Below are 72,089 nucleotides of genomic sequence, written 5' to 3'. Positions count from 1 at the left end.
AAATGTGCATTTCATATGTTTGCTTGCATGGCACAAGTTTTTAAATTTCAATATCCATGCTTGTGTGGTGTATGCTAGTTGTAGGTTTGGATGATGAAATGGAAAACTAGCATGCATAGGTTTAAGTAACTAGACTCATGCTCACATTATGAAAACTAGTCCCTTACTTCTAATGTTGATCTCACGGGGTATTCTAGTTTTTGTGTATGTCTAGTTACTAATGGTGCTAAGGATGGTATATTGGTGCACTCCGATTGGTATCACACTACAAAGGTCCATCTTTTATACCTTAGCATCATTTGGTAGACATTGTCTCCTATATTTCCTATCCAGGCATATGTGCAAGCTATAATTCAAACTCTTAGCACATATGTAGGGGGAGCAATTGCTACCATTTGGAGTTCATAAAACTAGTCCATATCCTTTTACACATGGTAAATATGCTTGGCCAAGCAACATGGATTCAATTGAATTTCAATTCATATCTTTGAGAAAGGGTTGTCATCAATTATCAAAAAGGGGAGATTGAAAGTTCTAGTTTGGTTTTGGTTAATTGATGAAACCCTAAGTGCTAACCTAGTTTATCAAAGTGATTATGAGATAGGTAGCACTACTCCAAGTGGTAAAGCAAATGAAGATCATGACATGATGATGATATTGCCATGGTGATGATCAAGTGATTGGACTTGGAAAAGAAGAAAGAAAAACAAAAGGCTCAAGGCAAAGGTATAAATGGTAGGAGCCTTTTTGTTTCGGTAATCAATACACTTAGCGAGTGTGATCACATTTAGGTTCGATAGCCATACTATTAAGAGGAGTGAAACTCGTATCGAAATGCGGTTATCAAAGTGGCACTAGATGCTCTAACTCATTGCATATGCATTTAGTTCTAGTGGAGTGCTAACACCCTTGAAAATGTTTGTGAAAATATGCTAACACATGTGCACAAGGTCATACACTTGGTGGTTGGCACATTTGAGCAAGGGTGAAGAAGATAGAGTTGAAAAGGAGTTAGTTGCGCTGGTCACAGAGTGACTGGATGTGTCCGGTATGGTGACCGGACACGTCCGGTATGTGGCTCAGGACTGAATTGTAGAGAGCGATCGGACGCGTCCGGTCGCCACACCGGACATGTCTGGTGTGAATCAGTGACATCGATGTACAGTGAAACAGTTGATCGGACGCTGGGAGCGTCTGGTCTGGAGTGACCGGACGCATTTGGTCGGGCCTAGGTGCTTACTGGACTTGATCGGACACTGAGGCTCAGCGTTCAGTCATTTTCTAATGATGCGTTCGGTCGGCCCTGTGTACTCTCTGGACTCAACCGGACGCTGCGGCTCAACGTCTGGTCGTTTCTAAAGAGCGCGTCTGGTCACAGATTGAATATGGAAGCAACGGCTACTTCATTCTAAACTAGACACGTGGCGGTCAGGTAGCGATCGGACGTGTCCGTTCTCCCTACCGGACGCGTCTGGTATACACGACCGGTGCATCCGGTGTACATGACCTACGCGTCCGGTCGACGCGTAGTCAGCCCAATAATTGAGCCAACGGCTCTATTCTTTGGGGCTGTCTATAAATACCGTGTGGCCAGCTATAGCTCAGACTTTTGGCCATTTGTATTGACATAGCAACTTTGTGAGCTTAGTCAAAGCCCTCTCACTCATCTCCATCATAGATTCATCATCTTTGTGAGATTGGGAGTGAATCCAAGTACATTGCTTGAGTGTTTGCATCTAGAGGCACTTGATGTTCGTGTTTCGCTGCGGGATTTGCTTATTACTCTTGGTGGTTGCCACCACCTAGATGGCTTGGAGCAGCGAGGATCGTCGAGCGGAGGTTGGTGATTGTCTCTGGCTTCGATCATGGTGATTGTGAGAGGTTCTTGACCTTTCCCCAGCGGAGAGCCAAAAGGTACTCTAGTGAATTACTCATGGCTTCTGTGATCCTCATCTTGTGTTGATTGTGCGGCACCCTATTGAGGGTTTGGCGTGTGATGCCAATTAGCGCGTGAACCTCCAAGTGAGTGAATAACCACAACGAGGACTAGTTTGTCGGCAAGCAAGTGAACCTCGGTAAAAAATCATTGTGTCATCATTTGATTCCGGAGTGATTGGTCTTCATTGCTATTCATTCTTGTGATTGATTGGTTCACTCCTCGACTCGGTGTTATAACCATCTTGCTCACTCTCTCTACATTACCACAAACCAGTTCTCAAGCTCTTTAGTGTAGCTAGTTGTGAGAGCTTGTTAGTTCAGTTAGTCTGGCTCTTTAGTTTGCCTTTGAGAGCACACTAACTTAGTGTAGCAACATAACCATTGTGTGGTTAGAAACTATAGAAACTAGAATTATGGTAGGTGGCTTGCATTTTTAGTAGGCTAGCGTAACATTTGTTTCGCCTCATAATTGTCTAACTGGTTTGTTAAGTGTTGTTGTAGAAATTCTTAATAGACTATTCACCCCCCTCTAGCCATTAGGACCTTTCACGCGCGCACATGGCCGAGCTTGCCGTCGTCTTGCCATTGATGGCACTGCGGTGTGCGGGCCACGCCGGTCGCGAACGCGCGCACCTGTCTGCTAGCGCCTGGACGTGGGCCTCCACGGTCACGCCAACCACATCCAGCCAAGGCGCGCACACGCTGAGCCACCGACTGTACCCCACCGCTCTCTCTCTGTTTCTCATCTCTCTACCGTCCTCGAGCCGCGCCCACGTGCAAGCTAGAGAGCGGTCACCTCTACTCAATTCTGCCCGTCCGCACCTTCGCCCTCCCGTCTTCTCGCCGCTCGACCCCGCACAACCATGATGACGCCCCGGCCAAGCGCCAATTTGGCTCCTTTTCATCGGCGTGCCGTTAAGGCCGCGCCTCGGCCATGACCGAGGGCAGACCTCCATTCCTCCACCCGAGCCCAATTACTTGCGCCACTACATTTGCCTTCCTCTCCTCTTAGCCCTGCGTACCCCAGTCCAGTCTTTACCGCCTCTACTCTGTCGCTGATGCGACCGTGCCACTGCGGTATGCTGCCTCTGCCCGTCGCTCTCCGCTCCAACCCTCACTACGGCTTGGCTTATGGTAGTCCTTTGATGCTCTCACGGTAGATGGTTGGGGCCATAGCAGTTCTAGTTCGTCGGGGCGACTGCACCACCGTCGCGGCCAGCCACGCGCCGCTGTAGCCATCTCCAGCTTGTCCCGCAGCCCCGCGTCGCTGCTAGGTGTAGGTAGTGGAACCCTAGATGAGTGTCGGCCCGACCGACGGAGCGGAGTGGACCTCTGGTGGTAGGCGTAGCTTCTCGATGCTGTCGCTCGCCGCGCCGCCACGCGCGGGGTCACCGGGGGGGGGGGGAGGTGCGCGGGAAAATTTCTGGAATTCCGTGGGGTTAAGCGAGAGTAGCTGTGAGTGATAGGAATAGTGATATGACTCCGGTGTAGTTTGGGAAGAGTCCGAGGTGCTGGCCGCAAAAGTGCCTCACGCGCGGGCTCTCTCTCTGTCGCAGGCCGGCCTACGTTGCGTGGGCCGGTCAGCAGGCTGCGTGTGCGTGCGCGCTGCACCGCACGTGTGGGCCACGCGGAGAGATTCGTTTTTCGTTCTCATAAGGAATTAGAAATAGTTTTCTAATTTAATTTCTGAGCTGATCTTTGATAATTAATATAAAATCATGTAGGTGTCCAAAAATTATGAAACAAATTTTGTTAGGTTCTTAAAATTATGCTCTATCTGTTGGTGTATTTAGTTCATGTTTATATACGTTGACTTTAGAGGATATTAAATCAATTGAGGATGCTTAATAATATTAAGTTAATTATTGTAGGAATTTTTATGGTAAATTGGTGATAGCTTTAGTCCTAAAAGTTTTATAATAGTTTCATTGTATTATTATGTGTTCACTGTATTTTTTGTGACTTTAGAATAGACTAAGCATTAGGGTAGTTAAATGCTCTTTGTTTCAATATACACTAAATCATCAATAGAAATAAAGATATATCCTTCATTTGTGAAGCTAGGTGTTTGTTAGTTAAACCAATACTTTGCTTCGTAAAAATGATAGTTAGCTTAGTATTTGGAATGGAGGGAGTATTAGATTAGGTGAACACCCCTAGCAGCATGAGAGTAGACCCACGATTTGTTTGGGGAGGGAGAATTTGATCAGAGAACGACTCAAAGGTGGTAGTGATCCACAGCAAACATCGACGATGGCCGGTTGTCACAAGCTATGTAACCCAAAGCAGCCACTACCTGTCCTATCCAACGAATGTATCGCCGTGAGGCGTATATGCGAGTGAGAGAGACGAGTCTCAAATTCTAACGCGCTACTGGTCGCGATTGGTGCGTAGCGCGCGACCTCCGCGCGAGTGGCCTGGTGGCTTGGCCAGGCCTACGCATCCACATGCAGTAGCGACAGCCCACGTTAAAAAACGAAAAAGCTCTCGTGGACCTGGTTGTGTAGCCTGGAACGTGCACAAGGATCATATCATGGCCAGATCTGGCCTATGTATATGCAGTAGCAACAGCCCACTTTCGCGCCTGATAATAATTCTTATGTTTCAGTTTCAGTTTCATTCTTATATTTCAGTTTTTTTCTTATTTTATCTACTTTAGTTTCCAGTTTCTATTTGTTATTTTCAGTTTTATTTTCTGATTGTCAATTTCAGTTTCTGCTTCTACTAATTTCAGTTTCATTTTTATTTCATTTTATCTACTTCAGTTTTTTTTTTCAATTTCAGTTTTTTTTGTGGTTGTCAATTTCAGTTCATTACTTCAGTTATTTCATTGTTTTTTTAGTTTTAGTTAAATGAGTTAGGAGTTTTTTCAATGTTTTTTTATTTCCTATTTTCAGTCAAGTTTTTTTCAGTGTTTTTTAGTTTCAGTTTTCAGTCATTTTTAAATATTTTTAGTTTCAGTTTTCAGTTATCGTTTTAGGTCTGAATGCCTTCCTAAATCCGGCATATTAGTCGGCTCACCTATAATTAGCCCCGGGCAAAATACCCGATACCCATTACCCGAACCCGATTTACCCGACTACAAATCCGGATAGCAACTTGAGATACCCGAATTTAATTTGGGTAATTCGGGTAATAAGTTGTGGTACCCGAATTACCCAAATACCCGATTTGTACATGAATGCGAACACAGAACCCCCAACCGTACTAGTCGGCCCAACAGGCAACAGGAGAGAAGAGCCCATCACGGCAGCGTCCCAGCGACCCAGCCCCAGACAATTCCCCACCCCACGAGTCCCTATCTCCCCGAGACCGAGAAACACAAACCTAGCGGTGACGGTGACGAACGGGAAACCTAGCGGCTACCGCGGCATGGCGGCGGTGCGGCTCTGCCTCGAGCCGAGCAGTCGAAGTCGAGGCGTCCAGCCCTCAACTCCTCCTCGAGACCTCCCCAGGAGCCCACGGAGCTAGGCGACGCACTCACTGGTCCCAAGCGCTGGCACCGCTGCACCAGCAAATCGAGTGACGAGGAGACTAGGAGGTGCACGCACCTGGTCTTCCACTCTTGTCTCTTGTGATTGTGGAACATGCTGTTTGGTAGTTGGTACTTTGGTATTTGCTAGCTAATTAAATTTTCCCGTACGCATTTTTCTCTCTGAAATGCTGGATACAAAACTGCATTTACTTATTAGGATTGCTGCTGAAATTCTACACAGTTTGATGGTTTTTGTGAATTTCGAGTAGACCGGGTATTCCCCAAACCCGAACCCGAAATATTGGGTACCCGAAAAATCGGGTAGTGTTTTTCGGGGCAAGTTTCGGGTACCAAATTCTATTGCCCGAATTTCTCATTACCCGAACTACCCGACTCGAAAAGTTCGGGTTACCCGAATGCCTGGCCTGCCTACAATGTATAAGTTGTCACAAAATGGTAGCCATTGCACACGTAAGTTGTCACAAAAGAAAAGCATTCTCTTGTTTGGTTATTTTCTTTGTTTCTTTTAGTTTTAGTTAAATGAGTTACAAGTTTTTTTTATGATTTTTTATTTTCAGTTTTCAGTCTTTTTTTTTCTTTTTTTAATGTTTCTTTAGTTTCAGTTTTCAGTCATGTTTTTTTAATATTATTTAATTTCAGTTTTGAGTCATCCTTTTAGATTCAAATGTCTTCCTCAATCCTGCATATTAGTTGTCACACCTACAATGTATAAGTTGTCACAAAATGGTAGCCAATGCACATTTAAGTTGCCAAAAAAGAAAAGCATTCCCTTGTTTTGGGCCGATAATCTTTTAATAAATACCCTTGAGTTGATAGCTGGTCATGTTTCTCGGCTCCTACATTGGGTTGCTTAATAATCCCTGCCCAGTTAGCAATTTATGCACTACTATGTAACAATTTTTGTTATTTCATAAAACAATCGATGTGCATGCTATGTAACAAGTTTAGTATATTTTTGCAATAGCAACTTTATTATTACATGGTAGCAACTCCTTAATAAATCTCCTAGCACATATTTACATATAAATTGCTATTAGAATAAAATTCTCCAAAACATATGCAAGTTGAGTCTATTTTTGTTCGTCTCGCCACGTAAAACACACCGGTACAATCAGAATTGAAAATACATAAACCGTGCAAGAGTTATAGCAATTTAAAATAATGTTTTGTTTTTTTTAATAGGCTATATGTCACGATGACATCACTCGGATAGCTATAATTGCATGCAGTGGAGGGGAGGGACTCCCGTGGAGCGCATACAGTGGGTCCGAATGCATGATGGTGTCTCGCACGGGCAGGTCGCGCGCTCACCTACCGCGCGACCCGTCGCGCTTTAGGGCGTGTTTGGTTTCAGACTGGCCAAACATACCTGGAGCCCGCGTCAATCCCAGGCGTTCGATTTCCCACGTCTGGAGACAGGATGAGCTGCCTGGCAGGCATCTGCCTGCGAGGGCTCGATCCAAACAAGCCCTATCTGCCTCCGAGACGAGTGGGCAAGCAAGATGACTACCATCAGACTTATCTGACTGAATCAGCTCTGCTGTCCTATGTATCTTAACGGATGTCCCGATTTGACAAACGCGATCCCACTAATCCAAAAAATAATCTGACCTGGTCGCATGGAATTAAATTTGGATAACACACTTTAACTGACAGGACCGCTCCTTGGCCGGATGGAACGTTAAAGCCAAGCTGTCATCTATTGACCGTACTAGCCTAAGTGCCTAACCTTTACGGCTTTACCTGCCCAGTCGTGCAGAGTACTACCATTCCTAGCACCACATCTATTCAACCTTCATCCAAGATGAGTCGTAAGGGGGCAAACATAACTCACCACAAATTCACATCACTTTAGTGAATACTGGTACTTAAGTGTTACAACACATTGTTTTACACATTATTAGTGTATGACATCTCACGCAAACAACTATCAACTCTACAGCACGAGTCGTAAAACAAAATAATTTGTTCCATATATTATCCACAGCCCATGCCACGACCATGAATTATAGCTCACAAAAAGGACCCCTAATACTCTAAATCCGTAGAGGGATTGGAAGCGTAGAAAAACCCACATGCAGGTCATCCTCACGTGTAAAACAATATAACGAGAGAATTATGTATTTGGCACTGAAACATATCAGTCTTTCGTATTTGGCACTTAAAAATTTGAACTTTCTTATCTGGTACCAAATTAAAATTTCCTTCCCTATATGGCACTACCGTCCATTTCATCCATTCATCTGTTAGTTGACTATTTTGACCGTGTCAGATTTTTCTAAGTATGACCAACATACCCTCTGTTACTCACGCATCTAATTTCTCCCTGGACTTCCCGAGCGGCCGAGCGCTCCTGTCTCCCGTGAGTTCATGACCTTCTTCCCCGAAAAAACACACCAAACCCTAGATTGATGGAAGGAGGAGCAGAGGATGATGGAGCAGAGGATGTTGCGGCCGACGGCGCCCAGCACCAGTTGCGCGTGCCCTCTGGCGAGGCGACCTCACCCGGCGGAGCCAAGCCGTGGCGCGGTCGCGGTGGCGGGGCCGACGCTCCGGCCAGCCCGCGGCGTGGGGGAGGCGGCGTGGTCCCTCCGGCCAGCCAGCAGCGTGGCAGAGGCGGCGCAGCGGCGGCTCTCAGCACATAGGCCATAGGGCAGCCTCCCCAGGCCAAATTAGGAGGATTGTGGGGCATGTTCTTGGATCTGGAAAGGGTTAGAGTTTTCTTGCACTTGTTATTTCTGAGATTTGCAATGCTTTTTTTGTGCTAACCCCGGCTACATATCCAAAAGCTTGGGAAGACAAGCGGTGCCCCCAGCGAAGTCCTTTATTGAATACTCCCTCCGTCCCTAAATGTTCATCGTTTTCGCTTCCCGAAAAACAACTTTGACTAAATATATCGAAAAATATTAATAGTTATGATACATAATTAGTATCATTGGATAGATATTTAAATTTAGTTTTTTAATAAATATATTTGGAGATAGAAATATTATATGTATTTTCTATAAATCGAGTCAAAGTTATCAGCACGCAAATCGTGACAACAAACATTTAGGTACAGAGGGAGTAATTCGTAGTTTCGGTGATTGAGCGAGAAATTGTATACTTCTGATGTTCAATTGTGGAGAACTCTAGATGATTGGCTAGCTGTGACACCAGATGCTCAAACCTGTACTATTCTAAGCATTTGTGGAGAAATATCTGTTTGTTGTTGTCTTCATGTCTTGCGATGATCTGACAAGAATATAGGACTCACCAAACTAAGATGAGCGAGCTGCTAAACTGCATCAAACAATTTCTGATCAAGCTAACTAGATAGGGCAAATCCCTCCCATGCTAAGCCTAACCCAGCGAGACCTGCTCTTGCCTTAGAATTTGGAATTTATTATTTATTTATTTGCAGACTTCGATTGTCAAAATCCCATATTTTAGTTTATAATATATTTGTGATATTTATAATTTTCTTATTTGACAACCTGTCAATCTATTATTTTCCTATTTGGCATCATGTATTTCTGCTACAAAGAAGGGCATTCATGTTATTTTATAAGCCACTTGACGCCGTTACTAGCCCAAATGGACAACAGTGCTATCTAGGGAAGAAAATTTTAACTTGGTGCCAAATAAGAAAGTTCAATTTTTTTAGTGCCAAATATGGAAGACTGATTTGTTTCGGTGCCAAATGCATAATTCTTCCCAATATAATTTGTGTGCAGTTATTCCAATTTTGGCCGTGTCGCGGCAGGCTCTGTGCGTGACCGTGAAATCGAGCAGAAGTGGAGCCTACTGCAACCTAGCCACCCGGCGGTAATGCTATATGTCTGGCGTCCGACGTGCTTTTTCACCTCTGGACGTGGCTCACGCTCCTCCACTCGCTCCCCACGCCTTATCCTCATCCACGTGCCCACGTTGCTCAGCCCGTAGCCCGACAGGAAAAATTATCATCGACAGGAAAAATTATCACCGACAGGAAAAATACGATTCCCTGATGGTTAGAAGTCGATAGGAAAAAACAAACACCTCTAGGGAAAATATAATTTTTGACAGTTTGACAACCGCCAGGGTAAGTGTCCATATGCCTTGTCGGTTTTACATCGTCAAAGAAATTATTTTCCCTGTCGGTTGTCTACGTTTTTTTGACGGTTTTAACCGACAGACAAAATATATTTTCCCTGACGGTTTTGTAATTGTCCTGTCAGTTCTTCACCGTCAGGCAAAGTAAAATGAATTTCCCTAGCGGTCCACCATCAGACATTTTTTTAATTTCCCTGTTGAGCTAGCCCTGACGGTTATTCCCTGGTAGTGTACCATCAGGGAAATTAGATTTACATTTTCCTGATGGTTTTTTTCAATTTTCCTGAGGGTAATCGCACCGTCAGGGATTTTCAGCTTTTCAGTAGTGTCTTGGCTATTGAAAGACACGTGCCTTGTTATATGGAGAGAAGTACTATATATCATGGGTAAAGGGTGTGAGATGTCTAGGTTAATTAATTAGGACTATCAGGCAGCCTCCGACGACCGAGGTCTTCTCGTGGTCACCATTCACATGCATACCTAACGCGCTAATGTTCTTGACTGTACCTTGTTTTGTTTTTATCCGGGAAGTAATCACCGCAGTTTGGGTCAGCGTGAAATTGGTGCCTACCATGGTCGATGCGCCTGCTGCCAATCCATTAGTCAGGACGGATAAGGATTCAGTGACTTTGCTTCATAAAGTCACGCCGTAACGTTCGCTTCATGCTGTGCGTTCAATGTCGATCCAAGGCCTCTTAGCCATTCAAGGCAAAAATAGCGTCGCGTGAGGAACTGAGGAAGGCAGCCGGAGCAGCTGCATACGCGTTGTCTCGCGCCTCGCTGCTGTCTAGCTCGCGCTGTTGGCTGTCCGGCCAGTGCGTGGCCTCGGCACTTAGCTGCGAAGCTCCACTGCATCGCCCCGGTCGTTCTCCTCCACGTCGCTTGGCGCTGAAGGTCACCGCATTGCCCTCGTCATGCTCCACAGCTCCGGTGAGATGTTGGAGAAACTCGACCGCGCCGTCGTTCGTCCACGCGTTTCACGCGTTCACGCCGCCAGCTCTCCTACGACGCGCCTCACCGCCGCAGACCTCCTGTGTCACACGCCGCCAATGGGACGCGTCATGGCCGGACGACCACGGAGGAGCTAGTTCGACGGCCGCTGTCCAGGTGCAGGGAGCGCCTCATCTGCTGGCCGTGAACTGTAGTCTGCAGCATCAGCCGTCCCGGGCGCAGCCGCGCCTGCTGACCCAAGACCCGAGTCAGCATTCAACGGGTAGGCTTGGTCCACATGCGCTGCCGTGATTGTCGCCGGAGTGCCGGTGGCGCGGGCGCAACCTCCCCGTTCTGCCGTTCAGCGCTGGGGCCGCCGTTCCAACCCCTACCTCGTGTCCTCTCCTGTAGTGCGCCTCTTCGAAGGAGACCCATCGTCATGGCGCCGGCCGCCCCACTCACTGTGCCGACCTTCGCTCCAGCCGCGGCCGTCCGCTCGCCAAGCCGTGTGCCCACGCCGGCCGCCCGCTCACCACGCCACCCTCCGCGCTGGCCGTGCACGCACACAGTGTTGGCCGCGAGCTCGCCACGCCAGCCGCGCAGGTTCGCCGCGCCTCCCTCCGCGATGGCGGCGCGCTCGCCGCATCTCATGTCTGCGACGGCCGCCGCTCACTGTGCAGTTATCCACAACGGTCTCACGCGCTCGCCGCATGTCGTGCCTGCGATGGCTGCCAACTCGTCATGCCCTGTGCCCACACGCCGGCCAGCCACTTGCCATGCCACCCCACGCGCTGGCCGCTCGCTCGCCGTGCCTTGTGCCCACATGCCGGCCGGCCACTCGCCACGCCACCCCACGCGCTGGCCACGAGCTCACCACGCCAGTCGTGCACACTTGCCGCGCTGGCCATAGACATCCCGCTCGCACGCCGCCAATGGGACGCAGCAAGGAGGAGGCCCGGACGACCACTGATGAGCTGGTTTGGTTCATTACGATGGTGAACAGTAGGAAGAGCATGAGGTCAGCCTCTAGGCCTGCCGGCGTGGCTGTCGCAGTCACGACTGTCAACTCCGGCGCGTGGTCTAGTATCGCTCTTCCGGCACAGGATGGCGGTGGTGGCGCGGCGTAGGAGGGCTGCAACAACGCAGCGCGCGGTGCCGGACGGCTGCAGCGTCACGGCGCGGCGTGCGGTGTAGGACTTGGGCAATGGAGACACGAGGTGTGGGAGGGCAGCGGGCGGCAGCTGCAGCGGCTCATCGTAGGGGCCTCAGCGTGAAAATGTGAGGCAAGTTTCTTTGAGCCGTCGGATGTTGCTTCGACGTCGGATACATACCAGAAAGTTACGTTGTGACTTGCAAGAGCAACGTTACCGAATCTCAGTCCAGTCAGGACAGGCCTTATTTAGATCTAGGGTGTAAAGTTTTGGGGTGTAACATCGGATGTTACATAGAAGTGTTGCATAGGGTGTTCGGATACTAATAAAAAAATAAATTACAGAATCCGTCAGTAAACCACGAGACAAAATTATTAAGCCTAATTAACCCGTCATTAGCTCATATGTTACTGTAGCATTTTATTGTCAAATCATGGACTAATTAGGCTTAAAAGATTTGTCTCGCAAAGTAGTCGTAATCTATGTAATTAATTATGTTTTTAGTCTATATTTAATATTCCATGCATGTGACCAAATATTCGATGGGATAGAGTATAAAGTTTTAGGTGAGAATTAAACAAGGTCTAAATAAGCTAAGCGCAGGACAGAGGCAGCCTCGTGCTTGCACGCGAGTGGTTGGTGAGTGGTGACAGATCTGTCATCGATCGATGGGAACACGTTCGCCCATTTCCTGGAACGTACCCACGTAGGCCGGAGCCCGTAGGTATCGATCGAGTCCATATGTACGTATATAGCTAGGTCCTCCGGCCCTGTGCTCGCAAAGCAAAGATCTCTAGCCTTGTTTAGTTGGACGAAATTTGGGAATTTGGCTACTGTAGCACTTTCGTTTTTATTTGGCAATTAGTATTCAATCATGGACTAATTAGGCTCAAAACGTTCGTCTCGCGATTTCCAACAAAACTGTGCAATTAGTTTTTTTTCATCTACATTTAATGCTCCATGCACGTATTGCAAGATTCGATGTGATGGATATTGTAGCACTTTTTGAAAAAAGTTTTTGAACTAAACAAGGCCTCTATTGTATTGTAGCACAATGGCAGCACAACAGCATTAAATAGATTGCGTCGCTAGGTAGGTACAGCCAGCAGCAGCTCATCATCAGGTGCGCGTGGCTTGCGGCCGCCGTAAAAAATCGACCTAAATAGTAGGCAGTACATGTTGTCCATATTTCCATAATGGCGCCGATCATTGCAGCTGTGCTAATACCTGCTGCGGCGATGGTCCTGATGGCAATGGCGATGATGGTGTTGCAGCTCTCGGCAGCAGCAGCAGCTGCCACGCCGCCAGCACGGGCACCGATCGGGCTGCCTGGCTGCAACACCACCTGCGACAACATGAGCGTGCCGTACCCCTTCGGCTTTGGGCCCTCCCACTGCTACTGTGTCACCGGTGCTGGGGATCACACTCCTGAAGAAGAAGACATTGAAAGGGAGGCGTGATGAGTAAACGAACAACTAAACGAAATATGCGCTACGTTGGGCCGGAGTGGGCCGAGTAGGAGCTGGCCCATGTAATAGGCGGGTGCGCTGCATCCTGTAAAAGGGAGAGAGTGAGAACAAAGCGAAGTCGAGTTTGATCTTGTAACAGAGAACCCGGTCGACGGCCTAGGCGACGGCGGCGTCTGGCTCGTTGCCGACGACCGATATTGTTCTAAGATACATCTCCACTACCACTGTCAATCGATTTCGGTGACAAACTGGTATCGGAGCGCTGCAATCCTGGTGCATCACTTGTACTGCACCCATAGGCAGATGTCGATGGCGACCCTAGAGGAGCAATTCGGGCAGATCCTCTCTCTGCTTAGTGAGAATTCCAAGGGGATCACCGAACTCAAGCACTCAATGGAGGAGATGAAGCTGGCGAAGGCCGACTTCGAGGCATGGAAGACGAAGGTGAATCATCGCGTTGCTGATATCGAGCACACGGTGAATTACTTGGGGGAGTGCATGGAGCACTTCTTCGGTGGCAAATCGAAGCAAGTAGTGACCGAAGACGAGATCCAATTGCCGCACCTGCACCCTGACCCGACTCTAACCCCAAATCGGCGTCGGCTGACAAGGCGGCGGGCTCCGCTCATCTGGGGCCATCCTCGTCCGAGGCACCATTTGGGCCAATTGGCCACCGTCATGAACCCCACCACCGGAGCGCTAGATTTGGGGTGGACCATCCTAGATCCACCTTCGGTCACAGGTGCGAATACTCATCACAGGTTTGCACGTATTTACGTTGATGATGATTCTGCATGCTGTGATCCGAGAATTCATGCCTACCATCACCTACCACCTAGTGCTCTACCAAATTATCCTTTCCCTTCCTTTGATGGGTCTAATCCTAGATTGTGGGTTAAGAAAGCTGAGTCCTATTTTGATGTTTACTCAATTGACAGCTATAGATGGGTTAAAATTGCTGTTATACACTTTACTGGGTCAGCTAATCTTTGGTTGCATAGTTTGAGGGGAGGGGCTGAGTCCATGAAGAGGGTGACGACGGACCAGGGTCCTAGGGGTTCCCTACAGGGGTACTACCTGGATGGGCCCTGGGCCGGGCCACAATCTGTTGAAGGACACAAGACAAGGTGGCGTGGACTTCAAGCTATTCCAGATTGACTTAGTCGGCTTACTATGAAAGCTAGATTCTATAATAGGACTAGGACTCTTCTCATGTAACTGGCTAGAATTAGATACGTGTCCTTACCCTCTCTCCTATATAAAGAGAGGTACGGTGCGCCCCTTGTAACCCTAACAATCATACAATCAATCCAACGTAAAAGGCTACACACCAACTGGACGTAATGGCTATTACTCGACAAGAGGGGCCCAAACCAGTATAAATCATTCGTCTCTTTGTGTTTACTGTCGGGTTCTGCATACGTCGAAGCCCTCCGAACACCGTCCTAGGTACCCCCGTGACTGGTTGCCGGTCAGCAAACACCGACAGCTGGCGCGCTAGGTAGGGGCTTTCGGCAACTTCGCAGTCGAGAGCTCGGCGGACCTCAACAACATGGTTTTCTCGGCAGGAACCACCTTCATCTTCGGCTCCTGGATCTGCGAGGCGGACAACCACGGTGAGCTCCAAAGCCATCTCATCCAGATCCCGGCGCCTCAGGCTTCACCAGATGCCTCGTCGATCATGATGGATCAACTCGCTGAGAAGTTTTCACACCTCTCAATTTCCAACTCAACTCAGATTCAGGAGGTCACCAGTAATCACGACTCCCACCCGGACACGACACCTCAGTCCGAGTTAGGAGCCCTGTCTGGAGTCCAACTCGAAGACCCAGTTCGCTTTCCACTCGGACTCAACAATTTATCCTCGATCTATCAAGATTCAATCAGCTACCTCATGCAGTATGAGCAGGAGATCCCCCTCACGGGTGCCCATAAAGGATTAGTCCTATCCATCATGCCCGAAGGTGGCATCGTCCATTGGCCAGGTGCTTGACCTAGCATCTCTCTAACAGATCCATCTCATTTAGTTGGCATGGTGGAACTCTTGCCTTACCAAGACGGCAATACCCTACCAACGGACAGCAACGATCGTGACTCTACAGAGATTTGCAGCACTGCAACGACTACAGAATCTAGAACACACTCGGCTACGAGGCACTCCAGAGAAGTTTTCATGGCTGGGCAAACACCCCAGATCCCTATGCCTACCCCTCCCGACATCCAAGATGGGGAAGAGGCTTTGTCTGACATCTCCCCGGACATAGCCCCACCTAACGGAGAAACAGATGAGCAGAGAGTGGCTAGGGAAAAGAAGAATAAAGCTCGACAAATCCGCCGCAACCATACCCAACACCGCAAGGAAGAGTGGGAACAGTACCAAGCGGCTTGTCAAGAAGTTGACCGACGACGCTTGGCCGCAGAGGCAGCGTACGAACAACATATCCAAGATGAGGAAGCAGAATGAAACTAAGATAATGAAATTAATTATTAAACATTTGCTAACATTTTCCATTGACTACAACGTGGGAAACATATCGTCAAATGTGATTTGCCATAAGAAGTACATAAAAGAGCATGTCTGGATCATATATACATATTATAAAAATCTGGCTTATTGCTATATATAGATTGTAAAAAGTTGGATAATGCCTAACACTACTACAAATTTGACATTCACTGTCGGCTTCATCACTGCCAGTTTTTAAGAAGCCGGCAGTGATAGGACTAACCGACACTGATATTCGGGTCTTCGTTGTCGGCTCATATCACTGTCAGAAACGACAGTGATATTGGGTCATCACTATCAGTCTTCGGCTAAAATCGACACAGGTACTATCACAACCGGTTCGTGGCTTGAACCGATATGCTAGTAAAAAACTTCATAACTTTCTCATATGATGTCCGATGAAGATGAACTTTATATCAACGTTGTAGTACTCGATGAGTATACAACTTTATAGTTAAAACTTCTTTGATTTAAGATCATTTGGATGTCCTAATATACACCACAAGATTTTGTACAGTTAATACCAAAGGAGTTTATATGCTCCATAGTCATAAGTAAGTGTGCAGATGGAGAAGCGTCCAAAATGAAAGTTGTAGATCTCAAAAAGTTATGCAACTTTGTAGTTCACAACTTTTTTGTTTGAAGTCGTTACGATGTCTCTCTTTGACACGCAAGATTTCATAGAAGTTAACACCAACTAAAGCCAAATGTTCCATAGTCATAAGCGAGTGTGTAGTGATATTTAAGACCTCGGATGGAGAAGCGTCCAAAACAAAAGTTGTAGACCTATAAAAGTTATGCAACTTTGTAGTTGACAACATTTTCATTTGAAATCATCTATCTAATGAAAATTACGTTTGATTTCTCAAATTTAAAATTTGAACTTTTCAAATGACCTCGGATGGAGAAACACCAAAAACAAAAGTTGTAGACTTTGAAAAGTTATGCAACTTTGTAGTTGACAACTTTTTCATTTGAAATAATCTATCTAAGGAAAATTACGGTTGAATTTTCCCACATTTGAAATTTAAATTCTTTAAATGACCTCGGATGAAGAAATGATCAAAACCAAAGTTGTAAATCTAAAAAAGTTATAAAACTTTGCAGTTGACAACTTTTTCATTTGAATCATTTTAGATCCCAAATATTCATTTGAAAACCAGAGTGACATAAAATGAGGAGAACAAATGTCCCAAATGGACGCGAAGCGCTTGTTTTTCGCTCGAAAAACCGTGTGACTTGTGACGCACGACGGTGTGGCTGTCCAGTGGAGTCTCTCCCGGTATTAATTTTTTTTATTTTCAACCTATTTTTTAGATTTTCTAGAAACCAAATCAGTGTTGGTTTTTTAGAACCGGCAGTGATGTGTACCCCCATCACTATCGGTTTGGTTATGCCGGTTCAAAATCCGGCAGCGAATGGGTTTTTTGAACCGGCAGTGATTTGAAGATATGTAGTAGTGTAGTAAATAGCTAGGGTGTTTGGATCCTTGAAACATAGATGGTTAGATTATTTGTTGTCGGTATTGGTTGTCTATAATCTAAAATAGCTAGAGGCAAAATCAACTTATGTGATTATAACAATAATAACTAATAATCTAGATGATTGCATTGCTATTATCTACACAATAATCTAGACTACTATTTAGATAAGCTATATACACTCCCTGGGTCCTAGAAAAAAGAATACATTCTAGCTACATTGCTGAGTCAATTCATCTCTGATCTATTTTGACCAACTTTTTTAAAACATATACTAATATTTATGATATGAGATAAGTGTCATTCGGAGCGTTGAGCGCCTGTCTGCACTGCTGCTCTCGCCTCCGGCCTGTGGGACTGGGAGGGGTAGCCGGTGGGGGGAGCTAGGTTGGAGGAGGAAGCTGTTGCCAAACAAAGAGGACTTGCTTTTGCATAACAAACATGCTCATAGTGTTTCAGGTCACTGGTCTTTCGGAGGCATGCAGTCAGACTGACAGGGTGTCGACTACGTTGGAGAGACGTGGCTGGTTGCTTTTGGGCGGACGCTAGGCCAGTGCCTTAATTGTATGTCTATCTGTGGTCACGCCATTCACACACGCATGCCCTTATGCCCTACTACATTAGTATTTGCGCGGTGTTTTCTCGGAAGGAATCACCGCAGGTGCCATGCCCAGCAAATAAAACTGTCGGGTCTGCAGGTAAAGCTTGTTGTTTTGTTTAGGCTAAGTAGTGCGCTTCTCGTGACTAACATCAATATTCAAAGGTTTTTGTTCTCGATTGCTCAACATGTACGGGTAAACCCAAATACTTGTCATTAATGGTTTGCTCTCGGCGTTTCTGCTGAATATCACGACAGACTTTTCTTTATGGATGACATGTCCAGAGCACTCTTCATAGAGGTCTAGTATACCTTGCAGATGCATAGCATCCTCCCTAATTGCATGAATCAAAATAAATGAGTCATCGGCAAAACAAGAGCTAAAAGAAGCTTGGAACTCTGTGACAGACCTTTATTTCTCCTATCTTGCCCTCCTACTCTGCTTTGTGTATCAAGGCCATGAATCCTTCCGTGCAGATAAAAAACAAGCACAGTAATAAAGGGTCCCCTCGCTGCAACCCTGTTCAGGACCAAAGGGATATGCTAATATTCCATTTACTTTAACTCGGTTTGTGACCGTAGTTACACACTGCATAATTGAGTCACCCAGTCAAGAAATCGATTTATTTAGGGACCAAGGGGAGTATAATAAATTGAATGGCCTCTTGGCTAGCGCGAAAGACATGTGGCTTGTTATATGGAGGGACGCATCACGGGTAGAGGGTGTGAGGATGTCTAGGTTAATTAATTAGGACGACCAGGCAGCAGTTCCTTACCTCCGACCGAGGTCTTCTTATGGTCACCATTCACATGCATGCCTAACGCGCTAAGGGCATCCTCAGCGGTGGGATCAAAGCGCTAGCTGAGCTGAAGGCTGAAATCAATAAACAAAAGAATAAAGCTGGGAGGGTAGGTATGCAAAGATCAGAGCTGAGAGAGGGTGTTTCTTTGGGGTTCATGCGAGACTAGCGAATATCTCAGCGCTAGTGCGTTTTTCGCTTCCCTCCGCGATCAATAGAAACACACACCAACTGGCGATTTCGCCCAGTTGGGAACGCCCTAAAAGCAAGGCCAATAAGCTAGGCTTATAGCCAAGTCATGATATTGATATTTGGAGACAAGCACCATGTTCGGATGGTGCCCAGCACAGTGAATTTCAAATGGTTTCGGATGATTCAATAGTATTCTGTGAAGGAGAATAAGCTAAAACAAGCTAGCAGTGCACCGGCAAGATCCGTAGACAAGTTGTACAACAACAGGAGAAAGAAAACATATAGCAGCATAATTTTTTATTGTATAGTCAAGACGAAAATGGTCTGGTTCCATGCTGCTCATTGGAGGTCACACCCAGGTCATGCATGCAAACATTGGTAGCTGTGTAAGCGACCGGCGCCCAGACTTGCGCCAAGCACGCTCTCTCTCCAGAGTTCTCTCTCCTCCACTCTGGATTTGGATGAGTTGTCTTGGCGGCCGCGTAGAGCTAGGGAACCCCGTCTAGCCTTCTCGGTGGCTTCGTGCGTCGCTCCTAGACGTCCTCGCCCTCCATCTCTCTCGCGCGCGCGAGGGCAAGGGCGCACGCCCGCACCTGCACGGGGGCACGGGGGTCTCAGCGACTGCGACGGGGAGCGACGCGACCGTGAAGGCGGCCTCGATCTAGCAACGGCAGCACCCCAGGGCCCCGACGTTCATGACGGACGTGGAGGCCGAGGCCGAGGCCGAGGGACGGGAATAGCGAGCACCTCCGGCGCCGACCATCGTCTGTCTGTCGACCGGAGCACGGAGGTAGGCTCCACGGCTAAACGCAGGCCAGCACCGGACCACAAATTAGTTTAGGAGAGGAACGGGGAGCTGGAAAAGGCAGAAAAGACCCGGCTTTTGACCCCAAGTCTTCGATTGCCGGCAATGGCGGCCACCTCCGAGGAGGCCATCAAGCAGTTCTCTGCGCTCATGGAGCAGCGTGAGTCCTTTGTTCTTGTGCTCGTCTTCTTTGCAAATAACTAGGAAAAGATCCATCTTTTTTTTTTCTCTGGCTCGGGATTCTTGATCACTGTACCTGCTTGGAGTACCCTGTCAATCCAACAAGTAGCGTGTCTCGAATGGCTCTATATAAATCAGATGGCAGAATGGGTTTCTGTATCAAAAACAAATTGTAATGCTAGTCAGAAGAATACCATGAGTTAAATCATAAAAAATGGCCGCATATATTGGTATTAGCATTTAGTTCATGATGCAAATGAAACAATATTTCAAAAAAAAAACTGCTACCAATGTAAAGAATATGCAGGGAAAAGTGAAGATATGCGATCACTACAAAACATATCCCAAGTCATTTGTTGGCATTCTGGCAATCCAATCTACTTTTCTTTTTCAAAAGAAAAAAAAAAGACTTTGTACACTAAAAAAGCTACTTACAGCTAACACGCTGTCAATCTCATTTGGTACTCTCCAGTTTTAAGCAATCCATTAGCAGCAGCAAACAATTAGATATCTCATCAGTTATTCCCAAGGGAAACCTCTCAACCTGAATGTAGATTGTAGATCGCGCAAAAGGAGGTCCGGTGACTTACCATTTTATGAGCTCTAGGGGCACTCCATTCTCTGGCCACTACAGGAAACTGGCTCTTTGCCGACTGCAATTTTCTTTGCCAACTGTTTTTTTTCGACACTCGGCAAAGAGGTCCCTTTGCCAACTGGAATTTCCTGCAGTCGGCAAAGCAGGATTTGCCGACTGCCAGGCAGTTGGCAAAGAATTGCAGTCGGCAAAGGCAGGCCATGGTTGACGCCATCCACACCGTCACCTTTGCCGACTGCCACTCCGTCAGCAGTCGGCAAAGGCGCAGGCTTTGCCAACTGCCATCCTCCCTGGCAGTCGGCAAAGAATTTTTATTTTTTTTGATTTTCGATCCCAGTTTTTTGTGTTGCCTTGATACAGTAAGTACATGATATATTCCAAGTTTGGGATCATTTTGATTTATTTTGCTATATTCCGTAGATTTTTTCTCTTTCTTTGATTTTTTCCGGCAGCTCCAGATTTGAACTGCAGGTACATGAAATAATGGAATCCGGCCATTCAGAAAATGATATTCATGATGTTTGGAGCATGTTGAGGCCGTGTGCGGGGCCTCGCGTGAAATTTCGACCGTGTTGGTGTCGGAACACGCCGAGCCACGCGCGTGAAAAGTGTTTTTAAATTTTATAAAATCGAAACGGAGTCCGAAAATGACGAAACTTGACGACGTGTCTTGTCATCGCATGCGGAGGCTGTGGTAAAAATTTGAGAAAGTTTCGAGCAAGTGGCGACGTCGGGTGGCTAAAACCTGGACATCCCAAGTCAGAAAACGCACCAAAGTCCCTCTCAGATTTCCTTGATGCACATTCTGCAAACATATCTAACCAATCACTTTTTGGTCATATTATTTGTTTTTAAAAAATATAATATCAAGTGTCAAAAGAAAAAATGCTGTCTACTGATGAAAAGAACAAGATCAATAGTAAATAATAAAAGTAAACGACAAATTGCAATAGACATGTGGTGAAAAATACATAAGCTAACAGAATGCAGCACCACAGTCTTGTGATGCCAGCAGGTTGACATAAAAAAGAAAGAAAAACATTGTTTCTTGGTGGGGCATATTGTGATTCCAGAGTGGTTGCACAACCACACACGTCCTCAGTCCTGAGATCAACCATGCTCTCTGTCACACTAATCATGAGTCATGACAAGGACTTAAGGTCCAAATAAAAGTCCTAATCTGCAATTGAAACGTCTCCACCAGGAACAGTCCAGGCCACAGATGTTCAGGAACACGTCAACATCCAGGTCCACCTTCATCAGCACACGTCCAAATCAAACAATAGAAATTTCTTCGGCGATTGATTCGTGCTAGGTGAGATCCACACAGTGTGTGCACCATCCAACTACAAGCTTGGACAGAGTCCTCCCATGGGTTAAAGGACTAATTCAGCATGCAACACACCTAATCAATACTTTATATAATCTTGGGAGTACCTGACCCTAAAATATTTCTAGCATGCTAACACATGCTTAGAAAGTAGGAAGTCTAGACGGCCTCCTAGCCGGCAGCCAAGACCGAAATTAGTTGCGAGTCAAACAAGAAGAAAAGGAGTATTTGGGCTCCAAATGGAGCACTGGGAACAGTAGACGGCACCGACACCACAACTTTTGTACCAAAAATTGTAGTCAGGACCCAACCAGAGGTACTACTTTCATTTATATACCTCGTGACATATCGAAACAAATATCTCCGTATGCAACCCAAACAAGAGGAAAAGTTCATTTTCGAAATCGTAAAGGTGTTTCTGAAAGCACCAAATTGATTGTTGCAAAAACACTCTAACACAGAACAAGTTTAAGCTTTACGGCAACAAAAAGAAGCTCTGTAGAGCACCAAGTTGAGAACTCAAAATCACTTCAATCCACAAGAAAGTCGAGTGGGGAAAAGACCAAAATTCTATCTCTGCCGAAGACTCGAAATAAATGAGCACTAACAAAAAGCATTCTTGAGCTCAAGCCATAAAATGGGCTTCTCTCATGAAAAGAATCAAAATGAGTCGAAGACCCAAATTTAGTGTACACCGGACCAAATAACAGAAAGATGTAGCGGGAGCAGGAAATAAGAGAAATTAAAGCACGCAAAATTTTCAATTTGATGGAAATTCCAACAGGATCGACAGTAAAAGGTCAGCGAAATTGAGCTCTGGACATAATCAAATTCAAAGATCTAAGCCCTACGCAGCTAACAGGACAACAGACTAACTCGCAGTTCTTCAGATTTTTTTTAATGAAGAAGTGCTCGGGAGCACCTAAATCCGCAAAAATGCGAGAACTAAAGCAAAACTCGACTTCGAAACACGCGCAAAATCTGTAGGGGTTTTCGTTCAGAAAGCAACCAGAACCAAATCAGTCACAAAACGGCAGAGATCCATCTGGAACAGACGAACAGCGAGTGGAGCAGATCGACACCTGGAATGTAGTCTTGAGCGGCTCCTCCACTGCAAGAAAGAAATTTCCGCAGTTCAGTGGCCAAGAAACCCGAGCCAGAGAAAAAAAAAGATGGATCTTTTCCTAGTTCTTTGCAAAGAAGACTAGCACAAGAACAAAGGACTCACGCTGCTCCATGAGCGCAGAGAACTGCTTGATGGCCTCCTCGGAGGTGGCCGTCATTGCCGGCAGCCGAAGACTTGGGGTCAAAAGCCGGGTCTTTTCTGCCTTTTCCAGCTCCCCGTTCCTCTCCTCAACTAATTTGTGGTCCGGTGCTGGCCTGCGTGTAGCCGTGCAGCCTACCTCCGTGCTCTGGTCGACAGACAGACGATGGTCGGCGCCGGAGGTGCTCGCTATTCCCGTCCCTCGACCTCGGCCTCCACGTCCGTCATGAACGTCGGGCCCGGGGGTGCTGCCGTCGCTAGATCGAGGCCGCATTCGCGGTCGCGTCGCTCCCCGTCGCAGTCGCCGAGACCCCCGTGCCCCCATGCCCTCGCGCGCGAGAGAGAGATGGAGAGCTAGGACGTCGAGGAGCGATGCATGGAGCCACCGAGAAGGCTAGACGGGAGTTCCCCAGCTCTACGCGGCCGCCGGCGGCGCGCCCAGATGCGGGCGGGCGTGGGCGACGATGGTGCGCGTGCGGCGGCAGCGCGGCCTACTGCGGGCGGGCACTATGAGGGGGGGGGGGCAGAGAGATGTCGGGGCGAGGGTTGGGGGACTCGCGGGATCGCACGCTTGGAGGAGGTCCCACCTGCAGGCGGCCCGGGATCGCAGGCGTGGGCAGACGGACGAACCAAAACAAATGTCGCACGAAAAAATGTCCACGCTTTGTTCTTTTTAGTTGTAGGAGATTCTTGTTGGAACGGATAAATCAATTTTTGTCACCATCACTATTTATATGTAAATGTTGTTTTTTAACTTTAGGCAGCGAGCGGACTGTCATTTCAACAACCTCTTAGCTTGGATTGTTCTGAAGATTAAAGAGGATGCAAGGCACTCAATTCTATACCATCTCTTTGATTGCCTCCCTAAATCCAAGTTGGTTTTAACAAATTCGGAAACTATGAATACTGCATATTGTTCTGCCATATTTCATCTGAAAAACAAAATAATTAAAACTAACATCCAGAGAATTTCCAGTTAAAAATTTTTAGAGATGTTTTGTTTTTAGAATGAGCAAGTCCGAAAAGGTGGAATCAGGCTATCAGTGACTATCTGTTAACTAAGATGGTTTTTTTCCTTGGGTTGCCCAGAATTTTTGCAATTTTACAGGATGAATCAATGGTTGCCATTCATACAGTGATGCTTGATGTTTAGCACAACCAGCTGCCAAAGCAACTATGAAAAAAATAATCGAATGTAGAATAAGTTCTTGTGCTCAATAAATTTTGCAGCTTGCTAGTAGATCAGTAACGGCCACATGTGAATATGCTAGGATGGATGCTTGGTTTGGATGGCACGATGATGACTTCGATGATGACTTCGCCGACATTTGCGATATTTTGTTCCCATTTTCTTAAGTATTATTGAATCCTTTCACTACTACAGAATGGACTTGTTGTCCCGGGCGGTAACGACCTTTAGTCCCGGTTACCGCGCCGGGACAACGATCCCGGGACTAAAGGTGACACCTTTAGTCCCGGGTCATCGAGCCGGGACTAAAGAGGGACCTTTAGTCCCGGTTGGTGTTATCAACCGGGACTAAAGGCCCTCCAGCCGAGCAAACGTGGCCGCACCCTTTAGTCCCGGTTGGTAACCCCAACCGGGACTAAAGGTTCCTTTTCTTTTTCTTTTTTTTGTTTAATTTGTTTTCAGTTCAGTTACACGTATTTGTTTAATATATAATATGTTTTTATGTACGTATTCTACGCTGCTAATATAAATACACGCACGCATATAATTACATCTAATTCTCATCTCGAGCATTATTATATTCGAATAAAGTATGAACCTATATATTATATATATATATATATATATATATATATATATATATGTATATATACAACACTTTCATAATCTTATTCTCGAAAATAACGATATCAATAAACATTTAATTTACATCATTTATTCCTTAGGATCAAAGTAGAACTCGCCGTTGGGATTTAGCACTTTTTCTAGAAGATATCCTGCTATTGACTCTTGAACTGCTTTCAGATGGTCTTTTTGCATGACCCTTCGTTTCAACCATTCAGTCTTGCATTTGAAATAAAAGAAAAAGTATTAATACATATATATATATATATATATATATATTCTTTTAAAAATAAATAAAAAATTGATATATACGTACTCTGAGGACATCTTTAGGAGTTCTTCTTATGTGCGCAGTGATAAATTCACAAACGTAGTATCCACACAAGTTATTACCTGGTTCCTGCCGCAAACACCACTGTACGAGAAGAAGATTATTCTCATCATCTCACACGTAAATTGAAGTACGATATAGTAATTAAACACGTGGGGAAGTGTATATAGTACAACTTACTGATATTTCAACTACATTAAGTGGTGCCTTGCAATCCTTGCAATGTTGCCGAATAAACTCTTTTCAAACCCTGTGCGACCAATAATGTACGATCGTTAATAAATTATGGCAAAGTCTATTCAATAATAGTTGTGCGCGAGAGATCGAAATTACCCCTGGATAATGTCTATCATATCTTGGTATAGTGCCCGCTCTTTTCTCAACGAGTCAAAGATTACTAACCGACTTGAGTTTAACTCAATGACAATGAGTATCCAGTGAAACCTACATTGGTTTATACACACACGTACATGCATATAAGTTGTATTGATATTACATAAAATGTGTAGACTACATTATTATTAACACTTACTCAAAGTTGTACGGGAAAAGTATTGTTGTCTTGTCGTGCTGCTTCACGAAGAACATCATGATATTCTTCTGTGCTTCGGATTACCACCGCTCCTTGACAATAATACCGGTTTTGAATACGATATAAGGATCAATGAAGCCAACATTGGTGTCTTGTATTCTTTGGAGCTCTGACATCTGGAATATGTATATAAATATAAGTTACATGTGAGGATAATTATATACACGTACGCATGGAAGTGAGTTTATTAAATAAAAGTAAGAATCACTTACAAACAAAAGGAGCTAATGATTGATTTGTCCAGAGCGTCCATGTGGTATAGTTGATGCAATTCTTCGAAACTAATATGTAAGATGTCATCGCCACGGAAGTAATGATGGTCTCTAAATCTGACAAAGATCCACTGCTCACCCCTGCCACACGCCTGCATGTACCATTTGTTGAGCAAGTACATTTATGTACCCAATTCATTCAGAGCCGCAGGGTTGTACAGACTTTTGCCATATTTATAAGTCTTCCAGGTATCAACTTCTAGGTTCTGGATTGGAGCTTTGCCTGTCAATTGATCCAAGCTTAAACCAGTATCTTCAAAAAAAGCATTAAGGGCTTGAACTGACACTTCTCCAGAGTTGTCTGGTCGATAGACTTCTATGTTGGAACCATATTCATTAGCAACAACAAGATTTTGCATTGGTTGCTTCTATTGTCCGAGCTGTGGGACATCCTTCCCTGATGCTCTTTTCCTTTTCTTATCTGCATCATGTGACTTCATGAGGGAGCGGTCATAGTCTGATAGTGGCGAAGGCTTACGAAGTTCAATCATCTTTTTCTTGTGAGCATCGACCTTCTGCCTCAGCACCTCTCATGGTATGTAAAAGTACGGCTTCTCCTTAAGCTTCGCTTGACTCTTGTTTTTGATATCTATAAAAAAATCTTTTACTTTTTTGTCTTCTTCGGCTGCTATTTGCTCATCAGTCTTTTCAGAAAGTATTTCTTGAGAAATAACTGTTTTTCTCGGGGTCTTCTTTGCCGCCGGGACCTTAGACGTCTTTGTAGTGCGTCGCTGTGGAGGGGGTGGGGGTGGTGTTGGAGACCGGCGTGGAGGCGATGTGGCCGGTGTTGGTGGAGACCGGCGTGGAGGCGTTGGAGATCGTTGTGGAGGCGGTGGGGCCGGTGTAGGAGTTGGAGATCGTTGTGGAGGCGATGGGGCCGGTGTAGGAGTTGGCGATCGCCGTGGGGATGAAGGCATCTCGCCCCCCGCGACGTTGTGATGAGATGGGGAATGAATGATTAGGCTAGGCTGGGGGGAGACCCTGCTACAAAAACAAGTTGTGTGTCAATTATTTTTGAAGCCAATAGAAAATTAATGGAAAATAATATTTCATTCACTTTCATTCGTACCTAGGGTGAGGTAGGGGAAGCGGTGGCGCCCCAAGAATGATGATGAAGTGTTTGCGCCATTGAATAAATGTCTTCTCTGCTTCTCCTAGTGTCTTCTCCCCATCACCGCCTTCAATGTCAAGAGGAACATTGCTGTAACCTTTGAGCACTCTATCAACCGAGACGCTAGCATATCCAGGTTGAATAACTGACCCATGGATTCTTGGTGTCTTCGTTCGGTCTATTGGAGATACAACCCCGACAGCCACCATGATTGATGCATTATTACCATCTGGAATGTGCAGCTCACATGTTGTTAGAGGCTCGGTAATGTCATCAACAGGGAAGCGCAACCCAGCGTCGTCTTGAATAACTGGCAGCTCCGTAGAAGCACAACTGCTTTTCATCTGACCAACGGGGCTAATGGTGACTCCCGGCGTTGATTGCGATTGCATTTGACTCATTGCTAGCTGCACTTGCCTCTTGATCTCCTCCTGCATTCTTGCCTCAAGAGATTTTTCTCGTTCACGTGATTCAAGCAATGCTTGTCGTGACTCATCAACAAATTGCTCCAATGCACGGATTCGTTCTGCCTCCTCATCCTTCTTTCTCTGGCGACTTCTGTAGGTATCCTTATCTGCTGGGAATGCGTGTAGCCACGGAACCGCCCCATAGCCTCTTGTTCGACCACCGTGTTCGGGATTCTCTAGGGCATATGTCAATTCATCCTTCTCTCTGTTGGGCTTGAAAACACCACTATCAACTTCTTCCCTAGCACGAGCTAGTCTCTGTGTTGCTCTCTCAATTTTTTGACCGAAAATTAGCTTGCCAGTGTCTGGGTCTAGGCTTCCCCCAAGAGCATAGAACCAATTCTTCGCGCGTTGAGGCCAGTTCTTCTCTATTGTTTCAGGTATGATTCCATTGGCAGTAATTTCTGCTTCTAGGTTCTGCCACTTGGGAATAGCACTCCTATAACCACCTGATCCCATACGATGATGGTATTGCTTCTGTCGGGCATTCTACCGATTCCTCATCACACGTTCCTCACTGTCTTGAGATGTCTTGTATTCTACGAAGGCATCCCAATGGGACTCCAACTTGACAAATGCCTTAGCATTGAAATTCGGCATAGCATTCTTCAAGATAAACTTTTTATACAATGTCTTCTTCCAACTCTGGAACAATGTTGCCATCTTCTTCATTGTCCAATCCCTCACTAGCTCCTTCAAAGCATCATCTGCTTGTAATGTGAAATGCTGAGTGATATCTCTCAAAGCTAGGTTCTTGTCACGATCAGATACAAAACTAACATTAGGAGCGGATATCTTCTGCTTCCATTCACGAGCACTAACTGGGATCCTATCCCTTACAATGAACCCACATTGATTGACATATGTCTGAGCATGTGGTCCCAATGGTTTGCCGGTGTCGGTGTCGAATTCTGATATTATGAAACGGCCCTCTAATGGCTTTTTTGGCCCTCGGACTTTCCTACTTTTGTCGGTGGTTGATGTAGATCCAGAGATCGGCTACATGAGTAGAAACACAACGATTAACAACAAATATACGTACGCATGCATCTATAAGAGATGATAGATAATCGAATATACCTCGCCAATATTTTCTTGCGCGACAATTTGTTGATCTTCAACCACCGGCATATTCAGGATATCCTCATAATCAGCAAAGTACTGACTCGTGTCATCTACATCCATATTGGTGCCGGCGTTGATAATATCCGCCATTATGTCATCACTCAAGTTATCATCCGGAGCAGCCATTTGTATCTTCAAGATAACACATAGATAGAATTACTATGGTACATAACATAAGTACATGTGATAACACATATAGAATTACTAAATCCAATTAAATATAATAACACATAATATTTCATAAGGATAAACAATAATATGGTATAGGCTTTGAAATCGAATCAAAAACACTTTCGATCCAAAAACATGGAAATAAGTACATGTATATATATACACATAGAATGATACAATATATTTTCTCTCTCTCTCAACACATAGAAATAAGTGCATATGTCTATATCTCTAGATATGCATGTGATAACACATAGAATGTCTCTCTAGATACAATTTTCTCTCTCTCTCAACACATAAAAATAAGTACATGTATATATACATATAGAAATAATTAAGTACATATGTATGCATATAGAATCTCTCTCTAGATATAATATATATAGAGAGATAGAATATATAATTACTAAATCCAATTAAATAAATCTAACATGAAATTAGATAAACTAGTAATAGATAATACATTTTAATCTAACATATATAAAAAACTATAATAAAAAACTATCTAAAAAAATATCTAAATAAAATACTAATTAAATTTTCATACATTTAAATCTAATATATCAAAAACTATCTAAAAAATAACTAAAAAACTAACAATAAACTACTAATTAAAATTTAATACATTTTAATCTAACATACAGCCGAGACTTTGTAAAAAAAAATCTAAAAAACATGGCCGATCGAGAGCAGCAGATCAAGAGTTCGACGGAGGCCGTACGGTGGGCGCGCGGGAAGCGTCGGCGACGGAGGGTGGGGTCGGGTGCAGCGGCTGAGACGGGATGCGGTGATGCGGGCCGGGAGAATGGCGCGGCCGGGCAGGGGTAGATGACGACGGCGGCGCGGCAGAGACAAGCTCGACGACGGCGGATGGCGCGGCCGGGCGGGGCTGAGCGACGGAGGCGAGATCAAAGTTGAACAGAACAGACGTTTGATATATATATAGGCCGGGACCCTTTAGTCCCGGCTGGTAACACCAGCCGGGACTAAAGGACATTTAGTCCCGGCTGGTAAGACCAACCGGGACTAAAGGTCCAACCCTTTAGTCCCGGTTGGTCTTACCAGCCGGGACTAAATGTCCTTTAGTCCCGGCTGATGTTACCAGCCGGGACTAAAGGTATTTTTGGGCGGGCACCAAAATTGCCGCCCACCCTTTAGTCCCGGTTCTTGGTCTGGGCTGGGACTGAAGGCCTGAAAATTTTGGCAACCCGCCAGCGTAATTGGAAAGGCCTGGGATTTTGATTTTGTTTAATACTAGGTTAATCAATTAATTCCATAGCAACTTCAATACTTTGCAATATTTATTTTAAAAAATACTATTGATTAACTAATTATTTATTGTAAATAGGAAAATTTTGTAACCTAAAGTTTTAAATTTCTTTTATGAATATAGAATATAAATGTTACTAATACTAAGTATTTTGTTAATGCAAAAATATATTTATAACTTAAAATTAATAAAACTAATATTATTCAATAGGAAATTTATTATCACATTATTGTAACGTCAATGTTTCAATTTTGTCTCGGTTTTTTACCAAAATTGACAGGAAATTTTTGTTGAACCTATAAAAATAAAGAAAATGTAGTATTTTTTGTTCTACAACTTTTTCAAATAAAAAAATGGCCTATATAAGGATTGTATATATTGATGAGCTTAACAAACTTGGTATTCAAAACTTTTCAATTTGAGACAATCTAGGGTTCCGAAAACTAGTTTGTAGGCGTTGAAATTTAAAAATCACAAATTTGAACCGTCTAAACTTTCTCAAATGGAAAGTTGACCAAAACAACAATTGTAGATATTGATGAGTTTAACAAACTTGGTATTCAAAACTTTTCAATTTGAAGTCATTTATAGTTCATAATACTAGAGTCAAAGTGTTGTTTTTTTATTTGACCAAATTTGACTTGGTCAAACTTGCTCAAATGAGACACTAAATGACCTCAGATGAAAAAACTCTGAATACCAAGTTTGATCATCTCAGCAAGATCTACAATTGTTACATAGCTCATTTTCCCATTTGAGAAATTTTTATCAAACACTAGTCACAACTTATTGAATCTCATATAGACTTTCTAAAACTATGTCACACACTTGTGAAATTTGAACTACATTTTGTTCAAGCTTTCTCAAATGAAAAATGGCCTATATAAGGATTGTAGATATTGATGAGTTTAACAAACTTGGTATTCAAAACTTTTCAATTTGAGACAATCTAGGGTCCCGAAAACTAGTTTGTAGGCGTCCAAATTTAAAAATCACAAATTTGAATCGTCCAAACTTTCTCAAATGGAAAGTTGACCAAAACAACAATAGTAGATCTTTTTGAGTTTAACAAACTTGGTATTCAAAACTTTTCAATTAGAAATAATTTAGAGTTCATAATACTAGAGTCAATGTGTTGTTTTTTCATTTGACCAAATTTGACTTGGTCAAACTTGCACAAATGAGACACTAAATGACCTCAGATGAAAAAACTCTGAATACCAAGTTTGATCATCTCAGCAAGATCTACAATTTTTACATAGCTCATTTTCCCATTTGAGAAATTTTTATCAAACACTAGTCACAACTTCTTGAATCTCATATAGACTTTCTAAAACTATGTCACACTTATGAAATTTGAACTACATTTTGTTCAAGCTTTCTCAAATAAAAACATGGCCTATATAAGGATTGTAGATATTGATGAGCTTAACAAACTTGGTATTCAAAACTTTTCAATTTGAGACAATCTAGGGTCTCGAAAACTAGTTTGTAGGCGTCCAAATTTAAAAATCACAAATTTGAACCATCCAAACTTTCTCAAATGGAAAGTTGACCAAAACAACAATTGTAGATCTTTTTGAGTTTAACAAACTTGGTATTCAAAACTTTTCAATTTGAAGTCATTTAGAGTTCATAATACTAGAGTCAAAATGTTGTTTTTTTCATTTGACCAAATTTGACTTGGTCAAACTTGCTCAAATGAGACACTAAATGACCTCAGATGGAAAAACTCTGAATACCAAGTTTGATCATCTCAGAAAGATCTACAATTGTTACATAGCTAAGTTTCCCATTTGAGAATTTTTTATCAAACACTAGTCACAACTTCTTGAATCTCATAGCCTTTCTAAAACTATGTCACACACTTGTGAAATTTAAACTACATTTTATTCAAGCTTTCTCAAATGAAAAAATGGCCTATATAAGGATTGTAGATATTGATGAGCTTAACAAACTTGGTATTCAAAACTTTTCAATTTGAGACAATCTAGGGTCCCGAAAACTAGTTTGTAGGCGTCGAAATTTAAAAATCACAAATTTGAACCATCCAAACTTTCTCAAATGGAAAGTTGACCAAAACAACAATTGTAGATCTTTTTGAGTTTAACAAACTTGGTATTCAAAACTTTTCAATTTGAAGTCATTTAGAGTTCATAATACTAGAGTCAAAATGTTGTTTTTTTCATTTGACCAAATTTGACTTGGTCAAACTTGCTCAAATGAGACACTAAATGACCTCAGATGGAAAAACTCTGAATACCAAGTTTGATCATCTCAGAAAGATCTACAATTGTTACATAGCTAAGTTTCCCATTTGAGAATTTTTTATTAAACATTAGTCATAACTTCTTGAATCTCAGACTTTCTAAAACTATGTCACACACTTGTGAAATTTAAACTACATTTTATTCAAGCTTTCTCAAATGAAAAAATGGCCTATATAAGGATTGTAGATATTGATGAGCTTAACAAACTTGGTATTCAAAACTTTTCAATTTGAGACAATCTAGGGTCCCGAAAACTAGTTTGTAGGCGTCCAAATTTAAAAATCACAAATTTGAACCGTCCAAACTTTCTCAAATGGAAAGTTGACCAAAACAACAATTGTAGATCTTTTTGAGTTTAACAAACTTGGTATTCAAAACTTTTCAATTAGAAATAATTTAGAGTTCATAATACTAGAGTCAAAGTGTTGTTTTTTCATTTGACCAAATTTGACTTGGTCAAACTTGCACAAATGAGACACTAAATGACCTCAGATGAAAAAACTCTGAATACCAAGTTTGATCATCTCAGCAAGATCTACAATTGTTACATAGCTCATTTTCTCATTTGAGAAATTTTTATCAAACACTAGTCACAACTTCTTGAATCTCATATAGACTTTCTAAAACTATGTCACATACTTGTGAAATTTGAACTACATTTTGTTCAAGCTTTCTCAAATGAAAAAATGGCCTATATAAGGATTGCATATATTGATGAGCTTAACAAACTTGGTATTCAAAACTTTTCAATTTGAGACAATCTAGGGTCCCGAAAACTAGTTTGTAGGCGTCGAAATTTAAAAATCACAAATTTGAACCGTCCAAACTTTCTCAAATGGAAAGTTGACCAAAACAACAATTGTAGATCTTTCTGAGTTTAACAAACTTGGTATTCAAAACTTTTCAATTAGAAATAATTTAGAGTTCATAATACTAGAGTCAAAGTGTTGTTTTTTCATTTGACCAAATTTGACTTGGTCAAACTTGCACAAATGAGACACTAAATGACCTCAGATGAAAAAACTCTGAATACCAAGTTTGATCATCTCAGCAAGATCTACAATTGTTACATAGCTCATTTTCCCATTTGAGAAATTTTTATCAAACACTAGTCACAACTTTTTGAATCTCATATAGACTTTCTAAAACTATGTCACACACTTGTGAAATTTGAACTACATTTTGTTCAAGCTTTCTCAAATGAAAAAATGGCCTATATAAGGATTGTAGATATTGATGAGCTTAACAAACTTGGTATTCAAAAATTTTCAATTTGAGACAATCTAGGGTCCCGAAAACTAGTTTGTAGGCGTCAAAATTTAAAAATCACAAATTTGAACCATCCAAACTTTCTCAAATGGAAAGTTGACCAAAACAACAATTGTAGATATTGATGAGTTTAATAAACTTGGTATTCAAAACTTTTCAATTTGAAGTCATTTAGAGTTCATAATACTAGAGTCAAAGTGTTGTTTTTTTATTTGACCAAATTTGACTTGGTCAAACTTGCTCAAATGAGACACTAAATGACCTCAGATGAAAAACTCTGAATACCAAGTTTGATCATCTCAGCAAGATCTACAATTGTGAAGTCATAACATATTATATAATATCCGTCTCTAAAACATAATATATTAAACATGCATCGTTGTATCATGCGGGCACAACAGTGAATTTCTTCTTAACGTATGACCCTTGGTTATGATCTTGTCGTAACCATGGAGTGTCTTCATCATTTAACATTATGCTTGGATCTTTCTTCACTATGAAGGGTGGAATTCGGATATTTCTTTCGTAATCTTCTGACATGTCTGACTTGTCTTCAATTCCCACTATATTTATTTTCCCAGAAAGAATTATGTGGCGCTTTGGCTCATTGATCATTGAGTTGATGTCTTCGTTTTTTCCTCTCTTTGATTTTGTAGACATGTCTTTCACATAGAACACCTGACTCACATCGACAGCAAGGACGAATGGTTCCTCTTTGTACCCAATATTGTTGAGGTCCACTGTTGTCATTCCATACTCTTTGTCTACTGTTACCCCTCCTCCGGTCAGCTTCACCCATTGGCACCGGAACAAAGGGACTTTAAAATTAGGTGTGTAGTCTAGTTCCCATATCTCTTCTATGCGGCCATAATATGTTTGTATATTCCCATTTGGATCTGTGCCATCTATGCGAACACCACTATTTTGATTGGTGCTCCTTTTATCTTAGGCAACTGTGTAAAATATATTCCCATTTATCTCGTACCCTTGGTACGTGAGGATATGCCACGATGGCTGCCTGGCCAACAAATACAGTTGCTCATCAATATTGTCATCGCCTTGATATTCTTTTCGCAACCAACCACTGAAACTTTCCATGTGCTGACGCCTAATCCAAGCTTCAGTCTTCCCTGGAAACTTGGATCGTAAGAACTCCTTATGTATCTCGATGTACAGATGCACTAATGATGAGTTCTGAAGAACTGTGTAGTATGCTTTATTGAAATAATCGTCTTCCATGCCGATATATGTTTTCTTCCCTAAAGTTCCTTTACCACTGAGTCGCCCCTCGTGTCATGATTCGGGAATGCCAATCGGGGCAAGGTCAGGAATAAAGTCAACACAGAACTCAATGACCTCCTCTGTTCCATAGCCCTGGGCGATGCTTCCTTCAGGCTTAGAACGGACTTTCACATATTTCTTCAAGACTCCCATAAACCTCTCGAAGGGGAACATGTTATGTAAGAACACAGGTCCAAGAATACTAATCTCCTTCACCAAATGAACTAGGATGTGTGTCATGATATTAAAGAAGGATGGAGGGAACACCAACTCAAAGCTGACAAGACATTGAACCACATCATTCTATAGAGTAGCTAGTTCCACTGGATTGATTGCCTTATGAGAAATTGCATTGAGGAATGCACATAGCTTCACGGTGGCTAGACGTACATGTGGAGGTAGAATTCCTCTTAAAGCAACTGGAAGCAATTGCGTCATAAGCACGTGGCAGTCGTGGGACTTTAAGTTTAGGAATTTCTTATCTGGCACATTTATTATACCCTTTATATTGGAGGAGAATCCTGATGGGACCTTGATGCTGCTTAGACATTCGAACATGCTGTCCCTCTCTTCTTTGCTAAGCGTGTAGCTAGCAGGACTTAAGTAATGACATCCATCATCTGTCTTCTCTAGATGAAGGTTGTCTCGTTCTTTCATGCCCTGCAAGTCCTAGCGTGCTTCAAGTGAATCCTTTGGCTTCCCGTACACACCCATGAATCCTAACAGGTTCACACAAAGATTCTTTATCAGGTGCATCACGTCGATTGCGTTGCGGACCTCTAGGACTTGCCAATAGGGTAGCTCCCAAAAGATGGACTTCTTCTTCCACATGGGTGCGTGTCCCTTAGCATCTTTGGGAACAAATTCACTGCCTTGTCCCTTTCCAAATACTACTTTCACATCCTTGACCATTGCGAGTACATCTTCCCCCGTTCGGTTATGAGGCTTCTTCCGGTGGTCTGGCTTACCTTTAAAATGCTTCCCTTTCTTTCTTACTTGGTGATTCAAAGGAAGGAATCGACGATGGCCAAGGTACACGACCTTTTGACATCTTTTCAAATATATACTATCAAGGTCATCAAAACAATGTGTGCATGCATTATATCCTTTGTTTGTCTGACCTAAAAGATTACTTAAAGCAGGCCAATCATTGATTGTTACGAACAACATTGCTCGTAGGTCAAAGTGTTCTTGTTTGTACTCATCCCAGACACGTACACCTGGTTTGTTCCATAAAACTAGAAGTTCTTCAACTAATGGCTTCAGATAGACATCAATATCGTTGCCAGGTTGCCTCGGACCTTGGATGAGGATCGGTATCATAATGAACTTCCGCTTCATGCATAACCATGGAGGAAGGTTGTAGATACATAGAGTAACTGGCCAAGTGCTATGACTAGTGCTCTGCTCTCCAAAAGGATTCATACCATCTGTACTTAAGGCGAACCTTAAGTTTCTAGCCTCATTTGCAAACTCTGGAAATTCCCTATCTATCGCTCTCCACTGGGACCCATCAGCTGGGTGTCTCAGCATATTGTCTACCTTACGGTCTTCTTTATACCACCGCAACAACTTTGCATGGTCTTTATTTCTTAACAAACGTTTTAAGCGTGGTATTATAGGAGCATACCACATAACCTTGGCAGAGATTTTCTTTCTAGGACGTTATTCACCCTCGACGTCACCAGGATCATCGCGCCTGATCTTATACCGCGATGCTTTACATACCAGGCATTCATCCAAATTCTCGTATTCATTGCCATGGTAGAGGATGCAGTCATTAGGACATGCATGTATCCTCTGGATTTTTAATCCCAAAGGGCAGACAACCTTTTTTGCTTCGTACGTAGTGGTGGGCAATTCATTTGGCTTCGGAAGCATTTTCTTTATGAGGTTCAATAAATTCCCAAATGCCTTGTCGGATACACCATTCTTTGCCTTCCACTGTAGCAATTCCAGTGTTGTACCCAGCTTTTTTTGCCCCTCTTCGGCCGTCGGGTATAGCAACTTCCTATGATCCTCAAGCATGCGCTCGAACTTAACTTTCTCTTTTTCACTTTCCCATTCTTGTTGTGCATCATGAATGGCATCGCCAAGAGCATCACCGAGATCATCTTCTACCGCTACCTCTTCTTCATCTCCCCCCATTGTAGTATCATCAAAGGCACCATACTGAGCAATAATGTCATCAATGTCTAAATCTTCTCCTTCACCTTCTTCCATCATGACCCCGCTTTCTCCATGCTTAGTCCAACATACATAGTTTGACATGAAACCTGACTTAAGCAAATGTGAATGAAGACTCATTGAGCTTGAATATTCCTTTAAATTCTTACATAGAGCACATGGACAGCACATGAAACCATCCCGCTTATTTGCCTCGGCCACACCTAAGAAATAGTGCAAGCCCTCAATAAAGTCTTGGGAGCGGCGATCGGCATTGTATATCCAATGGCGTGACATAATCTGTATTACACGACAAATTATGAAAACCTTGAACATAATTAAGTATTTTATTACACAACATAAATGACACACACACGGTTGATTAATTAACTAAGTCTGGCTACAACGTAAGCAATCCCAACTATCACTAAACAAACTAAAACTATAATGCACTTCAGTAACATAATTATTTCGTGATCGTACGCAACTAAAACAGACAAATCATTCTTCTGTTGAATATCAATAAGCTTCTCATGCTGGCTCACTGCCTCATCAACAGCAGCCGCTACCTCAAGCGCACCCAAATTCTGCACGTATGTAGCATAATCTTCCTCCCAGTACCAACAATCGTATCCATTGCCCTCCCACTGAAATTAAAGCCAAAAAATATTTAGTCAAAAATATTCAAGAAAAGCATGTCAATTAGCCATAATTATAAAATGCGTAAGAAACTCACATCGTGATCCGGGCACTTGTAGAAAACACGACCCTTGTTGGGTCCCTGTCTCTTGACTCGGTACTCTATCACAATCTTCTACTTACACTTGCCGCAGATAATGAGAGGGAGTTCTGGCCTCAGTCGTTTCACAACCGAACGAGAGGCCGATGATCCGGTACCAGTTGTCATCTACTTTCTATACTTATTTTTGCAAACTAGTGTAAATTTCATATTTTCTAAAATGATATATTTAAACAAAACTAGTACGGATTTCACATGTTTCAATAAATAACCATTCGTACTAGTTGACCTTGCTTACGTGATCATCTCGGCCAGTATTTCTCCACCGGACGGCTCCGTACTTGGCCAAGGAAGAGCTCCGATTCTATGAGAAAGGGAACACGGTCTTCCACGACCGTTGCCGCTCTCCCTCGTAGCATCAAAGTTCCTCCTTGACGTCCGTTACCGCTCGGCAGAGAACATGTTGGCCGAACTGAACACGGTCCGCAAGTTCAACTAGTACAGATTTTCTATAATTTTCTAACTATTTACTAAGTTTTTCATTTCATGGAAAATTTAATTCTAAAAAAGGCATGATTTCTAAGTAGTTCATTTCATGGAAAAAATAATTCTAAGTGACCTGCTCGATATCGGCGAGCTCGTGGACGTTTAGGTTGCCGAGGATAGTAACATTTGTAGATGACATTTGTAGGTCTGAAGTTATCAAATATCCATCAAATTATAGCTCAAAAACATGTTTCAATAAATAACCATCCGTACTAGTTGACCTTGCTTACGTGATCAACTCGGCGAGCATTTCTCCACCGGACGGCACCGTACTTGGTCAAGGAAGAGCTCCGATTCTACGAGAAAGGGAACACGGTCTTCCACGACCGTTGCCGCTCTCCCTCGTAGAATCAAAGCTCCTCCTTGACGTCCGTTACCGCTCGGCAGAGAACATGCTCGCCGACCTGAACACGGTCCGCAAGTTCAACTAGTACGGATTTTCTACAATTTTCTAACTATTTTCTAAGTTTTTCATTTCATGGAAAATTTAATTCTAAAAAATAAAAGGCATGATTTCTAAGTATTTCATTTCATGGAAAAAATAATTCTAAGTGACCTGCTCGATATCGGCGAGCTCGTGGGCGTTTAGGTTGCCGAGGATAGTAACATTTGTAGACGACATTTATAGGTCTGAAGTTATCAAATATCCATCAAATTATAGCTCAAAACATGTTTCAATAAATAACCATCCTTACTAGTTGACCTTGCTTACGTGATTATCTCGGCGAGCATTTCTCCACCGGACGGCACCGTACTTGCCAAGGAAGAGCTCCGATTCTACGAGAAAGGGAACACGGTCTTCCACGACCGTTGCCGCTCTCCCTCGTAGAATCAAAGCTCCTCCTTGACGTCCGTTACCGCTCGGCAGAGAACATGCTTGCCGAGCTGAACACGGTCCGCAAGTTCAACTAGTACGGATTTTCTATAATTTTCTGACAATTTTCTAAGTTTTTCATTTCATGGAAAAATTAATTCTAAGATCACGTAAGCCACCGGGGACGAGGATGGCGCGTGCTCCAGCGAGGACGAGCGAGGCGTGATTTTGATGAACTAATTTAACTTTTGTTTATCCGAACATATATGCAAATCATCATGTGATTTTGAGCTAAAAATGACATATAAAATCATAATAAAGTCCAACATATAAAGTTACACATGCATCTACATCGCAAAATGAGATAAGCTACTGATAAAACATAAGAGGATTAAGTTTGTTACCTCCAAAATCGAAGAGCAACACCAATGGAGGAGGAGAGAGCAAGAACAACAGCAAGCTGAAGAACAGAGGCGGTGAGTTTGAATGGAATGGCTCGGGCTCGGGGAGGAAGAAATGAGCTGAATTATAGGCCGGGATAATTAGTCCCGGTTAGGGGTCCAAACCGGGACTAAAGATTAATCTTTATTCCCGGGGTATCACCTAAACCGGGACTAAAAGCTTTAGTCCCGGTTGGTATTACCAACCGGGACTAAAGGTAAACCTTTAGTCCCGGTTGGTAATACCAGCCGGGACTAAAGATCCCTACCCCGCGGACGACCGTTGGGCAGGGACCTTTAGTCCCCGGGGGCAAAAACTGCCGAGGCTAATGCTAATTTGGGACATCGTTCTAAAGTCTGTTCTCTAGTAGTGTTCTGATAGTTAGATTTGTTCCCAGTTTCAAATGCGTATTGACAGTTGAGTGGTGGAGATGGACCTGAGTGCAAGGCACAACTTAAGCTAAGAACTGGACATGCAAAATACACTCCACGAGTCAGCACATGCACACTCATGAAACTAGAAGTACACTGTGGCAAGGGACGACGAAATCTGATAGCTAGAGGGTACATGGTGGCTGGCATCTTTTTAATCTTTCAACGAACTACAGATTAATTTGTTCAAAAATAAATTTAGAGGTTAGAATATTTTTTTTTTGGAATTGTAAATATTACGGATGCAATATAATCTGTTGTGCGATCCGTGTGTTTTTAGTATAAAAGTTTTGTTGTCCCGTAGCAACGCACGGGCACCCTATCTAGTAATTAAAAAAGATTCTAGTAATGTCTCGACACGGTAACTAATCTATCTGAGGAAATCAAATCTTGCCAACCAAACATTTGGCTTTGACGCCAAAGAATTTTCATCCAACAGCTCAAACACTTTATAAATTGAAAGATACTGACATACAACTGAATTTACGTGTAAGATCATACTTTGTAGACAAGCGAATGTAGTTGAAACGTCCTACCTACCAGAGGATAACAAGGATCTGTGCATTAGAATCCTGTAGTATATTTGCTAATCCATTTCCTAAAAAAACTCATTGTTAATAGAAACTCTATACTGAATAGCGACAAGCAGTACACAACTGACAGACTCATCTAACAAAATTTGTTGTTCTAACAAAAGCTCACTCGAAAAGAAATCTACATGGCCAAAAGATTTCGAGACGAACCTGAAAACAAACATTGCATTTGCTACACAAACATTGCTTGCTCCTGCTAAGAAAAAAATAAAAACAAATCATTGTTACTAACCCTTAACAACAAAATTGGTTTTACACTGTATCCCATGTTAGTGCTGAATTTTTTGACTCATTGTAATGAGAATATGAGAGTAATGTCATAGCCCAGTGTTCAAAGTGTTCTTGTAGGGGCTCTAGTGCAAGGGACACCTGAGAAAATGACACTCATGGTTTGTTAATGATTTGTTTCTGATGATACTCATGGTGACTGCTATGAAATTCAATCCTTCGATGGTGGCAACTATTCAATTACTGGTCTTTATAGAGATTGTAGGCAAAAATTAAAAAGAAGATATCCGAACAAAATGAAGTGCTCGAACGTGGACCCAGAAGCCTTACCAACCAGCAAGAAAATCTAAAAGCTCCAGATGATTTTCAATATACTACATGCAACAATATGTTTCATCAGCCTTCTGCCTAAGCAAAATGCACCAGCAGTAAACCAGATCTTTCCTTACCTGTAACCACAGAGGTAATAATCAGGCCTACACCCGATAAAAAAACCAGTTAAACACATCGTTAAATTTTTAAAAGGTCATGAAGAAGATTAAAGGAGAGCTAACGTACTCCCCAACCCAAGGAAGGCAGATTCTGGACGGCCTGCTCTTGATTTGGTTCTACTTCTCCATCACTAAACATCAACACTCTCAACAAAGAGATATTTTTCTCGACCTCGCTCTTCCAGAGCCTAATAAGAAGGTGAATACCAATCAGACTGCAAGTAGTATTATAATAAATCACTTCGCTTTGAGGAGCATAGAACAAGGATAATAATCAATGGCATGCTGACATCACGATAGAGGTAATATAAACAAACATACTATTGCACTTGACTCCTTGTATTATACTATTGCACGGTAGAGGTGGCTTTATATTAAGAAGACAGAGGAATGTGAAACGGTCTAGGCAAGGACTTGAACTTGGGGATGCTCACACCCTTAACAAACTGATCTAGACTCACCATCCTAATGGTGGAACATTTATTAGACAACCAGGATATGAAGTCGCAACTACCTATAATTGCTTCTCAATCTCATGATTCAGTTTCAATTTAGCGAAATAAACCCCATCACAGGTAGATTTTTTTGAATAATTTCCACATCCACTATACTAAGCCAGTTAATTCCTTAAAGAATCTGAAATGCGATAAAAAATTATCATTCAGATCACGATAGAACTTTAACAAATAGAGGATTTTGTGCTCACCTTTATTTGGCTCAGTGCAGACAGCTTCAGGCCAGTCATATCCATAACCTTCAAGCAGGTATTAATCTGTCTCCCGAACTACTTTGATGCAGCTGGCTATAAAGAACACAGAATATATTTAATCTCTTTTCCCTAATTTGGTACCATTAATCATCAATAAAAAAACTCGACTGGTGGGGGAAGAACCACCCCCATGGCATTATAATTAAGAAGGGACCATATGACCACGGTTGAGAAAACCCCCATAAGAAAGCACTTACCAGGACAACACGATCTCGATATTCATTCATCTGTATGTGTGACTGCACATAATAGTTCACCTAAGAAAAATTGGGTGAGATAATTTAGAGAGCTCTTATTTCTTTGGAAAAATAGTCTGCCATATCCATTATATATCTTGATATTGATATTGATCCTACAAATCGAGACAAAGTTGTGTATCCTTTATTCAGCTTATCCTTTATTACATAGTAAACTTAGTCAAAATAAAGGTTTTCTTGATTGACAGACATACTGCAAACAAAATCAAGATATATATGAAACTGACTCAGATATGATATTGAATGTCTTGCTATTCTTTCAAATTAAATCAACAGCTTTAATTCTTTTTCCAAGGACAGTTAACCTACCGAGGCCTTGTCAAAAGTACTAAGACCCACACCAAATGCATAAACAGGTTGTCCCTACAAAAAAAAGGAGAGGAGCACAAATTAAAGCATATAATAAAAAATCCTTCTCACTACAGAGGAAACAAAGTAGCAAACTGTTGAGAAATGAATAGATCACTTTTGCAATCATGTCAGGGCAAAAATAGAATATTCCAATGGATGGAGAAAAAGAGATTAGTAAAAGCATATATCATATCAATAACATTGTTAACAATGCTAACATGAGAAATATGAGTCTGATCACTGTACCTGCTTGGAGTACCCTGTCAATCCAACAAGTAGCGTGTCTCGAATGGCTCTATATAAATCAGATGGCAGAATGGGTTTCTGTATCAAAAACAAATTGTAATGCTAGTCAGAAGAATACCATATGTTAAATCATAAAAAAGGGCCGCATATATTGGTATTAGCATTTAGTTCATGATGCAAATGAAACAACAACAACAACAACAAAGCCTTTAAATCCCAAACAAGTTGGGGTATGCTAGAGTTGAAACCCAGCAGAAGCAATCATGGTTCAGGCATGTGAATAGCTGTTTTCCATGCACTCCTATCTAAGGCTAAGTCTTTGGGTATATTCCATCCTTTCAAGTCTCCTTTTATTGCCTCTACCCAAGTCAATTTCGGTCTTCCTCTGCCTCTCTTCACATTACTATCCTGGCTTAGGATTCCACTACGCACCGTTGCCTCTGGAGGTCTCTATTGGACTTGTCCAAACCATCTCAACCGGTGTTGGACAAGCTTTTTCTTCAATTGGTGCTACCCCTAATCTATCACGTATATCATCGGTCCGAACTCGATCCCTTCTTGTATGACCGCAAATCCAACGCGACATACGCATTTCCGCGACACTTATCTGTTGAACATGTTGTCTTTTCGTAGGCCAACATTCTGCACCATACAACATAGCAGGTCTAATCGTCGTCCTATAAAACTTGCCTTTTAACTTCTGTGGTACCCTTTTGTCACATAGGACACCAGATGCTTGGCGCCACTTCATCCACCCTGCTTTGATTCTATGGCTAACATCTTCATCAATATCCCCGTCTCTCTGTAGCATTGATCCTAAATATCGAAAGGTATCCTTCCTAGGCACTACTTGATCTTCCAAACTAATATCTTCCTCCTCCCGAGTAGTAGTGCCGAAGTCACATCTCATATACTCAGCTTTAGTTCTACTGAGTCTAAAACCTTTGGACTCCAAAGTCTCCCGCCATAACTCCAGTTTCTGATTCACTCCAGTCCGACTTTCATCAACTAGCACTACATCGTTCGCAAAAAGCATACACCAAGGGATGTCCCCTTGTATGTCCCTTGCGATCTCATCCATCACTAAGGTAAACAGATAAGGGCTCAAAGCTGACCCTTGATGTAGTCCTATCCTAATCGGGAAGTCATCCGTGTCTCCATTACTTGTTCGAACACTAGTCACAACATTGTTGTACATGTCCTTAATGAGCCCGACGTACTTCGTTGGGACTTTATATTTGTCCAAAGCCCACCACATAATATTCCTTGGTATTTATCATAAGCCTTCTCCAAGTCAATAAAAACCATGTGTAGGTCCTTCTTCTTCTCCCTATACTGCTCCATAACTTGTCTTATTAAGAAAATGGGTTCCATGGTTGACCTTCCGGGCATGAAACCAAATTGGTTCATAGAGACCCGCGTTATTGCTCTCAAGCGATGCTCGATAACTCTCTCCCATAGCTTCATAGTATGGCTCATCAACTTAATTCCCCGGTAATTGGTACAACTTTGAATATCCCCTTTATTCTTGTAGATCGGTACCAATATGCTTCTCCTCCACTCGTCAGGCATCTTGTTCGATCGAAAAATATGGTTAAACAGCTTGGTTAGCCATACTATAGCTATGTCCCCAAGGCATCTCCACACCTCGATTGGGATACAATTCGGTCCCATCGCCTTACCTCCTTTCATCCTTTTCAACGCCTCTCTGACCTCAGATTCTTGGATTCTCCGTACAAAGCGCCTATTGGTGTCATCAAAAGAGTCATCCAACTGAAAGGTTGTGTCCATATTCTCATCATTGAACAATTTATCAAAATACTCTTGCCATCGATATCGGATCTCATCCTCCTTCACCAAGAGATGCTCCCTTTCATCCTTAATGCACTTAACTTGGTTGAAGTCCCTTGTCTTTCTCTCACGAACCCTAGCCATCCTATAAATGTCCTTCTCTCCTTCCTTCGTACTCAAATGTTGGTAAAGATCCTCGTACGCTCTACCCTTTGCCACACTTATGGCTCGCTTTGCAGTCTTCTTTGCCACCTTGTACTTCTCTATGTTGTCCACACTCCTGTCATGGTACAAGCGTCTATAGCATTCTTTCTTCTCCTTAATAGCCCTTTGGACTTCCTTGTTCCACCACCAAGTATCTTTAGCCCCGCCTCCACTTCCTTTGGTTACTCCACACACCTCTGAGGCCACCTTCCGAATGTTGGTTGCCATCTTCTCCCACATGTTGTTTATGTCCTCTTCTTCCTTCCAAGAGCCTTCTTTGATAACCCTTTTCCTGAATACCTCTGACGTCTCCCCTTTCAGCTTCCACCACTTTGTTCTTTCAATCTTAACTTGTTTATCGCTACGGGCACGCACCTGAAAATGAAAGTCTGCCACCAAAAGCTTATGTTGAGAAACAACACACTCCCCTAGTATCACCTTGCAACCCAAGCATTCTCGTTTGTCCTTTCTTCTTGCGAGGACAAAGTCAATCTGGCTAGAGTATTGTCCGCTACTGAAGGTCACTAGATGAGATTCTCTCTTTCTACACAAAGTGTTGGCTATCATCAGGTCAAAAGCTACTGCGAAGTCCAGAACTTTCTCCCCCTCCTGATTCCTACTACCATACCCAAAACCTCCATGAACTGCCTCGAAACCTGCGCTTGTAGTACCTACATGTCCATTAAGATTTCCTCCTATAAAAAGCTTCTCACTACTAGGTACAACTCTAATTAGGGCATCTAAGTCTTTCCAGAACTGTCTCTTAGCACTCTCGTCGAGGCCTACTTGGGGGGACATACGCACTAATTACGTTCAAGACCATATCACCAATGACAAGCTTGACTAAGATAATCATATCTTCTTGCCTTCTCACTCCCACCACACTATTCTTGAGGCTCTTATCAATCAAAACTCCTACTCAATATTTCAAAAAAAAAACCTGCTACCAATGTAAAGAATATGCAGGGAAAAGTGAAGATATGCGATCACTACAAAACATATCCCAAGTCATTTGTTGGCATTCTGGCAATCCAATCTACTTTTCTTTTTCAAAAGAAAAAAAAAGACTTTGTACACTAAAAAAGCTACTTACAGCTAACACGCTGTCAATCTCATTTGGTACTCTCCAGTTTAAGCAATCCATTAGCTGCAGCAAACAATTAGATATCTCATCAGTTATTCCCAAGGGAAACCTCTCAACCTGAATGTAGATTGTAGATCACGCAAAAGGAGGTCCGGTGACTTACCATTTTATGAGCTTTAGGGGCACTCCATTCTCTAGCCTTCAGAAAACGCACCAAAGTCCCTCTCAGATTTCCTTGATGCACATTCTGCAAACATATTTAACCATTCTTTTTGGTCATATTATTTGTTTTTTAAAAATATAATATCAAGTGTCAACAGAAAAAATGCTGTCTACTGATGAAAAGAACAAGATCAATAGTAAAAAATAAAACTAAACAACAAATTGCAATAGACATGTGGTGAAAAATACATAAGCTAACAGAATGCAGCACCACAGTCTTGTGATGCCAGCAGGTTGACATAAAAAAGAAAGAAAAACATTGTTTCTTAGTGGGGCATATTGTGATTCCAGAGTGGTTGCACAACCACACACGTCCTCAGTCCTGAGATCAACCATGCTCTCTGTCACACTAATCATGAGTCATGACAAGGACTTAAGGACCAAATAAAAGTCCGAATCTGCAATTGAAACGTCTCCACCAGGAACAGTCCAGGCCACAGATGTTCAGGAACACGTCAACATCCAGGTCCACCTTCATCAGCACACGTCCAAATCAAACAATAGAAATTTCTTCGGCGATTGATTCGTGCTAGGTGAGATCCACACAGTGTGTGCACCATCCAACTACAAGCTTGGACAGAGTCCTCCCATGGGTTAAAGGACTAATTCAGCATGCAACACACCTAATCAATACTTTATATAATCTTGGGAGTACCTGACCCTAAAATATTTCTAGCATGCTAACACATGCTTAGAAAGTAGGAAGTCTAGACGGCCTCCTAGCCGGCAGCCAAGACCGAAATTAGTTGCGAGTCAAACAAGAAGAAAAGGAGTATTTGGGCTCCAAATGGAGCACTGGGAACAGTAGACGGCACCGACACCACAACTTTTGTACCAAAAATTGTAGTCAGGACCCAACCAGAGGTACTACTTTCATTTATATACCTCGTGACATATCGAAACAAATATCTCCGTATGCAACCCAAACAAGAGGAAAAGTTCATTTTCGAAATCGTAAAGGTGTTTCTGAAAGCACCAAATTGATTGTTGCAAAAACACTCTAACACAGAACAAGTTTAAGCTTTACGGCAACAAAAAGATGCTCTGTAGAGCACCAAGTTGAGAACTCAAAATCACTTCAATCCACAAGAAAGTCGAGTGGGGAAAAGACCAAAATTCTATCTCTGCCGAAGACTCGAAATAAATGAGCACTAACAAAAAGCATTCTTGAGCTCAAGCCATAAAATGGGCTTCTCTCATGAAAAGAATCAAAATGAGTCGAAGACCCAAATTTAGTGTACACCGGACCAAATAACAGAAAGATGTAGCGGGAGCAGGAAATAAGAGAAATTAAAGCACGCAAAATTTTCAATTTGATGGAAATTCCAACAGGATCGACAGTAAAAGGTCAGCGAAATTGAGCTCTGGACATAATCAAATTCAAAGATCTAAGCCCTACGCAGCTAACAGGACAACAGACTAACTCGCAGTTCTTCAGATTTTTTTTAATGAAGAAGTGCTCGGGAGCACCTAAATCCGCAAAAATGCGAGAACTAAAGCAAAACTCGACTTCGAAACACGCGCAAAATCTGTAGGGGTTTTCGTTCAGAAAGCAACCAGAACCAAATCAGTCACAAAACGGCAGAGATCCATCTGGAACAGACGAACAGCGAGTGGAGCAGATCGACACCTGGAATGTAGTCTTGAGCGGCTCCTCCACTGCAAGAAAGAAATTTCCGCAGTTCAGTGGCCAAGAAACCCGAGCCAGAGAAAAAAAAAGATGGATCTTTTCCTAGTTCTTTGCAAAGAAGACTAGCACAAGAACAAAGGACTCACGCTGCTCCATGAGCGCAGAGAACTGCTTGATGGCCTCCTCGGAGGTGGCCGTCATTGCCGGCAGCCGAAGACTTGGGGTCAAAAGCCGGGTCTTTTCTGCCTTTTCCAGCTCCCCGTTCCTCTCCTCAACTAATTTGTGGTCCGGTGCTGGCCTGCGTGTAGCCGTGCAGCCTACCTCCGTGCTCTGGTCGACAGACAGACGATGGTCGGCGCCGGAGGTGCTCGCTATTCCCGTCCCTCGACCTCGGCCTCCACGTCCGTCATGAACGTCGGGCCCGGGGGTGCTGCCGTTGCTAGATCGAGGCCGCATTCGCGGTCACGTCGCTCCCCGTCGCAGTCGCCGAGACCCCGTGCCCCAGGTGCGGGCGTGCGCCCGTGCCCTCGCGCGCGCGAGAGAGATGGAGAGCTAGGTCGTCGAGGAGCGATGCATGGAGCCACCGAGAAGGCTAGACGGGAGTTCCCCAGCTCTACGCGGCCGCCGGCGGCGCGCCCAGATGCGGGCGGGCGTGGGCGACGATGGTGCGCGTGCGGCGGCAGCGCGGCCTACTGCGGGCGGGCACTAGGAGGGGGGGGGGGGGGCGGGCCAGAGATATGTCGGGGCGAGGGTTGGGGGACTCGCGGGATCGCACGCTTGGAGGAGGTCCCACCTGCCGGCGGCCCGGGATCGTAGGCGTGGGCAGACGGACGAACCAAAACAAATGTCGCACGAAAAAAATGTCCACGCTTTGTTCTTTTTAGTTGTAGGAGATTCTTGTTGGAACGGATAAATCAATTTTTGTCACCATCACTATTTATGTGTAAATGTTGTTTTTTAACTTTAGGCAGCAAGCAGACTGTCATTTCAACAACCTCTTAGCTTGGATTGTTCTGAAGATTAAAGAGGATGCAAGGCACTCAATTCTATACCATCTCTTTGATTGCCTCCCTAAATCCAAGTTGGTTTTAACAAATTCGGAAACTATGAATACTGCATATTGTTCTGGCATATTTCATCTGAAAAACAAAATAATTAAAACTAACATCCAGAGAATTTCCAGTTAAATTTTTTAGAGATGTTTTGTTTTTAGAATGAGCAAGTCCGAAAAGGTGGAATCAGGCTATCAGTGACTATCTGTTAACTAAGATGGTTTTTTTTCCTTGGGTTGCCCAGAATTTTTGCAATTTTACAGGATGAATCAATGGTTGCCATTCATACAGTGATGCTTGATGCTTAGCACAACCAGCTGCCAAAGCAACTATGAAAAAAATAATCGAATGTAGAATAAGTTCTTGTGCTCAATAAATTTTGCAGCTTGCTGGTATATCAGTAACGGCCACATGTGAATATGCTAGGATGGATGCTTGGTTTGGATGGCACGATGATGACTTCGCCGACATTTGCGATATTTTGTTCCCATTTTCTTAAGTATTATTGAATCCTTTTGATAGTTAGATTTGTTCCCAGTTTCAAATGCGTATTGACAGTTGAGTAGTGGAGATGGACCTGAGTGCAAGGCACAACTTAAGCTAAGAACTGGACATGCAAAATACACTCCACGAGTCGGCACATGCACACTCATGAAACTAGAAGTACGCTGTGGCAAGGGACGACGAAATTTGATAGCTAGAGGGTACATGGTGGCTGGCATCTTTTTAATCTTTCAACGAACTACAGATTAATTTGTTCAAAAAGAAATTTAGAGGTTAGAATATATATTTTTTGGAATTGTAAATATTACGGATGCAATATAATCTGTTGTGCGATCCGTGTGTTTTTAGTATAAAAGTTTTGTTGTCCCGTAGCAACGCACGAGCACCCTATCTAGTAATTAAAAAAGATTCTAGTAATGTCTCGACACGGTAACTAATCTATCTGAGGAAATCAAATCTTGCCAACCAAATATTTGGCTTTGACACCAAAGAATTTTCATCCAACAGCTCAAACACTTTATAAATTGAAAGATACTGACATACAACTGAATTTACGTGTAAGATCATACTTTGTAGACAAGCGAATGTAGTTGAAACGTCCTACCTACCAGAGGATAACAAGGATCTGTGCATTAGAATCCTGTAGTATATTTGCTAATCCATTTCCGAAAAAACTCACTGTTAATAGAAACTCTACACTGAATAGCGACAAGCAGTACACAACTGACAGACTCATCTAACAAAATTTATTGTTCTGACAAAAGCTCACTCGAAAAGAAATCTACATGGCCAAAAGATTTCGAGACGAACCTGAAAACAAACATTGCATTTGCTACACAAACATTGCTTGCTCCTGCTAAGAAAAAAATAAAAACAAATCATTGTTACTAACCCTTAACAACAAAATTGGTTTTACATTGTATCCCATGTTAGTGCTGAATTTTTGACTCATTGTAATGAGAATATGAGAGTAATGTCATAGCCCAGTGTTCAAAGTGTTCTTGTAGGGGCTCTAGTGCAAGGGACACCTGAGAAAATGACACTCATGGTTTGTTAATGATTTGTTTCTGATGATACTCATGGTGACTGCTATGAAATTCAATCCTTCGACGGTGGCAACTATTCAATTACTGGTCTTTATAGAGATTGTAGGCAAAAATTAAAAGAAGATATCTGAACAAAATGAAGTGCTCGAACGTGGACCCAGAAGCCTTACCAACCAGCAAGAAAATCTAAAAGCTCCAGATGATTTTCAATATACTACATGCAACAATATGTTTCATCAGCCTTCTGCCTAAGCAAAATGCACCAGCAGTAAACTAGATCTTTCCTTACCTGTAACCACAGAGGTAATAATCAGGCCTACACCCGATAAAAAAACCAGTTAAACACATCGTTAAATTTTTAAAAGGTCATGAAGAAGATTAAAGGAGAGCTAACGTACTCCCCAACCCAAGGAAGGCAGATTCTGGACGGCCTGCTCTTGATTTGGTTCTACTTCTCCATCACTAAACATCAACACTCTCAACAAAGAGATATTTTTCTCGACCTCGCTCTTCCAGAGCCTAATAAGAAGGTGAATACCAATCAGGCTGCAAGTAGTATTATAATAAATCACTTCGCTTTGAGGAGCATAGAACAAGGATAATAATCAATGGCATGCTGACATCACGATAGAGGTAATATAAACAAACATACTATTGCACTTGACTCCTTGTATTATACTATTGCACGGTAGAGGTGGCTTTATATTAAGAAGACAGAGGAATGTGAAACGGTCTAGGCAAGGACTTGAACTTGGGGATGCTCACACCCTTAACAAACTGATCTAGACTCACCATCCTAATGGTGGAACATTTATTAGACAACCAGGATATGAAGTCGCAACTACCTATAATTGCTTCTCAATCTCATGATTCAGTTTCAATTTAGCGAAATAAACCGCATCACATGTAGATTTTTTTGAATAATTTCCACATCCACTATACTAAGCCAGTTAATTCCTTAAAGAATCTGAAATGCGATAAAAAATTATCATTCAGATCACGATAGAACTTTAACAAATAGAGGATTTTGTGCTCACCTTTATTTGGCTCAGTGCAGACAGCTTCAGGCCAGTCATATCCATAACCTTCAAGCAGGTATTAATCTGTCTCCCAAACTACTTTGATGCAGCTGGCTATAAAGAACACAGAATATATTTAATCTCTTTTCCCTAATTTGGTACCATTAATCATCAATAAAAAAACTCGACTGGTGGGGGAAGAACCACCCCCATGGCATTATAATTAAGAAGGGACCATATGACCACGGTTGAGAAAACCCCCATAAGAAAGCACTTACCAGGACAACACGATCTCGATATTCATTCATCTGTATGTGTGACTGCACATAATAGTTCACCTAAGAAAAATTGGGTGAGATAATTTAGAGAGCTCTTATTTCTTTGGAAAAATAGTCTGCCATATCCATTATATATCTTGATATTGATATTGATCCTACAAATCGAGACAAAGTTGTGTATCCTTTATTCAGCTTATCCTTTATTACATAGTAAACTTAGTCAAAATAAAGGTTTTCTTGATTGACAGACATACTGCAAACAAAATCAAGATATATATGAAACTGACTCAGATATGATATTGAATGTCTTGCTATTCTTTCAAATTAAATCAACAGCTTTAATTCTTTTTCCAAGGACAGTTAACCTACCGAGGCCTTGTCAAAAGTACTAAGACCCACACCAAATGCATAAACAGGTTGTCCCTACAAAAAAAAGGAGAGGAGCACAAATTAAAGCATATAATAAAAAATCCTTCTCACTACAGAGGAAACAAAGTAGCAAACTGTTGAGAAATGAATAGATCACTTTTGCAATCATGTCAGGGCGAAAATAGAATATTCCAATGGATGGAGAAAAAGAGATTAGTAAAAGCATATATCACATCAATAACATTGTTAACAATGCTAACATGAGAAATATGAGTCTGATCACTGTACCTGCTTGGAGTACCCTGTCAATCCAACAAGTAGCGTGTCTCGAATGGCTCTATATAAATCAGATGGCAGAATGGGTTTCTGTATCAAAAACAAATTGTAATGCTAGTCAGAAGAATACCATATGTTAAATCATAAAAAAGGGCCGCATATATTGGTATTAGCATTTAGTTCATGATGCAAATGAAACAACAACAACAACAACAAAGCCTTTAAATCCCAAACAAGTTGGGGTATGCTAGAGTTGAAACCCAGCAGAAGCAATCATGGTTCAGGCACGTGAATAGCTGTTTTCCATGCACTCCTATCTAAGGCTAAGTCTTTGGGTATATTCCATCCTTTCAAGTCTCCTTTTATTGCCTCTACCCAAGTCAATTTTGGTCTTCATCTGCCTCTCTTCACATTACTATCCTGGCTTAGGATTCCACTACGCACCGGTGCCTCTGGAGGTCTCCATTGGACTTGTCCAAACCATCTCAACCGGTGTTGGACAAGCTTTTTCTTCAATTGGTGCTACCCCTAATCTATCACGTATATCATCGTTCCGAACTCGATCCCTTCTTGTATGACCGCAAATCCAACGCAACATACGCATTTCCGCGACACTTATTTGTTGAACATGTTGTCTTTTCGTAGGCCAACATTCTGCACCATACAACATAGCAGGTCTAATCGCCGTCCTATAAAACTTGCCTTTTAACTTCTGTGGTACCCTTTTGTCACATAGGACACCAGATGCTTAGCGCCACTTCATCCACCCTACTTTAATTCTATGGCTAACATCTTCATCAATATCCCCGTCTCTCTGTAGCATTGATCCTAAATATCGAAAGGTATCCTTCATAGGCACTACTTGACCTTCCAAACTAATATCTTCCTCCTCCCGAGTAGTAGTGCCGAAGTCACATCTCATATACTCAGCTTTAGTTCTACCGAGTCTAAAACCTTTGGACTCCAAAGCCTCCCGCCATAACTCCAGTTTTTGATTCACTCCTGTCTGACTTTCATCAACTAGCACTATATCGTCCGCAAAAAGCATACACCAAGGGATGTCCCCTTGTATGTCCCTTGTGACCTCATCCATCACTAAGGTAAACAGATAAGGGCTCAAAGCTGACCCTTGATGTAGTCCTATCCTAATCGGAAAGTCATCCGTGTCTCCATTACTTGTTCGAACACTAGTCACAACATTGTTGTACATGTCCTTAATGAGCCCGACGTACTTCGTTGGGACTTTATATTTGTCCAAAGCCCACCACATAATATTCCTTGGTATTTATCATAAGCCTTCTCCAAGTCAATAAAAACCATGTGTAGGTCCTTCTTCTTCACCCTATACCGCTCCATAACTTGTCTTATTAAGAAAATGGGTTCCATGGTTGACCTTCCGGGTATGAAACCAAATTGGTTCATAGAGACCCGCGTTATTGCTCTCAAGCGATGCTCGATAACTCTCTCCCATAGCTTCATAGTATGACTCATCAACTTAATTCCCCGGTAATTAGTACAACTTTGAATATCCCATTTATTCTTGTAGATCGGTACCAATATGCTTCTCCTCCACTCGTCAGGCATCTTGTTCGATCGAAAAATATGGTTAAACAGCTTGGTTAGCCATACTATAGCTATGTCCCCAAGGCATCTCCACACCTCGATTGGGATACAATCCGGTCCCATCGCCTTACCTCCTTTCATCCTTTTCAACGCCTCTCTGACCTCAGATTCTTGGATTCTCCGCACAAAGCGCCTATTGGTGTCATCAAAAGAGTCATCCAACTGAAAGGTTGTGTCCATATTCTCATCATTGAACAATTTATCAAAATACTCTTGCCATCGATATCGGATCTCATCCTCCTTCACCAAGAGATGCTCCCTTTCATCCTTAATGCACTTAACTTGGTTGAAGTCCCTTGTCTTTCTCTCACGAACCCTAGCCATCCTATAAATGTCCTTCTCTCCTTACTTCGTACTCAAATGTTGGTAAAGATCCTCGTACGCTCTACCCTTTGCCACACTTATGGCTCGCTTTGCAGTCTTCTTTGCCACCTTGTACTTCTCTATGTTGTCCACACTCCTATCATGGTACAAGCGTCTATAGCATTCTTTCTTCTCCTTAATAGCCCTTTGGACTTCCTCGTTCCACCACCAAGTATCTTTAGCCCTGCCTCCACTTCCTTTGGTTACTCCACACACCTCTGAGGCCACCTTCTGAATGTTGGTTGCCATCTTCTCCCACATGTTGTTTATGTCCTCTTCTTCCTTTCAAGAGCCTTCTTTGATAACCCTTTTCCTGAATACCTCTGACGTCTCCCCTTTCAGTTTTCACCACTTTGTTCTTTCAATCTTAACTTGTTTATCGCTACAGGTACGCACCTGAAAACGAAAGTCTGCCACCAAAAGCTTATGTTGAGAAACAACACACTCCCCTAGTATCACCTTGCAACCCAAGCATGCTCGTTTGTCCTTTCTTCTTGCGAGGACAAAGTCAATCTGGCTAGAGTGTTGTCCGCTACTGAAGGTCACTAGATGAGATTCTCTCTTTCTACACAAAGTGTTGGCTATCATCAGGTCAAAAGCTACTGCGAAGTCCAGAACTTTCTCCCCCTCCTGATTCCTACTACCATACCCAAAACCTTCATGAACTGCCTCGAAACCTGCGCTTGTAGTACCTACATGTCCATTAAGATCTCCTCCTATAAAAAGCTTCTCACTACTAGGTACAGCTCTAATTAGGCCATCTAAGTCTTCCCAGAACTGTCTCTTAGCACTCTCGTCGAGGCCTACTTGGGGGACATACGCACTAATTACGTTCAAGACCATATCACCAATGACAAGCTTGACTAAGATAATCCTATCTTCTTGCCTTCTCACTCCCACCACACTATTTTTGAGGCTCTTATCAATCAAAACTCCTACTCAATATTTCAAAAAAAAACCTGCTACCAATGTAAAGAATATGCAGGGAAAAGTGAAGATATGCGATCACTACAAAACATATCCCAAGTCATTTGTTGGCATTCTGGCAATCCAATCTACTTTTCTTTTTCAAAAGAAAAAAAAAAGACTTTGTACACTAAAAAAGCTACTTACAGCTAACACGCTGTCAATCTCATTTGGTACTCTCCAGTTTAAGCAATCCATTAGCTGCAGCAAACAATTAGATATCTCATCAGTTATTCCCAAGGGAAACCTCTCAACCTGAATGTAGATTGTAGATCACGCAAAAGGAGGTCCGGTGACTTACCATTTTATGAGCTTTAGGGGCACTCCATTCTCTAGCCTTCAGAAAACGCACCAAAGTCCCTCTCAGATTTCCTTGATGCACATTCTGCAAACATATTTAACCATTCTTTTTGGTCATATTATTTGTTTTTAAAAAATATAATATCAAGTGTCAACAGAAAAAATGCTGTCTACTGATGAAAAGAACAAGATCAATAGTAAATAATAAAACTAAACAACAAATTGCAATAGACATGTGGTGAAAAATACATAAGCTAACAGAATGCAGCACCACAGTCTTGTGATGCCAGCAGGTTGACATAAAAAAGAAAGAAAAACATTGTTTCTTAGTGGGGCATATTGTGATTCCAGAGTGGTTGCACAACCACACACGTCCTCAGTCCTGAGATCAACCATGCTCTCTGTCACACTAATCATGAGTCATGACAAGGACTTAAGGACCAAATAAAAGTCCGAATCTGCAATTGAAACGTCTCCACCAGGAACAGTCGAGGCCACAGATGTTCAGGAACACGTCAACATCCAGGTCCACCTTCATCAGCACACGTCCAAATCAAACAATAGAAATTTCTTCGGCGATTGATTCGTGCTAGGTGAGATCCACACAGTGTGTGCACCATCCAACTACAAGCTTGGACAGAGTCCTCCCATGGGTTAAAGGACTAATTCAGCATGCAACACACCTAATCAATACTTTATATAATCTTGGGAGTACCTGACCCTAAAATATTTCTAGCAAGCCTTAACGGCCTCCTAGCCGGCAGCCAAGACCGAAATTAGTTGTGAGTCAAACAAGAAGAAAAAGGAGTATCCGGGAAAGTAATCACCGCAGATGGCATGCCCAGCCAATAATATACCAGCGTCGTCAGGGTGTGCCAATGGAGTAGTCAGGACACCCGAGCAGTAAATAGTTAAGCTCAAATGGCGATGCAGGACAGAGGCAGCTAGCCGCGTGCTTCACGCGAGCGTGGTCGGTGACAGATCTGTCCTCGATCGATGCGAACACGCCCATTTCCGGGAACCCGTGAGGTATATAACTAGGTCCTCGGGCCCTAAGCTAGCTATGCAAAGATCTCTATTGTAGCACAATGGCAGCACAGCAGCAGTAATTAGATTGCATCGCTGGGTGGGCACAGCACGCTGCAGTTCATCACCAGCCGCGCGTGTCTTGCTGCCGCCGTAGAAAAACGACGTAGTAGCTATAAGTACAGTAAGAACAAGCAGTGTACAAGTTGCCCATAATGGCGCTGGCCTCTGCAGCTGTGGTATTACCAACTGCGGCGGTGGCGCTGATGGCGATGGCGTTACAACTGTCGGCCGCAGCAACCACGGCGACGATCGGGCAGCCCGGCTGCAACACCACCTGCGGCGACGTGAGCGTGCCGTACCCGTTCGGCTATGGGCCCTCCCGCTGCTACTGGCCGGGGCTCAACCTCACCTGCGACACCAGCCACCACCCCCCGCGGCTGCTGCTCGGCGACGGCACCCGGGTCACCGCCATATTCCTCGGCAACAGCACGGTGCGCGTGGTCCGCACAGACCCCATCATCCTAAAAACAAGAGGCGACTTATTCACCTCTGACGGCTGGAACGCCTCGCTCGATTTCGGCCGCGACTTCAGGGAGCACGGCTACCTGCTGTCGGCCGCAAACGAGCTCGTCGTCTTCGGATGCAACGTGATGGCGACGCTTTCCGCGGACATCGTTGGGGAAGAAAACACCAGGATCGTCAGCGGCTGTGCCTCCTTCTGCCTCATCGGCGACCGCGACGACATCATACATAATGGGTACGACATGGGTATCGAAAGGTACTGCACCGGTACATCGAGATGCTGCGTGGCGGGCCTCATTTCTGGCGGCGTGCCCAAAGCAGTTCAGGCCACGTGGCTCTACAGTGGCAAACACACCTTGAAGCAGACTTTTGAGCCTGTAACCGTGTTCGTCACGCCGCGGGGGTGGATCGACGACTTGGCACAGTGGGCGGGCGGATTCAAGGAGGTCCCCCTTCTCCTCGATTTTGGGGTCAAGCAGGACTTGCCAGAAAACCGCAGCAGCGTTGATGGTGACGATTGCCCACAAGACGTACACCGCATGGTCTGCAAGAGTGAACACAGCTCTTGCCGTGCCAAGGACCAAGGCTACACATGCAGCTGCGACGAGGGTTACGACGGCAACCCTTACCTCGTCGGCGGGTGCCAAGGTTAGTTACCATATTGCATACTGTTAGTAGCTCCATTACTTTGTTCCAAAAGTCTGGGCCAATTGGAAGTACAAAAATATTATTATACTCCTGCTGTTTTTTACCTGGCATATTAGTACCGGAAAAATGGGGAGCCTTGTTACAGACTCTAGAAAATAGAATGACAATAATGTACGTATATGCTAAAATGTACCTTTTTAAACATTTATATGTATATATCGCAATCCCAAAAACCAAGAACCGTACCAAATTAACTTTTGTTACATAATCTTTATACTTGAAGAACATCATTCTCTTAGTGCTCTATAAAAGTCAAGGATATATTCGTAATTAATCTTCTACACCAATTCATGCACATATATACAGAAAGACAAAATGAATAAAATTAAAACGATAGAGAACGAACAAGCTAGCACACTGGTGGTTCAACATTACTACAGATTTGACATTCACTGTCGGCACCATCGCTATCGTTTTCTTAAAAACCGGTAGGATAGTGGCTAAAACTGGCAGTGATAGGACCAACCAACACTGATATTCGGGTGTCGTTTCTTATCACTGCTGGTTTTAGCTAAGAACTGGCAATGATATTTTCATCACTGCCGGTTCAAGACACGAATCGGCAGTGACATGCTGCACCAAAAACTTCATAATCTTCTCATATGATGTCTGATGAAGACGAGTTTTGTATCAAAGTTGTAGCACTCGACGAGATCTACAACTTTGTACTTAAAACGTTTTGATTTGAGATCGTTTGGATGTCAAAATATATAGCGCAAGATTTTATAGAGTTAATACCAAAGGGAGTCCATATGCTTTACAGTCACAAGTGAGTGTGTAGTCGTGGTTAAAAATCTCAAATGGAGATGCGACCAAAAAAGTTGTAGATCTCCAAAAGTTATGTAACATTGTAGTTCACAAGTTTTTTATTTAAAATCATTATGATGTCCCTCTATTTGATTCACATGATTTCATAGAGTTAATACCAACTAAAGCCATATGTTCAATAGTCATAAGTGAATGTGCAGTGATATTTAAGAATCTTGGATGGAGAAGCGATCAAACCAAAAGTTGTAGATCTTAAAAAGATATGCAACTTTGTAGTTGATAACTTTTTCATTTGAAATCATCTATCTAACGAAAATTACATTTGATTTCTCAAATTTAAAATTCAAAATTTTCAAACGATCTCGGATGAAAAAATGCACAATCAAAAGTTGTAGATCTCGAAAAGTTGTACAACTTTGGTAGTTGACAACTTTTTCATTTGAATTCATCTATCCAAGAAAAATTACGGTCAAATTTTCTCACATTTGAAATTCAAATTCTTCAAATGACCTCGGATGAATAAATGAAAACTAAAGCTGTAGATCTCAAAAAGTTACAAAACTTTGTAGTTGATAACTTTTTCATTTGAATTCATTTAGAATCCCAAATGTTGATTTCAAAACCAGAGTGATATAAAATGGGGAGAACAAATATCCCCAATGGACACAAGCGTCTTATACGTGGAGTTGTTAGAGGACGAACATGCGAAATAGGAGTTCTAGGGTTCGATTGTGTGGCTACCGAGTGGGGTCTCTCCTAGTATCAAAAAATATTCATATTTTTTGGCCAATTTTTGGGGTTTTCTAGAAACCCCATCACTGTCAGTTTTTTAAAACCGGCACTAATGAGGCTCCTGATCAGTGCTAGTATGGTTGTGCCAAAACCGGCACTGATGGCCATTTTGAACCGGCTGTGATCTCGAGTTCTGTACTAGTGCTAGCTCATGTGATTTATTTAACGTAACTGAGAATAAAGAAAAACAAATTGCCTTGTTGGATTTAGCAATAATTCAGCGCTGAAGTTCTACAGGAACTGGCCAAAATTCAGCATTTCATAAGCAATTAATAACCAAAATAATTAATTACAACAGCATTTCCAAACAGTTTGGGACACTGCGGACGGCGCAGCCCTCTACGGCAGTTCACCAGTTCGCAAACTAGCAGAATGTATACTCGAGATTTCCTCGCCAGGCTGGCCTAGCCTGATCAGGAGATGCTAGTCCGACGGAACTGCGAATTGTGGTAGTGTGGAATAGTGGAGATTGACTATACGGTTGGAGTTTGACTGAGGATTCAGCAGAAGCGGTTCCTCGTCGGTCCGGGGGATTAGCATCGGTGCCTTGGTAAGCAGCTGCTTGACCTTGTCAAGTGCCTCTAGGACCTCGGGCATCCATTCGAAACGGTTGGTTTTCTTCAGAAGCTGATAGAGGGGGAGACCTCGTTTGCCGAGGCGCGAGATAAAACGGCTGAGCGCGGTATTGCACCCTGTAACTCGTTGTACCCATTTGTTCTGAATCGGGCCCATCCTCGTGATGGCCGAGATCTTCTTTGGGTTGGCTTCGATGCCGCGCTCGGAGACGATAAAACCTAGCAACATACCCCTCGGGACCCCGAAAACGCATATCTCGGGGTTGAGTTTGATGCCGTTTGCTCGGAGTTTCGTGAAGGTCTGTTCTAGGTCGGCTACGAGCTGGTCAGCTCGTTTGGATTTAACCACGATGTCGTTCACGTAGGCCTCAACAGTTTGCCCGATGAGATACCAAAAACACTTGCATACAACGGTGATATGAAGCCCTCGCGTTTTTAGACAGAACGGCATTATGACGTAGCAAAACGATCCAAACACGGCGATGAAAGACGTCGCGAGCTGGTCGGACTCTTTCATCGCGATTTGTTGGTACCCAGAGTACACATCAAGGAAGCAAAGGTTTTCGCACCCTGAGGTCGAGTCGACTACTTGGTCTATGTGCGGCAAAGGAAACGGATATTTTGGACATGCTTTGTTGAGACTCGTATTGTCAACACACATTCTTCATTTCTCACTCTTTTTTCTCAAAAGATCGGGATTGACTAACCACTCGGGGTAATACACTTCCTTGATGAATCCAGCCACCAAAAGATTCGAAATCTCCTCGCGCGATGGCCCTGCGCTTCTCCTCATCAAAGCGACACAGGTGCTGCTTCACTGGCTTAGAGCCTGGCCTGATCTTCAAGGCGTGCTCGGCGATTTCTCTCAGAATGCCTAGCATGTCCGAGGGTCTCCATGCAAAGATATCTCTATTGGCGCGGAGAAAGTCGACGAGCGCGCTTTCCTATTTGGAGGAAAGCATGGTGCCGATGCGCACCACATTGCCCTCGGAGCTGCTGGGGTCTATGAGGACCTCCTTGGCGCCCTCCACGGGCTCGAAAAACCTAGCCGTCCGCTAGGGGTCGGGTGCTTCTTCGATGATTTCCTCCCTGATGGTCGTGAGCTCTTTGGAGGTGACAATCGCCGTGGTGTGTTCGCAGCACTCGACCTCGCACTTTTAGGCGCGCTGGAAGGAGGTGCCGACAGTGATCACCCTACGCGGACCCGACATCTTCAACTTCAGATAGGTGTAGTTGGGGACGGCCATGAACTTTGCATAGTATGGACGTCTCAGGTAGGCGTGGTAGGTCCCGTGGAACCCGACAACCTCAAAGGTAAGGTTCTCCGTCCTGTAATTGGTTGGATTTCCCGAAGGTGATGGGCAGATCGATCTGCCCGAGCGACACGGCCTGCTTTCCAGGCACGATGCCGTGGAAAGGCGCCCCGGTTGGCCGAATGCGCGATCGGTCGATGCCTATGGCGTCGTGCGTCTCAGCATACATGATGTTGAGGCCGCTGCCACCATCCATCAGCACCTTGGTGAGCCGCTTCATGCCGACGATAGGGTCGACCACGAGATGGATCTTCCTGGCTGTGGTACGCTTTCTAGGTGGTTGGTCCGATCAAAGGTGGTGGTGGACTCCGACCATCAGAGGAAGGAAGACGTGGCCAGCTCGGCCATATAGACCTCGCGGCATGCAAGCTTCTAGCAGCGCTTGGAGTCATAGGCCACTGACCCCCCAAAGATCATGAGGCAGCCATCCGGCGTCGAAAAGCCACCTTCCTTCCCCTCGGCGTCGTCTGCCACCGACTTAGGCTCCTTCCTATGCTCCCCCTTGTTGGAGCCACTAGACAGGAACCGCTTCATGAGGGCGCAGTCTTTGTACAGGTGCTTGACGGGGAAGGCATGGTTCGGGCATGGCCCTTCGAGCAGCTTCTCGAAGTGGTCTGGGGTATCCACGGCGGGCTTCCAATCCCCCTTGCGGTCGACAGCGGCTACGAGTGAGCCCTCACACCGCTGCTTGTTCTTCCTCTTATTGGGACGGTTGGAGGCGCCTTCACGAGCGTCCTTGTCCCGCTTCGCCTTGCCCTTGGGGCAGTCAAAAATCGCTCCGACCGCCTCCTCGCCTGAGGCATGGCTGGTGGTGATGTCGAGGAGCTCCTTGGTGGTTCGCGGGCCCTTGCATCCCAGCTTATGAACCAAGGACTCGCAGGTGGTCCCGGACAAGAAGGCTCCTATTACATCGACGTCGGCGACATCGGGCAGCTCGTTGCACTACCGTGAGAAGCGCCTAATGTACTCATGAAGAGTTTTCTTAGACTTATGTCGGTAGTTTTTGAGATCCCACGGGTTCCTAGGACGCACGTAGATGCCCTGAAAGTTTCTCACAAAAATCTCCTTTAGTTACGCCCAACTTTGAATCTGATTGGGCGGTAGGTGGTCCAACCATGTTTGCGCCACAGTCTGGGGTACCGCGGTGGGAGGTTACGGATAATGAATCCGAATCGACCAGGAATAATGGGAGGTTGCGGATAATGAAACTGTCATTATCCACTCCACCAGCTTGGCAAGCAAGCCGGTAATCCTCGAGCCATAGTTCGGGGTTCGTTCCCCCATAGTATTTCGAGATATTGGTCAACGGTCGGTACCGCGGCGAGAAGGTGGCGTTGAGGATGTGTTGTCTGAAGGCCTAAGGTCCCGGCAGGTCAGGGCTCGGGCTCCGGTCCTCGCCACTATCATAGTGTTCGCCACGATGAGGGTGATAGCCGCGGCTGGCTTCCTCTCTCTTTCGCCACTTTGTCCACGCCTATGAGCATTTAGGGTGTTACGTGCGTCACGATGGAGACCGAGATGCTCATGCACCGGGGCTGTGGAGTGCCCCCCGTAGGCGCGTGGTGCCTGGAGGACAGACACGTCCCTGACATGTCGTCCCGAGGGCACGCATTGACTGGTGTCGAGCTCGCATCGCCAAGACAGCAAGCTCTCTGCCTGCTGCACCGCCGTGCACTCGAGCAGCGTGTGGATCTCATGATGGGCCCAACAATCCTTGGGTGTTGCAGGCTCCGAAAGCCCTTTGAGCAAGGTCACCGTGGCAGCGATGTTCTGGTTAGCCCGGGCGAAATGTGGGAGGGCTCCATCGTCCTCAATGGTTCTCCGGTTCACGTCGCGGGCCATGGCGCGCGCACGCCCACCATCTCCGCGGCACTCGATATCTAGCTCGAGCTCCGTGCGCTCCTGCTCTAGCTGGAGTCGCGCATCCTCGAGTTCCCTATGTCGCGCCCTCAGCTGCTCCACCCGCATGCAAGGCGGGGCCCCTGTATCTCCCTTGATTTCGTCATCGAGGTCATTTGGTGGGGTAGCCCCTCCCTCGTGGACGCTTTCGAAGCGTCCCTTGGTGGTACCTTGCGAGGGGTGATGGCTCCCCCTACTGGAGTTAGAGTCGGAGGGCGACTCAGATTCTCCCGCGAGAAGTTTATGGAAAGATTCCGCGATGTATTCGGTCATCCCCACGAACTCGTCGTTCGTAGGGGATGGGTGCATGCGCTGCGTCATGAGGTGGCCAATGGTCCTTGCGGCGTTGCGCAGACCGAACGGGAACACTATCGGGGCGCTCTGGATGAGGTATTCCAGGGAGAGCGGTTACCCTCCGGCAAGCTGAGTCATGATGTTGGCGAACGAAAAGGTGAGGCAGCGTAGGTCCTCCCAGGACGGTCGGGGTCCTAGGAAGGCGTCGAGTTGGCGCTCTAACCTCCTATAATCGAAGCTGAGGAGCTGGTCGCTCCCGGGGCCATGAGCCTCCAGGGTGTGCAGCTGTAGCTCCTCAAGCGCCTCGACGATCGTGTCGAGGCCGGTGGAGTGGAGAGGCTGGACGACGGCAGGGCCTGCGCCAACTCTCCCTCTGTTGTGATGATGAAATCTAGGTTCCCGAAGCGCACGTGCACGCCCGGGACCTAGCTGATGTGGACGTCGAGATGAGCAAAAAGCCCCTACCTGGTGCGCCAACTGTCGGTATTTCGGATCATCGGCTAGTAAATTTGTATCTGCGTGTCTGGCCCGGATGGTGTGGTCGGAGGACAGAAGGTTTTATACTGGTTCGAGCAGAATGTCCCTACGTCCAGTGTGTTGCTGCTCGTGTTATCGGCACTAGTTTGTAGTAGGGGTTACAAATGGGCGAGAGAGGGAGAAGGTCCTAGGTCTCTAGTGGAAGGATTGGAGAGTGTTGAGAGTTTGTTTAGCTGTGTGTTCGTTGTTCTGTGCTCATTCACCCCTTCTTGGGGCGTCCTGCTTTCCCTTTTATAGTTGAAGGGGAAGGCACAGGTTACAGAGAGAAAGAAGGAGAAAAGCGAGGGAGAAGAAGGTGTCCAGGGCCGTCGGGTCCTTCTTTTCCTTTATACGGGTCCCACCGACGCTGTAGATGGTGATGGGGATGGCTCCACGTCGGGCTCCCACTCACCACTGGTGTCATGCCCCGACGTCATCAGTTGGTCGTGGCGTATCATCCCGTCCCGGCGGATGGCATGGCAAACCGACGTGCCTGTCAGCGGCCGTGCGGGGAGCAGGCAGCGCAACGACCATGCACCATCACTGTTGGCGATGTGAACCCTCGGTCGTGGCCTGATGGGGCCACAGGTCACGTCGAGACGTGCCCACTTCCCTCCCGGTGTCAAAAGTTTGACCCCAGGGTCATACCCTTAGATTCGTAGTGGTTGGATGCGGTACGGGTCCCCATCGGGCGAGACAGAGCCCGCGCCCCAGGGTCGGGCGAGACGGAGCCCGTGCCCTCAGGTCGCCCTTGGCAAATTTAACCGAGAACCGAAAACCGAACCGAAAGAACCAGAACCGAAACCAAAAGAACCGGAACCGAAAAATTCGGTTCCTTATTCGGTTCCTGATATTGAGGAACCGAAATAATCGAAGAAAATTCGGTTCCTACTCTTGGTTAACCGAATTAACCGAAAGAACCGAATTACATGAATTATACTTCACTTATTTGTATTTGTAAGATTATGTTGGGTTTATGTGTAGTGTTTTATATTTGAACTGCTATATATTTGTGTTACTGTATTGCTATTGTTTTTTTATACATTATTATTATGAAAAATGAACATAGTGTTGCATAAATTTGCCTTACAACAGCTATATTTATTGTTGTCTTGAGGTCTTCTGAAAAAATTCGGTTAGTTCGGTTAGAACCGGAACCGAACCAAAATAACCGAGAACCGAAATGCTCGGTTCCTAAAAATTTTTGGAACCGATCGGTTCCCATTTTCCAGGAACCGAATTTCATCAATAACCGAGAGAACCGAACCAAAAACCGAACGCCCACCCTTACCCTCAGGGTCGGGCGAGACGACTCCCGTACCCTTGGGGTCGGGCGACACGGGACCCGTGCCCAAGGGGTCGGGCGTGACGGCTCTCGTACCCTTGGTGTCGAGCGACACGGGGCCCGTGTCCAAGGGATCGGGCGAGATGGAGCCTGCGCTCCAGGGGTTGGCGAGACGGAGCCCATGCCCACAGGGTCGAGCGAGATAGAGACCGTCCCTTCGGGGTCGTCGAGACTGAAATACGTCCTTGATTATCTAGGTGAGTCGTCGTCCGCGGTCCCTAGATCCCCTCTTCGGGTATCCCTAATACTGATACCCGACAAATATATACACTAAAGGTGCTTGCAATAGCATGTATTTGAGATTTATTTTTCAATAAATAATACCATCCTCCTGATGTTATCAGTGCTATCTTATCTTATATCTCACTTCAAGCTCGACCGCTAATCTTAAGCGATATGGTGCATGTTTTAATTAACTAGTATGCAATTTTAGTACTATAATTAATGGCATAAAATCTTTATTGTCAATAATACAAAAAAGAAGATTTAGTAAATTATACAGTAAGTACAAAAGTTTTAGCTCAACTCTTTAGGATAAAAAATCTATAGTAATAAGACTCAAATTTTAAAATTTAAATCTAGATCCATGGCATCATAAAATATGGTGTAAGTTAAGGTTTTGGCTATATATTAACCAGACATGGAGACGCCTTGCAAAGAAAAACATATGGATAGATGTCAAAATATATAGATTAGTAGTCTATAACACTACCCAAAATAGAAAAATATGTGTTTTTTGGGATTCTAACTCGAAACCTCAACGTTCATGTTTCCTCAAGCACATGTACTAGCTAAGCTACATGACACATATGACTATATAGCTAAAACTATTGTTTTAACTACACATTTTTAATCTTATATTATATATTGGACACTCAAAATAATCTCAAATGAAAAAGTTGTTAATTGCAAAGTTGTAGATCTCGTCGAGTACGACAATTTCGATGTTAACTTTGTCTACATTTGACATTGTTAATCATGTCAAGTATGATCTCATATTTGGACTCGTAAACCATCTCAAATTTAAAAGTTATCAACTAGAAAGTTTTAGATCTCCTCAATCTCTACAATTTCGATATAAAAGTTTATCTTAATTCGATCTCATATGAAAAAGTTGTGATTTTTTTGTGCAAAATAGCTATCACTGCTAATTCAAGCCACGAACCGGCTGTGATAGGTGGACTATTACTGTCGGATCGTGACTTCAACCTGCAGTGATTACCATGCCTATCACTCTTCAACCGGCAGTGATTACCATTTCTATCATTGCCGGTTAAAACCACGAATCGACAGTGATAATCCATGTATCACTGGCGGGTTATACTATCACTCACGGTTGAAGCCACAAACCCATAATGATAAACTTTTTCACGGCCGCTTCTAATGCAACCGGCAGTAATAGTCCGGCAACAAGTTCTATAGTAGTTTAAGATCACAACTGAACGGGGACTACACAAAGTAAGTAATTTATATTAGTGATGGGAATGATTGAATACAGTAATACCTAACGCTTATATATCATAAGATTTTAACACGTGCGAGAGCACATGTTGATGGACTGGTGAATTTAACATTTATATCGCTTAATATTACGGGTCCTTGCAAAAGCAAGATGATGGATTATTAGTCTTATTTATTTCCACCGTGTGTGAATTGGTGGGTTAACTGCCTGTAGATGTTGACGAGTGCAAGTTACTGGGTGAAGACAGAGTGTGCTTCGGTGTATGCACCAACACGATCGGGTCATACTACTGCTGGTGCCCGCAGGGAACTTACGGTAAACCCGACGTCCAAGGTGGCTGTGTCGATTATTACTTCAACAAAGGTCAGTATCGTCAGTTATGTTTCACAAAAAAAAGTATCATCAGTACAAACGCACCCTGGAGTCGCACTGGTTGCAAAAACAGACACAGCGGTATCTTACTCTCTCTCTCTCTCTCTCTCTCTCTCTCTCTCTCTCTCTCTCTCTCTCTCTCTCTCTTCTTCTCTCTCTCTCTCTCTCTCTCTCTTTGCAGATGCTCTGTCGCCTACGGTGGCTACGGTGCCGACAGGGGCGCCCGGCTGCAACACCACCTGCGGCGACGTGCACGTGCCGTACCCCTTCGGCTTTGGGCCCTCCCGCTGCTACTGGCCCAGGTTCAACCTCACCTGCGACACAAGCCACAATCCCCCGCGGCTGCTTCTCCAGGGCAACGGCACCGGCACCGGCACCCTCCAGGTCGTGCACATCTCCTTGCGCAAGTCCACAGTGCACGTCGTCCATCACGGCAGCTTCATCGGCGCGTCGTACGTCGTCGATGGCGGCCCCTTCTACCGGCTGGCTGACGTTCGTCTCCCATATATCGGCGAGCCCTATGTTCTGTCGACTAGGAACGAGTTCATCGTCGTGTCTGGGTGGGACGTGCGTGCTACCCTCTACGGGCAGTACAGAAACGGCAGCAGCAGCAACAGCAATAGCAACATTGGCGACGACAGTATCATCAGCCGAGCTGTCTGCAGCCCAGTCGGAGATAATGGCAACACGCCCCATCCCTGCAGGCAGCACGCCCAAGAGAGTGGAATTCAAAGCGCTAAACGGGAATAATGGCAACTATCATCATTATGGTAGTTGGCCGTGGTACGACGCATTGGCGTTCATCTCGGAGATGGGGTTGACTGATCAGTGGCACAAGATCTTCAACATGGGTTCTGAGACCATCGGTAACATGTCATCTCCCATTGTTCTACAATGGGCCGTTAAGCAAGGCTTGTCAGTGCCTGCTGCTGACAACTCAAGGAAGTGCGCAGGGGACGTGGCCAGCCGCCTTTGCATGAGTGAGCACAGCGACTGCCGGCAAGAGAATGGAGGCTTTACGTGCCACTGCTCCAAGGGCTACGATGGCAACCCTTACGTCGCCGATGGATGCCAAGGTCACTTCTAATTCCTCCTCATGCATATCTATTCACTAGTATATATATGCATGTTTCTCAATGTTTGTTATTCTTTGGGAGGCTTCCATTGTTGTTTGTTGTTCATTCTCATTGGCTGCAGATATTGACGATTGTAACATCCCGGCGCTACGCCAATCGTGCTTGGGCGGCTACTGCAACAATTTGCCTGGGCACTATGAGTGTCGGTGTCCGCGAGGAACCCACGGCAACGCTTCTGAGCCCCAAGGCTGCGTCATCAGGTCCCCAACAGGTGCGTGATAGATTCTCATGTCTCGGTGATGCTTTGGTTGACATTGTACCATATATATTGCATAGCTTGCGAAAATGATCATAACATATAGTGTATGCGTATGTACATTTTCAGGTTTAATCATTGGTTTGTCAGTTGCAATTGGTCCGGCGCTCCTTCTGTTGGTTATGGGTATATTGTTCCTACTCCGCAAGTTAAAACAGCGCAGAACAAAACTACTGAAACAAAAATACTTCAAGCAAAATCGCGGACTACTGTTGCAACAGCTATTGTTCCAAAAGGCAGACATTGCAGAAAAGATGATAATACCATTGGATGAGCTTGCAAAGGCCACAAACAACTTTGACAAAGCTCGTGAGCTTGGTGGCGGAGGGCATGGTACCGTTTACAAAGGAATCTTATCGGACCTACATGTTGTAGCCATCAAGAAGTCAAAGATTACAGTCCAGAAAGAAATAGACGAGTTCATAAATGAGGTAGCAATCCTCTCACAGATCAACCATAAGAATGTGGTTAAACTCTTTGGATGTTGCCTAGAGACCGAGGTGCCATTGTTGGTTTATGAGTTTATCTCCAATGGAACACTTTATCACCATCTCCATGTTGAAGAACCGAGGTCCCTATCATGGGGCAGTAGATTGAGGATTGCAACCGAGATAGCTGCTTCTCTTGCCTATCTTCACTCATCAGTTTCAATCCCAATAATCCATAGAGACATTAAGTCCAGTAACATACTTCTTGATGATACAATGACATCAAAGATATCGGACTTTGGAGCTTCAAGGTACATCCCGGTTGACAAAACTGGGTTAACAACAAGGGTTCAGGGAACAATAGGATACTTGGATCCTATGTACTTTTACACCAACCGCCTCACCGAAAAAAGTGATGTCTACAGTTTTGGTGTAATTCTTGTGGAGCTGCTCACTAGGAAGAAACCATTTTCGTATTTGTCCTCTGAAGGCGATGGCCTTGTTTCCCATTTTGTTAACCTACTTTCTAAGGGAAATCTTAGTCAGATAATAGATCCACAAGTTATGGAGGAGGGAGGCACAGAAGTCCAAGAAGTTGCTACACTTGCAGCATCGTGTATAAATTCAAGAGTTGAGGAAAGGCCAACGATGCGACAGGTAGAACATACACTACATGGGCTTAAGGGTCCCAACAGTTATAACAGAGATGGTATTGTAGCTATGGAACCCAGAAATGACAGCATTATGACGGACAATCCATCACTGAATGGACAAGGGCAAAGATATGAGAACCCATGTAGCAGAAGATATAGTTTGGAGCAAGAGATGATGATGTCTGCAAGCTACCCTAGGTAGCAGTGCTCTTTTTGCGCATTAGCATAAAGGACTCGTTAACTCTACTAGGAGTAACTACACATGTGCATGATGGTTGAACTCAATGCACTCACCGTTGCTTTTGTTTCGGTAGCACGATTCCAGTGTATTCGCTCTCCACCTTTAATAAAAGTGTAATCCAGATGAGATACAGTTATTTAATTGCTTTTAATTAAATTTTTCTTGTCTGACTCGTCCCATTTACCAGTTGATCCGTACGGCTTCTCCTGGAATAATACAAGAAGGAAGTCATTTGTTTTGTGACAACGCTGTGCCAACTGGATGACCCTGGTGCCTTGGCATAAACTGCGGGTTGTCAAAACAGAGCATCTGGCTCGGGGGTCGAGATCGCCCGCGTGCTTGGCCGGAGTACAACTCGGCCTCCTTTTTATGTCCCTATTTTCCCTGTATTCTGACAAACACATGAGGCGCACACGGTCCACCGCTGTGTGTTTTGCACCTCGTGACATGAATTTGGGAAAGGCGCCAACTTCAAATACTTGTATCGGATTCTTTTCAAAAATGTGAGCGTGCCGTACCCGTTCAGCTTCAGGCCCTCCCGTTGTTGCTGGCCGGGGCTCAACGTCACCTGCGACACGCGTCACCAGCCCCCGCGGCCGTTGCTCGGCGACCTAACCTCACTCAGTTGTAACGCCTTGCTCGAATTCTGCCGCGGCTTCAGGGAGCACGGCTACCTGCTGTCGGCCCGGAACGAGCTCGTCGTCTCCGCCAGATGCAACGCCACGGCGACGATTTCCACGGACATCATTGGGGAAGAACGAAGAATTGACCAAGATCCTCGGCGGATGTGGCTCCTGTACCAGGAGCGACTGCCGTGCCGGCTTCACAAACGACCACCGCTAGGCCACAGACAAGTACTGCAGCGGCACGTCGGGCTGCTGCCTGGCGCCCCTCACTTCCAACGGCGTGCCCGTGCCTAATGGAGTCCAAGGCCATGTGGCTCTACGGTGGAAATGTTAGGAACGCCTGGCGCGTGGGGAAGAAGAAGAACAGAGGACAAGATTGGATAGTTCGAGTTCAGTTTCATTCAAACAATCGATGATCCTACTACACGGGCATCGCTACCTTTTTTGTTTCCGCAGGCAGGCAGCTGTTTGGCTTCTAGCGCTTCGACACACAATGACACAACTCATTGCTCCAGAGTGGGCCGTATACATTTGAGTTCTACTTCTTGGGCCTGGCCTGCCGAAGCACCGCGAGCTCTTCCATTCTCGCCATCTTTAGACGAAGCTTCAGGCAAGGAGAAGAATAATATGCATTGGGTCAGTTGGGACAGAAAGAAGCTGCCAAAAGAAAGAGGTGGCGTGGGGTTGATCAGGGACATTCACTAACATTGTGATGCTATCTAAACAAGGGTGTCATTTGGCTCAAAATTCCAACCCTTTGTGTGTGCCAGATTCTCAAAGCAAAGTACAAAGTATGCAACCAAAGATTAGCTGACCAGTAAAGTGCATAACAGCAATTTTAACCCATCTATAGCTGTCAATTGAGTAAACATCAAAATAGGACTAAGCTTTCTTAACCCACAATCTAGGATTAGACCCATCAAAGGAAGGGAAAGGATAATTTGGCAGAGCACTAGGTGGTAGGTGATGGCAGGCATGAACTCTCGTATCACAGCATGCAGAATCATCATCAACGTAAATACGTGCAAACTTGTGATGAGTATTCGCACCTGTGACCGGAGGTGGATCTGGGATGGTCCACCCCAAATCTAGCGCTCCGGTGGTGGGGTTCATGACGGTGGCCAATTGGCCCAAATGGTGCCTCGGACGAGGATGGCCCCAGATGAGCGGAGCCCGCCGCCTTGTCAGCCGACGCCGATTTAGGGTCGGAGTCGGGGTCGGGTGGGGTGCGTCAATTGGATCTCATCTTCGGTCACCACCTGCTTCGATTTGCCGCCGAAGAAGTGCTCCATGCGCTCCCCCAAGTAATTCACCACAGTGCTCGAGATCAGCAACGCGATGTTTCACCTCCGGCTTCCACGCCTCGAAGTCGGTCTTCGCCAGCTTCATCTCCTCCATTGAGTGCTTGGAGTTCGGTGATCCCCTTGGAGTTCTCACCGAGCAGAGAGAGGATCTGCCCGAATTGCTCCTTTGGGGTCACCATCGACATCTGCCTATGGGTGCAGTACAAGTGATACGCCAGGATTGCAGCGCTCCGATACCAGTTTGTCACCGAAATCGATTGATAGTGGTAG

The 72,089-nt window shown here is 44.2% G+C and overlaps 1 protein-coding gene, 1 long non-coding RNA gene and 2 pseudogenes across 2 annotated transcripts; 1 reads left to right on the top strand and 3 right to left on the bottom strand.

The window, feature by feature from the left end:
• Positions 1 to 20,974: 20,974 nt before the first annotated feature.
• On the bottom strand, positions 20,975 to 23,059 carry LOC136490027 (uncharacterized). The gene is made up of 3 exons (XR_010767481.1): positions 22,774 to 23,059; positions 22,628 to 22,656; positions 20,975 to 21,020 (listed from the first exon to the last, which is right to left on the bottom strand). It is a non-coding gene; the product is annotated as an uncharacterized lncRNA (long non-coding RNA).
• A 17,416-nt stretch (positions 23,060 to 40,475) lies between these two features.
• Positions 40,476 to 48,449, bottom strand: LOC136486493 (uncharacterized). Its single transcript, XM_066483396.1, has 10 exons — positions 47,931 to 48,449; positions 47,785 to 47,813; positions 46,096 to 46,179; positions 45,942 to 45,995; positions 42,854 to 42,931; positions 42,566 to 42,619; positions 42,197 to 42,256; positions 41,937 to 42,032; positions 41,298 to 41,418; positions 40,476 to 41,188 (listed from the first exon to the last, which is right to left on the bottom strand). Exons 1-8 carry the CDS (start codon positions 48,238 to 48,240, stop codon positions 42,015 to 42,017), a joined length of 687 nt encoding a protein of 228 aa, XP_066339493.1. The 5' UTR covers positions 48,241 to 48,449; the 3' UTR covers positions 40,476 to 41,188; positions 41,298 to 41,418; positions 41,937 to 42,014.
• A 2,318-nt stretch (positions 48,450 to 50,767) lies between these two features.
• LOC136490026 (phosphatidylinositol/phosphatidylcholine transfer protein SFH2-like) lies at positions 50,768 to 56,382 on the bottom strand (annotated as a pseudogene).
• A 439-nt stretch (positions 56,383 to 56,821) lies between these two features.
• On the top strand, positions 56,822 to 69,850 carry LOC136490025 (wall-associated receptor kinase 3-like; annotated as a pseudogene).
• The last annotated feature ends 2,239 nt before the right edge of the window (positions 69,851 to 72,089 follow it).

Source organism: Miscanthus floridulus, chromosome 10 (assembly GCF_019320115.1).
Source record: "Miscanthus floridulus cultivar M001 chromosome 10, ASM1932011v1, whole genome shotgun sequence".
Lineage (NCBI taxonomy): Eukaryota > Viridiplantae > Streptophyta > Magnoliopsida > Poales > Poaceae > Miscanthus > Miscanthus floridulus.
This window is presented reverse-complemented; position numbering and strand designations above follow the sequence as displayed.

Excerpts from the sequence above, each read along its gene's own strand:
- LOC136486493 (XM_066483396.1), bottom strand. The coding sequence starts at position 48,240 with ATGCGGCCTCGATCTAGCAACGGCAGCACCCCCGGGCCCGACGTTCAT. Across the intron at positions 46,180-47,784 it reads CGCTCAAGACTACATTCCAG|AATGTGCATCAAGGAAATCT; the intron begins GTGTCGATCTGC and ends ATATGTTTGCAG. Across the intron at positions 42,932-45,941 it reads AGATTGACAGCGTGTTAGCT|AAACCCATTCTGCCATCTGA; the intron begins GTAAGTAGCTTT and ends TTTTTGATACAG.